This window comes from Nymphaea colorata, chromosome 12, assembly GCF_008831285.2.
Source record: "Nymphaea colorata isolate Beijing-Zhang1983 chromosome 12, ASM883128v2, whole genome shotgun sequence".
Taxonomy (NCBI): Eukaryota; Viridiplantae; Streptophyta; class Magnoliopsida; order Nymphaeales; family Nymphaeaceae; genus Nymphaea; species Nymphaea colorata.
The window spans coordinates 5,714,097-5,786,185 of NC_045149.1; the positions used below are offsets into that span (position 1 = coordinate 5,714,097).

Below are 72,089 nucleotides of genomic sequence, written 5' to 3' on the forward strand. Positions count from 1 at the left end.
GTTATCAATGGCTTTAATTTAATGTAGCTGGAGTAATCGACAACTTCATTTAATGCAGTTAAATGAGTATGAGAGAACCAATGTGCATTGCATTATACTTTGTCAATTGCATTGCAGCAATATCCGTGCGATGTAACACTAACAATGTTCTATGTTGTTTTTGCATAAAGTTTTTTTGTCGTAGTTACCAATGACACGTAAAAAGATGATCGATGATAAATAACCTCCACATGTAAGACTTAGATGACGATTGATGATAAATAGTATCAACATAATAATTACATACACAATACCAAGATATATGTTGGTAATCAAAACAATCGAATCAACCTTCATTAATGAATGTGTTTAAATATAACCTCAACATGTAAGACTTAAACAACTATTAATGATAAGTAACATCAACATAACAATTACATACACAATACTAAGATATACATTCGTAATGAAATCAATCGAATCAATCTTCATCAGAAATGTGTTTGAATATAACCTCAAGATGTAAGTCTTAGAGGACGATTGATGATAAATAACATCAACATAACAATTATATATACAATACCAAAATATATCTTTTTAATCAAATCAATTGAATCAATATTCATTAATGAATGTGTATAAATATAACATCAACATGTAAGACTTAGTCAACGATTGATAATAAATAATATCAACATAACAGTTACATACACAATACCATGATATACATCTATAATCAATTTAATTGAATCGACTTTCATTAACGAATGTGTTTAAATATAATCTCCACATGTAAGACAGACGATAATCGATAATAAATAACATCAACATAACAATTATATACACAATACTAAGATATATGTTTGTAATTAAATCAATCAAAATCATCTTCATTAATGAATGTGTTTATATATAACCTCCACATGTAAGACTTAGACGATGATCGATGATAAGTAACATCAAATAACAATTACATGCACAATAACATGATATAGATTCATAATCAAATCAATCAAATTAATGTGTGAGATAACAAATGTGTGTAAATAATATCCATCCTATTTGAATTTGAAAAGTTCACTTTGAAAAGGGTAGACACAAACAAAAAATCAATTGCCCCATTTCCTCTTCAAACGGGTAGGATTTCAAAAGGGCCGTTTCTCTTTACAAGGAGTTGGATACCAAAAAGGTGGTTTTCAGCTATCTTATTAGGGGAGAATATAGAGCGAGTCCAACAAAAACAATGTCTCCAGTAATAATGTCACTGACAAAATTGCATGGCGGAAATGATATTCAATAGCTAAGGAGAAGAAGACCCTTGTGTAATGCTCGATGTCTTTCAGGCGGGCCGGGTCCAGATCCGGACCCGAACCCAAGTGCGTGAGGAGCCCGACGCGAGGGCCCTTCTCCCTCGCGTCTCCCTCTTCTTCCTCGTCGCTCTTCTTTCTTCTGTTTCGACTGTGTGAGACCAGGAGGAGGACGAGGGTGCAGTGGCGATGCTTGGGCCGACGGAGGAAGGAACGGCGGCGGTGGCGTTTGGGTAAGCCCTCAACCTCTCCCTAACTCTTCCTTCTTCCTTCTTCTCCTCCTCCCTCTCTCACTGTCTCTGCCGTCTCCCCTCTCAACCGCACGACCTCTCTTTGACCGTCTCCCTCTTTCCTCTCATGCTCTCTCTCTCTGTCCCAGCTTCCCTCTCCCTCGTTGTTCCCTGCCTCCCCCAACAGAATCAATCCCTTAGCCGAACTCCTCCTCTTGAGTATAGTTTTATTTTTCTCACTAGTTGTGGCTGTTGGATTGGAATTGCAGTTTGGGGTTGCATCTTTCTCTTTATAGCAGCGAATAGAAGGTGTTGTGGTGGCGACATTGCATGATTTTAGCCGTTTGAGGACCTCTCTAACTCGTGAGGTGGCTGCCGAAAGGATTGCAGTAGTCTAGACTCTTGTTTTGGGGGTGAGCAAGACGTATTTGAGCCTATTTTATTGTATATTTTCCTTTAGAACACGTATAATTATTGTTTGATCATGCTAGAAGGTAGAATTGATGATTTGGGATGCATGTTAGCGACTTTGCTTTTTGGGAAAAGTTTAGGATTATGTTGGAGAAGCGATGGTTAAGCTTGGGGTGTTGATTTTCAAAGCAATAGGGAAGCATGGTAGAGATTGCGAGGTTGTGGGGAAACACAGCACATGCTTTTGTGAATGGATGTATTTTGAAGTCCGAGGGGAAAGCATACATAAGTTGGATATGATTGGGGTTGATGCCTCGACTAAAGAAAACAAATGAGAATTGGGTCGTGATGGATTCATCGAAACAATGAATTTGGACGTTTGGTGGCAACGTCAAGAGGTTAGGAGGAGGCCTATTGGAAGGCTTGTTGGTCGACGCTACCCGTCGACACCTTCTTGAGGCGATGACATGTGCCTCAATGATTTTGTTTTATGTTTGTTTGGATCGTAAGGTAACTAGTAGAAATCTTACATTGTGGTTATGTCTACAGGTACATCGGGCACGTCTCGTCGACCTTGAGCAACCAGATTCAAAGCTCGAGGCATTTTAAAGAGTTTTGAGGGTGCACGACAGGTATGGCGGCATTCCAGGCAAATCCCTGCCTGGGCAATTGTGTGAATGTGTGTTCCTAGGATTGTGATGTGATTGATGGATTGTTTTGTGAATGAATGTGTGTTTGCATGCAAATTGTTTCATATATGATATGATTTGTTTTGAAAGGCTATGAGAAACATGTTTTGAAAATATTACGCATTTGCATGTGCATGCTAGAATTGATAATTGTTTAGGACAGATGAGGTGGGGTATCGAGTCGAGTGTCTCCTCGACCCCAATAATGCATTAGAAAGCATCCTAGAATGATAATTGTTTAGGACAAATATGAGCCAATCACGAATCGAGACTACTCTCTGTGGTTTGGCTAAGTTTTGAAAGGTGTGACTGATGTGTGCGATTGTGAATGATTTGTCATGTGACAAGTTCTGTTTTGGAAAGAAGCTTGTTTTGAAAACTGTTACGTATTTACATGTGCATGCTAGAATTGATAATTGTTTAAGACAGATGAGGTGGGGTATCGAGTCGAGTGTCTCCTCGACCCCGATTGTGCATTAGAGAGCATCATAGAATGATAATTGCATAGGACAGCTACGAGCCATCACGGATCGAGACTACTCTCTGGGATTTGGTTAAGTTTTGAAAGATGTGAATGATGTCTTTGATAAGATGTGAGTGTTTATCAATGTGAATAATGTGAATTGTTGCATATGCATTGCCGTGGGCAATGATGTAAATAAATGAATTGGAGGGTAGTTGTACCCGTACTGTATGACGGCTAGCTAAGAATGTAATGTTATGTGTGGCCCTCGTGTGGAGGCAATTGGAGGTAGGGTGCACTCGTGAACTGTACCAACCTCATGAGCTAGCCAGTCATTTTGTGAATGTGCTTTTATAATGATAATAATGAAAGAATAAGAGATGAGAGACCAGTGAGATATGACTATGTGTTTGGGAGACGTCCCGCTTTTGCCACTGGTCTCGCATGTTCGAAGCGCAGGGGGTGCAAATCCCCAGAGTACTGTTGTGTGATGTGCTTGGAGCGTTGGGCTCCTGCCTTCCCAACCTGGGCGTCCTAGGGAAGGCTGAGTATCTCTCCTTAGAATTCACATATCCATAGATGAGTGCTCTACCGCTGCAGCAGATGAATGGATCCATACTGTTATGGGCCACCACGGGGGTTGTCTCTCGGCTATGGGCCGCCCATGGTGTGCACGTACATGTGTTTGCACCCACAGGAACTGTCAATTCACAAAAGCTAATGAAAATGAATGTATGTGAATGAAATGTGTGTGAACGAATGTATGTGATCGATGGGCATGTAAATGCTATGACTGAAATGAAATGTTTAAGCATGCCTTGCATGTAATTGAGATTGTGTTATTGTGGCCCTGGAGTAGCCCTTTCATGTCGTGGTCTATGTTAGGGGTTTTCTTGGCAAATGATGTGCTTATGCCCTGACACGGCATGACGATAGATTGTTTTTATGATTGTTCTCAGATTTGAGCCATACCTAAGAGGGTTTGGGATTTTCCTGGCTTGTTGTCATACTGCGAAGGCTAAGCTTTCAGTTGTTTCTTTTTCAGATTTTGGCGGACCCGGGGCAACAGGTTGATCAGATGGCTTCATTCACATCCTATTGGGGAGGTTTTGGGTCTTTGGTAGTGTCGGCGCGTCATGGTTTGGTCTTTTTGATGTCTTATTTTTGTTAGACATCAAAGTTGTGGTTTGGAACATTTTTTGTCATACACATATATGTGATTTTGTATGAATTGAAATTGTTATATAAATGAAAGTTTGCCCCATGGTTTCAAATGATATAGCTTCTTCTTTTTTGAATTGTTGTGTAGTCGCACCTCAATGATTTATGTTTAGAAAAAAAATTTTGTTTGGGGATCAAAAGGTTGGGGTGTGACACCTTGACCATTGCAAACTACTGCTGGCCCATGAGGAGGATGCGTTCCACAATAAATCTCACCGGCAACTCTAGCAAACCACCTGCTTTCCCAACAAGAACAACACATTCTAAAAAAAAAGGTCATTGGTGATGAAGAAACCAACAACTCCAACTAGCCCAAGGAAAGGTAATGTGATTAACTCGCCCATTCTATTAACATTTGCTTTATATATCTTACAAAATATCATTGTGAGCTCTAGTTCTATAATGGTAACAGAAACATCACACAATACTCAACAACTTTATGATAATGCACTCGCCATATACCTGGATGATTTCCTCCCTCGCAAGCAAATCAGCAGTGTCAGTATGGATTATTTTATTAAAGTTTTAGAGCGTAGATAGGTAAACAATAACTTTGAAAGGTTTCCTATAGTTTATATGTAAAATCTTTATTAAATCTTACATGCATACAATAATAAATGGGATATATTACATGTACTTGCTTTTGTTCCTTGTGTGGGATTCCGAGAGACAGGACCCAGCGTATCGGTACAAAGTCTGACAGTTCCTATTGTCTTTACCAGGGGTAATGAAACTAATGACTAAACTAAAATGTTCTATGTCCTAAGTCTATGTTGCCCAAAACCTAAGTAAGCAAATGTACCATAATTTTGAAAGCATGCATGTTTTTAAATCTAATTAGATCTCAGAAGTAGACTGATAAACAAAGAAAATTTAATTTGATCTCTGTTTATGTAATAAATCTAAGATGATGCATGCAAAACTAAGTCATGTACACCCATAATCCAATCTCTATCAAGACTTGGGTGTAGGACATGGACCCAATAGGAAATCTGGATCTGAATTCAAAAGTTGATGTTAGGATCTGAGGATTCTTACCCTAAATTTGAAATATAGATGTTAGAAAGATACAAGATATCATATCATGTTATGGAAAATTCACGATCCAAAATATAAGGTTTTGAGATTGAAATTCAATATCTGGGATGTGACTTTGATATCCAAAATCTGAGATATGAATTCTGCAATCTAAGGTTTCAGTTCTAAAATCAAAAATTGAAAATCCAAAACCTAATATCCAAGATTCAAAATCTAAGGTTTGAGGACCAAACTCTGATGTCCATGATCTGAACTTTATGAACTAGGACTCATTATATGAAATCTGATCCAAAATCCAAAATCTAAAGATTTAAGATATATAATCTGAGATCTATAATCCAAATCGTTAATCTGAAATGTATGATCCAAAATCCTTGATTTGAAAACTGTATTTGATATCTAAAATACAAGATCCATTGAAATCCATGATCTATCATTCTGATTCTTGAGATCTAAATCCAGACTCATTGTTTAAGATTTGAAGATCTAAATAACTAAGGCTGGGTCAGGCAAAAGGAATGGGTCCAGCCTAACCTAAACTAGGTTTGATCCTGCCTGGGGACATCTTGATTGGAACATATGAGTTTGGTTCTATTTAAACCACCTGACTGTTGATATGATCGTTATTCAACTTATGTGTATGTTAAGGAAGTTCACTAGAACGAGGCTACAAGATTGGGTTCACAGGTAGTGGGCTCTAAGATTGGTTTGGGTTGGGTCTTAGAGGATAAAAATAATCTTGGACCCTACGCCTACATGACCTAGGGTTTTTAAACTGTTTTAAAAAAGTTGATTTTGGAAACATTTTATAAATCTATGTTTTGAAACGGTTCTTGCATGAAAACCAAACTGGATTTAGGCTTTCACATGTCTGGGATAATGAGCACAGGGTATGCTACTGGGCTGACCCAGTTTCTTTCAGACAAGAGGTGCATGTGGGTGTAAAGTGATCCAATGCATTTTAAAATAAATATGCAATGGATGACTAATAAAAGCATATAAGGAATACAACATATGATGCAAAAGCCAACAAAAAAAATTATAGAATTGAAATGGAAAACGAGAAAAGAGAGATAAACATACCATAAAGGAGATACATGTACTAAATTCTCTCGAGAATTGAATTCTAAGTAAAAAAAGAGAATGACATGTTAAACATAGAAAAGGGATGTGGGTTGTTGAGGCAGACTCAATGACATTTTAAAGTCATGAGCACGACCCTCATGCATAAACTTTGGTTTTTTAAAATTCATTTGGAAATAATTTTATCTTGGGTTTGATAATTTTGGATCCAAATTTGAAATCTGAAGTAATAAACTTTTATTGGATTTATATCTGAATCAAAACCATTTGGATTTGAAAATATGTGAGTTCTGGACTTTGGGTTTAATGCAGGATTTTGGGCATAGATATGAAATCTAGTTTGTTTGGATCCAAATATAACTTGATTAAATTTATATCCAGATATAAAATCTAATTTTATTTAAGTTGAAAACAACTTTATTAAGATAAGAAAAATTATTGAAATGAGTCCATTTGACAGGAATTGAGGAAATGGATTTGAGGTTGGATATAACTTTGAAGACTAGATTTGGATTTTAAAATTGAGATTTTGGATTTGACATCCATTTGAAAACATTGTTAATGTGGCCTCAGTCCACCTCGAGTCTACTGAAAGAGTGAGCCTTGGACTAAAGATGCATCACGAGAGGAGAACTTGGCTGCACATCAACTTCAACCCTGGCAACGGCAGCCCAAGATTTCCCTCCACTTACTCTTTGTTTGGATGGAGGGAAAGAAAAGGAAAGGGAGTGTAGAAAGGAAAGGAAATGGAGGGAAAGAGAATGGGAAAGGAAGGAAAGGAAATGAAAGAAAAAGAAAAAGATGATTTTAAAGCTTGTTTGGATAGAAAGGAAAGAATTGTTGCAATCATGTTTGTTTAGACTACATAAATGAAATGAAATGATAAAATTTAGATTACTTGACATCAAAAATTTATCATTCAAATAAAAATATTTTTAATTTGATTTCATAACCTGATTCAATAAAAGAGGAACCATATTTACACTCGACATTTCATTCCATAGTAATAAATCTGATAAAAAATTATATTAATCAAACAAATGCCATTAAACATAATAATTGTCTAATGACAAAAAATCACATAGCAAAACAGGAAACCTTCAATTCTAGAGGTGTATAGGGAACACAAATAATAAAAACAGTTTATTTTTTAATCTTACATATGAGTTATTTCTTTTAGAAATAAAAAATAAAATTAATTTATTTTAAAAAAAAATAAATAGAAAAAAATCAGGGTCGGCCTTCTTTGCTAAGTGCAATAGCTCCACCCGTCAACCTTAGCCGGATCGTAAGGATCCGAGCAATAGCATCTGGACTGCTTTTTCGACCCTCATCGATCTAGCAAGGGTAGTGCCCTCCTCCTCGCTTGACAACAAGGGTTGAGGAAGACCCGACCCTCACCGTTCCAAGCGACCCTCATTGTTAGACGAAGCAGCGAAGGTTAGGGCTGTCCTCAACCATACCTGTTGGGCAAGGGCAATGACTCAACCCTCACCAGCGTTTTGAGCAGAGCGGGTCGGGTCAGGGTCCAGACCCAGACCCTAGCCCCACGCGCGAGGAGCCCGACACCGTCTCCCCTCCCTCGCTTTCTCTTCTCCCCCATTTTCCTTGTATCGTCTCTTACCCACGACCGGAACTCAAGGAAGAAGAAGGCGGCGACAGTGACGACGGCGGCGCTTGAGGTGAACCCTGTCGTCCCCTGCCTCTTCCTCTCTTCTCTCCTCTTCTTCTTCCTTTTTTCTTTTCCCTCCTCCCTCTCCCACTGTCTGTCATCTCCCCTCTCAACCGAATGACTCTCTCTGGCCATCTCCCTCTTTTCTGTCGTGCCCTCTTCTTCACACACGATCCCTCTCCTCACTCACTCTCACTCCCCCACCTGCTCTCTCTCTTCTCTCACCCCCACCGCCGTTTTCCCCTTTTTTTGGTCCGAACCCCTCCTCTCTCTGTCTCCCCTTTTTTGTCAGTGCCTCTCCTAGCCCACACGGTCCCTTCGTGAGCTCTCTCTCCCTATTTTCTATCCGATTTTCCCTTTTTCCCCAACTGAGCACTCGTTTTCACTAATCTTATCGCTGTTGATCGATTTTCAGCTTGGGGGAAGTGTTCATTTTCCTCATAGCAGCGACTAGGGGTGTTGGTGGTGGAGGCTGGGAACGTTTTTTTGTTGGTTGGGGATCGATTGGACGATTGAGGTGGCTGTCGGAGACGTTACAACAGTTCGGACTCTCGTTTTGGGGTGAGCAAGATCTAATCAAGCCCAAACTGTTGAATATTATCGATTAGAGCATGTATAATTACTGCTTGAGCATGCTAGAGTTTAGAATTGATGATTTGGGACACATGTTAGAGATTTTGTTTTGGGGGAAAGTAGGATTATGTTGGAGAAGCGTTGATTCATGGCTATAATGATCATTTGCACATGATGGGTTAATTTTTGAAGCAATAGGGAAGCATGGTAAAATTTGAGATGTTGTGGGGAAGATTTAGAACCATTGTTGCGAGCACGTGGCGCATGCTTTTGTGAATGAATGTATTTTGGCATTATTTAGGGGGAATACGTATATTGGAGGTATCTTTGGGGTAGACGCTTTAACTATAGAAAGCATTTAAGAAGTGTTAAGGATGGAGTGATTGAAGCATTGTGTTTTGACGTTGGTGGCATGCAACGGCAAGAGGTTGGGAAGTGGCCTATTGGAGAGCTTGTAGGTCGACACTACTCGTCGACACCCTCTTGAGGCGATGACACGCGCCTCAATGCTTTTGTTTTGTACTTGCTTGGAATGTGATGATAACTAGTAGAAATCTTATCTTTTGTTTATGTTTTTAGGTGCACCGGGCACGTCCCGTCGACCTTGAGCTACCTGATTCGAAGTTCAAGGCATTTTGAAGAGTGTTGTGAGCGCGCCACAGGTATGGCGACATTCCAGGCAAATCCCTACCTGGGCAAGGGTGTGAATGTGTGTTCCTAGGATCATGGGATCCTAGGATTTGTGATGTGAATTGATTGATTATTCCGTGAATGAATGTGTGTATGCATGTACATGAATTGATATATGATATGAATTGTTTTGAAAGACTTATAGTAATTGTTTTGGAAATGTTACGCATTTGCATGTGCATGCTAGAATTGATAACTGTTTAGGACAGATGAGGCGGGGTATCGAGTCGAGTGTCTCATCGACCCCAATTGTGCATTAGAAAGCATCCTAGAATGATAACTGCATAGGACAGCTACGAGCCCACCACAGATTGAGACTACTCTCTATGGTTTGGCTAAGTTTTCAAAGATGTGATTGTTATAATGATGAATGCGAATGTTATGTTTATTGAATACACATTGTCGCGGGCAATGATGCAAATGATTGCACAGAGGGTAGTTGTACTCATTTTGTTATGACGGCTAGCCAAAACTGTTGTTGTTATGTGTAATACTCGTGTGAAGGCAATTGGAAGTGTGGGTTCACTAGTGAAGTGAATCAACCCCATGAGCTAGCCAGTTAAGTGTGTTTGTGCAAGTATAAGTATAAGAATGAAAGAATAAGAGATGAGAGGCCAGTGGGATGTGACTGTGTGTTTGGGAGTTGTCCCGCTTTCGCCACTGGTTTCGCCTGTTCGGAGCGCAGGCGGTGCAAGGCCCCAGGTTTCTGTTGTGTGATGTGCTTGGAGCGTAGGCTCCCGCCTTCCCAACCTGGGTGTCCTAGGGAAGGCTGAGTATCTCTCATTGGAATTCACACATCCATGGATGAGTGCTCTACCGCTGCAGCGGATAGATGAATTCATACTGTTCTGGGCCACCACGGGGGTTGTCTCTCGGCTGTAAGCCGCCCGCGGTGTGCACGTGCCTGTGTTTGCACCCACAGGAACTGTAAATTCACTGATAGTATTGAAACTGAAATGTATGTGATGGAAATGTACAAGACTGATGTGCATGTGATTGTTGTGCTTATGCATGCAAGTGACATGTTTGAGGATGCCTTGCATGTGATTGAAATTATGCTATGGTAGCCATTGAGTGGCCTCTACATGCCGTGTCCTGACACGACATAATGATAGATTGTTCTGATGTTTGATTGTATAATTGAGCTCTACCTAATAGGGTTTGGACTTTTCCTGACTTGTTGCCATACTGCGAAGGCTAAGCCTTCAGTTGTTTCTTTTTTCAGGTTTTGGCTGACCCGGGGCAGCAGGCTGAGCAGATGGCTACACTCACGTCCTACTGGGGAGGTTTTGGGTTTGGTTTTTGTAGTGCCGACGCATCGGGTTTTGGTTTTACTGATGCCTTGTTTTTTATTAGGCATCGATGTTGGGATTTTGTGGCATTTTTGTCAAATGTACAGTTGAACGGAAAGGCTATATAATGGAAAGCTTGCCCCATTGTTTTGAATTGCTTGGCTCATTTCTTTTTGAACTGATGTGTAGTCACACCTCAATGCTGCATGTTAGAAAAAAAAAATGTTTGAGTGTCAAAAGGTCGGGGTGTGACAATAACAACAAGGATTGAGTGTCTTGACCATACGACAAGGGAGATAGAACCAGCACCGGTCGGAGTCATGACCAGCAGTAGGAAGGGAGAGAAAGAGCCAAACAAGGTCAAGGGTATATACGGTAGAAAGGGGTAGACTTTTCCTTTCCTTCCCAATCCTTCCAATTTTGAAGGGAATAGATTTACATTAGAGCATCCTTTCCTTTCCTTCCCTTTGCAACCAAACAAATTTTTTCCTTTCCTTTCATTTCCCTTCTTTTTAATTAATTTACCAAATAAAGGATTGATTGTTCTTTCATTTTCTTTCCCTCCCTTTCCCTCCATCCAAACAAGGCATTAGGGACACATGGATCGACATTCAACGCTCCCCCAGGTCTGGTTTAGGTGGTATATTGAAATGATAATCCAAAGAGTGATTTGAATTTCAACCACCATGCATTCAAATAGAAATATCAAAAAATGAATAATTATCTAAATTTTACACAACTACAATGCCCAGTTGAATAGGACCCAAGAAAAATCTCAAATTGCCCCTAAATCTCACTCATGCATACATGTGCCCATCCCAAGTCAAACCATACACACTAATTGAATTCGAATACTGAGAATATGTTTTCGCAGTCCACTGTTTGCCTCTTTTATTTAAATTGTTCGACTCACAAATTCACGGGAAAAGTCATTGGGGCCCCACACAAACCATTTGAAGTTGATATGTTCACATAAGATCAATGCATGTAATTAGTGCAATTCAGACATTTAAGATATCAAATATCATCCAACAATACAATATTGAAAATGATGCTATGTCATGTGATGCATAAAAAGATGAAAGGTGGCATGTCTTGATCCAACAAAAACTTGAGAATATGTTTACAAAAAATTGAAAAGCATGAATCTAACAAACTATAAATGTAAATATATGTATACATGAGATAGTAGCCCCGCAAGAATTGGATGCACCAGAGACTGACCTTCCAACAAAAGATGAAGAAGCAACAACAAACCAAGAACTGAAAATGCTTTACTCCCAAAAATCTAAAAGCATGCTACATACTTTTTTTGAAGTGAAACCACAGCTGCATGTCCAGTCAGAACTCGAAAGGCTCAAGTATGAGTAGGGAATTGCATCTCTCCATCAGGAATTCCAGTGATTACCAATCTATAGACATCTAGGTTGCCCACGACAAATCACAATTTCTTAGTATCTTCAGATCAGGAAATCTATGAGCAAGGTATTGTCTACCTTCCAAAACACCTCCTCTGATTTCATGAGCCTCACTAAATCATACCTCTCTGATGCTGGCACCTCCCAATCAAGATGGAGTACGTACAACTTCCTTGAGTGATAAACCACTTGCAGCAGCCACATCACCCCTGCTTGTCCCCCTTTGCTCCAGTTATCAGGTACAAGAATCTTGGCATCCTCAAAAAATTTAATCCTACTACTTTTGGGGTCTCTCTGGTGCAGAATTCCAGCCACAGTGCCAACTAAATTATCATGCGAAATAAAGGAAGGTGACACAGCAGAGCACCCGATTAAAATTACTACCCATTGTCTTGAATATGAAAAGATTTTCTTCTTCAACATCTCCATCCAATGTCATGATGCATCATAATCCCTAGACCAGAGGAACGAAAAAACTGAAGAGGAGAATGGAGGGGAAGAGAGGGAGCAAGAGGAAATGGAAGAGGGGCAATCTGGTGATCAGAGAGATGGCGATGGAATTGGTAAGAAAGATTTGGGTGGAGGAAATGGAGATAGAATAAGTAGAGGAAAAACAGACAAGGAGTGGGAGAGATCTCCAAGATGCTATCACAAGACCCACCTGAGCTGCTTGACTGTTTTAAGGCAGATAGGAAAATAAAGGAGAAGCTATGGCGACTAGGAGCCCTCAAAAAGCCTAGTCCGCCAACTGAGCCTCCTATGATAATTAAGAAGGTAGTGCCCAAGGCTGCTGGTCCAGCCCCAAACTCTCTTGTTCCCAAAATGTAGTTTATGTCTAAGTAGGAGAGAGATGAACAAATCAAAAAGGGTCTATGTTTTAATTATGATTAAAGGGTCTATGTTTTAATTGTGATGAAAAATGGACTCATAGTCACAAATGCAAGCATTTGCTCATCTACAAAGTGCTTGAAGAAATGAAGAAGAAGATATCACACCTTCTAGTGAGAAGGAAGACTCGAGTAGGGTGAGTCGTGTGAAGAACCTACCGAGGTGACATATCACACCAAGGACAGGGCAATGGTGCCAAATTCTATGAGGATTGCTAGCCAAATCAGACCAGTGAAGATGATAGTGCTAGTTGATACCAATTCCATACACAACTTTGTGAGTCAATGAGTTGCAAGCAAGATAGAGTATACTGTCAAAGCCTCTCATTTGACATTATGATGGGCAATGGTACTAAAGTCTCATGTACTTCTATGTGCAGAGAGGTGAACATTGAAGTGCAATGGGTGACTTTGAAGTGCAATGGGTGACTTTCGTGGTGGACTTATCCATATTGTCTGTGTGTAGCATGGACTTTGTGTTGGGCATAAAATGACTCCATTGGGTGAAGTCTCCTGGGATTTCTCTAAGATGTCCATGCTTAGTGGCACCAACAAACAATTTCAAGATGATTTAGGCAAGGAGCTCCTTAGTTTAGCAAAGATGGTCCCAATGCCGCATCTGTGAGCCATTGATATTTTTTACAAAAGGTCACCTTGCAAGGTTCCGACACTAGTAATGAGAAAGGATAAGGGCAAATATGTGATGTTGTCCACTATCCAGTTGAAAAAAGGTTTGAAGCATGGATATGAAACATACTTGGTGACGATTAGGGAAATGTCTGAAGACTTCCTTGGTTTAGTCCCAGAGGTGCTTGTGCTTGTCTTGAAAGAATTCACAGAAATGATGCCTACAGAACTCCCTAGATGACTGCCACCGCAACATGAAGTGGACTATGCCATCGAATTGGTCCTAGGTACAAAACCACATACCATGGCACCTTACCGGATGGGTCCTATAAAGTTGAAGGAACTTCAACGTCAGCTAGATAAAATGCTGGTGGGAGGGATTGTCAGGCCCCTTATGGAGCACCTGTGTCGTTCCAATTGAAACATGATGGCTCAAAGCATCTATGCATGGACTACCATGTATTGAACAAGGTCACAGTCAAGAACAAATACCTGTTGTCACTCATTACTGACTTATTCAATCAGTTGTGCAATGCATGAACCTTTTTGAAATTGGACCTTCGATCGGATTACTGACAAGTCAAGATAGCAGAAGGAGATGAACCAAAGACCACTTGCATCACTCACCATGGTGCTTATGAATTACTAGTTATGCCATTCAGGTTTACCAATACTCCAGTGACCTTCTCAACATTGATGAACAAGATCTTTTACCTGTACCTACATGGTATTTAGCGGCAGCATGAAGAAGCATGTTAGCCATTTGTAGACAGTGTTCCAAGTATTGAAGGACAATGATCTTTATATGAAAAAGGAAGAAGTGTCCCTTTGGCGAATAGGAGATCAGCTTTCTCGGCCATGTTGTTGGGCAAGGCTAGTTGCAAATGGATCTAGGGAAGGTGAGAGCCATCTAGGAATGGAAGCCGCCAATTACAGTACCTGAATTGCAGTCATTCCTTGGGTTGACTAATTACTATAGACAGTTCATCGAAGGGTATTCTTTGATTATTGCTCCCCTCACTGATTTGCTCAAGAAAAACACAACCTAGGTTTGGACGTAGTATGCCTAGGATGCTTTTGAAGAATTGAAGAAAGCTCTTATGAGAGAGTCTGTGCTTAAGTTGCCCGACTATATGAAGCCTTTTGAGGTTCACACTGATACTTTTGACTTTGTTACTGGTGGAGTATTGATGCAAGAGGGTCATCTGATAGCCTATGAGAACCGAAAGTTGAAGGAAGCAGAAAGACGTTATATTGTGAACCTCCCAAGAGTAAATGGTCTTAGCTCTATCTTTGTGGTTGTGGATCAATTTTCTAAGTATACTATTTTCATCCAACCTCAAAAGAGTGCCCTACAAAAAAGGCGGTGGAGATGTTTGTAAAGAACATAGTGAAGTATTTGGGCATGCCAAAAAACATTATAAGTGACCGTGACACCCACTTCACAGACAAGTTTTGATATGAAGTGTTACAATTATTGGGCTCAGACTTGTTGTTTTCAACAAGCTTCTACCCACAGGCAAACAACCAAACCGAACACATGAACGTCATGTTGGAGTAATACTTAAAGACACTTTGTAAGTGCAAATCAGAAAAATTAGGTGAAGTTGTTAGATGTAACCCAATTTTGCTACAACTTACAGAAGAGCAAGCCTTTGGGGCATAGTCTATTCGAGATAGCCACTGAACAACAGCCGTTGATGCCACACACTCTTGCTGCCCAAGAAAGGGGAAGACCAACATTCACTTATCAATTTATTAGAGACTGACATGAGCCGACGGAGTTAGCTAAAAAATTCTTACATAAAGCGGCCAAGAAGATGAAGAAGTGAGCTGATAAGAAGCGACAGACCACATAGTTCAGAATCGAAGACCAAACTCTCTTGAAGCTCTACCCAAATCGTACAAGAATCTTTCGTGGAGGACACTGTGCCCTAATTTGAAAGTATGAATGACCCTTCACAATAGTAAAAAAGAATGAGAGGTTAGTGTATAAGCTAAATCTACCACAAGACTTCAAAGTGCATCTAGTGTTCCATATCTGCAACCTGAATCCTTTCCATGCTGATGGAAAAGATTCGAAGAGGAGAAGGCGGCAACAGAAGCCGATCCTATAGAAAGCGTCATCATCAACCAAGTGAGTAGCAAATAGACAGTTAGAACAAATTCTTATTCACAAAATCAACTTTCTTGAAGAGCCGAAGAAATACTTAGTGAAAAGGAGGGGGGGGGGGGGCGCAAAGCAGCCGACATGGGAGTATGCTTTCTGAATGAAGCAACGACACCTAGAGGAAGTCATGACCTACTATGTAATAGTTAATGTCGAGGACGACACATGATTTGAATGGGGCAACCTGTTCCCATGTGTTTGAATTCTCTGTTTGGAATGACCAACATTTGAATAATTGTAAGAAGCCTCAACCATTTTATGTGAATAAAGTTGAAATTTCTTTCCAAACCTTTTTGTTTACATTGCTCTTGTGATGAATACGATTTACACCCATTGCAAGAACATCTCTCTATTTCCTTAAAATCTTTGATTTTTTCATGCACTCGTTATTTTTAAGTTATCGCACAACCTTTTGCCCCTTTAGGGCCTGTTTGGTAGGAGGGAAAGGGGGGATTGAGCAATTCCTCCTTTGTTTGGTTGGCTAATTAGAAAAGAGGGAAATGGATGAAATGAGACAAAAGGTGTTTGGTTGCAAGGGGAGGGAAAGGAAATGAAAGGAAAGGGAGAAATTGTTTAATGTAAATCCATTCCCTCTCAAATCGGACGGATTGGGAAGGAAAGGAAAGAAAGGTAAGTGAAAGAGTTTTTTATTCCCACACTACCCCTTCTTTTTTTTCTCTCCTTCATAAATCCATGTGCTATTTAGTCTTTTTTTTTTCCATTCCATTCCTTTTCATTCCCTTTCTATCCAAACAAACTTTTTAATCAACTCTTTTCATTGATTTCCATTCTATTCCTTTCTCTTTCCTTCCCTTCCCTTTCTCTTCCCTTCCCTTCCCTTTCCATTCCCTCCCTTTCCATCCCTTCATTTCCCTCCAACCAAACAAAGCGTTAGGTTTACGGCGAAGAAGCCATGGCCAGGTCGCACGGGTTAAGAAAGTGATCCCGTGACAGCAACACCACCAGTGACACTGCAAACTTTGACCGTTCAAAGTCTACATCCAAATTTTTGTGGGTCCGCCATCGGTGACACCCGGCAAGCTGTGATTTCAAAGTCAAGCTCCCCAAATTTTCTAAAACTAATGGGAGAAAAATAAGGGTGGGACCCCGGGGCTCTCTTCTATCCGTCTGTTTCAATAGGATCTCTCTCTCACTCTCTGTGCACACTCGCAGCCGTCACGCCCCTCATCAATCCTTCCTCCGCTTCCCATTCAAGGTTCGAGGTTCTCTCTCTCTTTTTCAAATTATTCGGTTATGCGGGGTAGTTTCAGTAGCACATGGCGGTGAGCTATGGAGGGATCGCTGCTCACCACCTAGAGAGCGATCTGGTTGCGCGGAGACAATTTTTGAATGTGGGGGGTGGAAGCTTCAATATTGATTAGCTTGGATTAAATCTCATATTTCATTCCCCGGTTGTATTTTGAAGGGGTAACCGGTATCTCATGGGAGTAGTTATTTTGTGATCTATAGGATCTATTTGTGGATCGTATGCCATGTCTGGTTTTAGGTGAAGGTAAGCGTCTTGCATCAAGGGTCATGTATAGGCTTGTACCGACTGATCCAACCTCTGGTTGGTTTGGTTTTTTTGCAATGTTGAATAATCTCTCTCTCTCCCCTTCCCCACACCCCCACACCCCCACTCCTGTTGGGTACTTCGCCATAACACGTCAACATCTTATGGTTAGTTCATTTCCGGAGAGGTGCCAATTTGAGTGCGATACATGATTATGGTTCTAAAATCAGTTGTTTGTCATGTTTTCTCTATTTCAGTGCCTTTTTCTTTATTGGTAGTGTTTGAGTCTTCATCCTTATTCTTTCTTTGTTAGTACTCTGGAGTCTTCGGTTGCGATTTCTGATGATATATTGGAGATTCATTTTCTGTTTTCGTGGCGAATATGATGGTATTCTTGGGTTGGATGTTGTTGTTGCTTCTTCTTCTTCTCTTTCTTTTTTGATTTGATATTTTGTTATTGATTGATATTTTGTGAGTATGTTTTGCAGATTAATAGTGATTTCTGTTGGAATTGCTTGTTATAGTCTATGATAAAGTATATATTCCTAATTTTTCTTTACAGCGTAAATGGTGGTGTGTGTTTTGTTTCCTGCTGAAGAAAATGTTTCCTTTAATATCGTAGATTATTAAATTTTTTAGCTGCAAATAACTGGAAATTCCGATCGACAAGTAATGGCTTGGCATAGAATACTTATGGAAGCTTGTTTTCAATATAATGGGGCATCCCAATGTTATCCGTATCGTACGATACGCACGCGTATCGTACGATACTTATCGTATAGGTTGAAGAAACCTATACGATACATGTTCAATACACGATACGCGTGCGTATCGTACCCGTATCGGCCGTATCGTACGATACGGGACCTGTATCGTACGATACGGGGCCTGTATCGTATGATACGAGCGATACACCCCCGTATCGTACGATACGGGAGAAAACATAAAATTCTTTATTTTTTAAAAGTTTAAACACTCCTTCCTCTCTCTCTTCTTGTATTTAAAGACTCCAATAGACATAAGAGGGAGAAATTTTGCGTATTTTCATAAAAATTAACCGATGATTCATCGATTTGGGAGATATCATCGTTGAATCATGAAATATGATAACTGTATGTTTGAACTTATAAAATTCTGATGTAATCTAAGTCCTAAAACTCCAAGACTTAAGACTCTAAGTCCTCAAATTTTATAAAATTTTCAAGTTTAAAATTGTGATAGATGCTTATTATGTTAATTTGAATATTTGATTTCTTATTTTTGAATGTGTTGTTGATAGTATACACATGAATGTTCCTTATGTATGATGATCTTTTTTATATTTGAATACATTTTTTATTTTTCTTGATTTCTGATTTTTTGTTCATTGTTTTCAGATTTTTGAGAATTTTTGTCTATTTTTTCTGATTTTTAAATATTTTTTAAAATTAAAAAATTAATTTTACGATACGTTACGCTACGTTTACGATACGTTACGATACGACGTATAGGTCGGCCCGACCGATACGCGATACGCTACGCCTTTTATAACATTGGGGCATCCTGTTGCCTCTTCTAGTCGTTATTTCCTTATTTCGATTTTGATTAATTTAAAATGGTTGGGAGTTTTCTGGACATCCAAAATGGCAAAAATCAAGTGGGAACTGCAACAGTTGCGAAGAAATGCCAGAGAAGAGAACAAGAGCATGTAAAACATCCTTTGCATAGGTGGATTCTTTTGAAGTGTTAGAAGTTCAATACACCAGTCAGGTCAACAGTTAAATGCATAATTGCATATTTTTAATTTAAAAATGCAAAATATGCTGAAAAATTCAGGAAAATCAAGAAAAATACCACTCCTAAGAAAAACATGTCATACACAAATATAATAAAGTAACAGATTAACAGTCATCAGTTTCACATCCATGATCCGTCAGTTTAACTTAAAGTTCTGACATCAACTTGTTTAGATGATTAAAATGAATGCAAAACTATCATTCATCATCATCATTAACTTCTTCTTCTTCATCATCATCATGATCATATATATCATCACCAATGTATCCTCATTCCTTAACATATATAGTCTCTTCATCATCATCTTTTTGTGTTCCTTCAATATTGATCCACTTAACATCTTTTCTTGAAATATGGCAATATGTTCTTCTCCAACCCATGCATTCAGTACTTCAAAATGCTCCAAGCATATGACCTCTTTATGCTTTCTTATTCATGTCTTTTCCAATTATCTAAACAAATGAAGAATAATTAACACACTGTCACATGAGTGTGGGGTGTTGGTGTGGGTGCGGATGCGGGTGCTAGTGCAATACATCCCAAACAACTTGGACGCAGGGGTGCAGCAAGGGTATATATATATATATATATAATACAATGTTATAAAAGGCGCAGCGTATCGTGTATCGGTCGGGCCGACCTATACGCCATATCGTAACGTATCGCAAACGTAGCGTAGCGTATCGTAAAATTATTTTTTTATCTTTAAAAAATATTTAAAAATCAGAAAAAATAGAGAAAAATAATTAAAAATCTGAAAAAATGAACAAAAAATATGACGCTGGTGCTCGTGCTGCTTCGACACGCACCCCAACCGCATCCTTGCTTATGCAAGTTCAAAACGTTTTCCACTTTTTTTCTTCTCCCTATCCTTTTTTTTCTTTATGTATAGTAATAAAAGTAAAAAAAAGGGACAGATTAAGCTAAGAAACAAGCTAAAATTATATATATTATGAATACATACATTTATATATATAAAATAAATATATTATATACACCCTCGCACCCAAATTTTTTGGGATACGTCGCACCGGCAGTTGCATCTGCACCCACACTCATGTGACATAGGTTTTAAACGGCTAGTTTATTTATCATGTTTTTTTTTCGAAAAAAACGCTTTTTCTGTGACTGTGACTATGATATATATATATATATATATATATATATATATATATATATATATATATATATATATATAGTTGTTTTTAATTTAATTTTTCTTTTTTTACTTTTATTATTGTACAGAAAGAAAGACAGAGGGAGAGAGAAGAAGAAGAAGAAGAAGAGTGGAAAAAATTTTGAACATGAATAACAGAGGGTGCGGTTGGGGTGCATGTCAGACAAGACACAGGTGCAGCCCCTTTTTTGAAGAATTCCGTGTCATAGTTAAAACATTATAAACCAAGTGCATATTAGTAGATTAATTTGTAAGGTTTACTAATTTATTACTTTTATTTCCATTGCCTATTGTAATGAATATAAGCAAGGTGGTTTAACCTCTTATGTTTGAATCTATTGTTTGTCTTGCTGTGTATTTGTTGAAAGGCACCCCAATTTAGTGTTTTAAAACTCGTCGAATCAACCTGTTGACTCGGACAGCACAAGAATTTGTTTGCAGTCAACTCGGCTTGACTCGTCTGTAACTTAGCCTGACTTGGCTTGACACTGGCTGGCTCAACCAAAACTTGGTTTGACTCGGTTAACACTCAATTTGACTTGGTCAAAGCTCATTTGACTCAGCAATCTAGTGATAAGCTTCATATCGTACAATCAACAAGTTGTTGACTACTTTCTACTTAATTACTCAATTTTTGGCACAGTTTCTAACTTATATTGGGACACACAATTTTGAAATTACAGCTTATTTGTTAAATTTACATATTGCAAATGAAAAGCTAAAGCTTATTAAACTTAACTTCATCTATGGTTATCTACTTATTTCAATTTTTAGATCATTTGGCTTTTTATCTTTTGGAATTCTAGTTTTAGATCATATACATTTAGTTTGTTAGCTATTGGATGGTTGTAGATGTTGAATTTTAATGTTTGTTTCCTGTCAAATTGTTCATTGATATATTGATACTTGCTACTCAATTATGTTGAAACGTGCAACTACAAAGTAGCAGCAGCTATTTACTTGTCTGGTTTCTTGTTATCACATGGGTAAATATGACTCAATTATTATTTGCTTGTTATTAAGTTAATTGAGTTATACATGTGTTCAAGTCATTTTATAATTTTTTTATGTTTAAATGACAAATTATGTATTATTTTTTTCAAACAATAATTAACAAGACTTGGCCTGAGTCACCAAGTTGACCTACTGAGTCACGAGTCAAAGACGGACGAGTTGAGTCCCAAATCATTGGGTTTTAAAACATTGCTCCAATTCTTTTTTACATTCACTTGCATTGCACGACTAATTGAGGATTTGAATTGTAATTTTTTTATGGTTTCACTAGTGACTGACAAACCTATTCCACCATATATCTAAAATAAAATGACACGAGGAAACAAGAAATAAACAAAACAAATACAAAATTTGATGATTAAACAATAAGCTGAACTTCAAATGTCTGGATGAATTGTCGTTTTCATGTAAATAGCTACATTGCTTCTCATGTCTCGCTGAACATGACCATAAATTTTCATTTTTCTATTAATGACATCTTTGTGTCAGGCTCAAGGGCTAGTTCATCGATACAGTGTAATAATTTTGCATTCATTTCTGTGTCCATTTTGAATGTTGGTGAATATCTTGATGCAAGGTTTATATATGTAAGATTTTTACATATTTTCTTCCAAAAACATGGATCAAAATCTAAAATGCTAAGTAATATGTTAAATGAAACATTGAAAAATGAAACTATATCGAAAGCATTTCAATGTTAGCTTCATGAAAAATGATCTTTTATCTTCTTTGTTTTCCTTTTTTCATGTTTTTTTATTTTTCATGTTTTTTTATGGTTCTGTATTTGTGACAATGAATTGGTAAAACATCATTGGAACTGCATGTTGAAGTCCTTGTGAATAACTCCTAAGTGGTTTATGTTTCGAAGGTGATTGGAACTGCATTTGAAATTTTGTGAAGAATTCCATTTTTTCTGATTGATATTATTTGATGTTTTCTTTCTGGACACACCAATACAAAGGCTGATAACTCTTGGTGATAGATATGTGTACGTTACAGCAAAAATAGGAAAAATATGAACTATGATATATTATAGTAGGACACAATCAACTGCAATATATTATATTGTGGTGTAGGGTGCAATATATTGTATGATGCAGCAACAGAATAGATTTGGATGCTGTTCAAGGCAGAGTAGCTATAATAGAAATGTAATTGCCAACTGTTTTTGCTTCATTCAGTATTAGGCATATCTAATTCATTGAATAGGAAAAACTGATGGAGTTGACTTATCTAGCAGCATTTCTGATGAAACACGGCTGTTTTTAGCTTAGTCACAAATATTGCCGGTTTTTTTATAGACCAGGAACGTAAAGAAAAATGAAGGAATTGCTATATTTTTGAAAAAAATCCAAAAAACTAAAGTGTTACTTTTTTCCCATTTTCAGAAAAAGTGCTTTTGATATATTTTTAAATTTTCAAGTGTCTCTTTTAATATTTCAAGTACTGTTTTCTTAATTAAATATTTTTGTAAGAAGATTAGCATCATAAAACTCAATTTTATTATTAACTTTTTTGTTCCATTTGTTTTCTGAAATTTTCAAGATTTTTCCAAGAAAAACAAACTTTTCTGTTCATAGCGGAGAAAACCTCGCCGATAAAGACCCAAGAATTATATTTTGTGATCGTGGTCTTTACATGATATGTTCTAAAACTCTTGAATTGAATGCAGATGCTAGCATGAATTCACTTTTTATCCTCAGTAAGCCGTTCCTGACTTTAATTCTTCAATGTGCAGGTTACTGCTTTGATTTCTAGAAGAAGAGTTTGAGTACCATGATGAACATGACCTCCGGCATGTGTTGCAAAAATCACCTCATTCATGTCTGTCATGGGGACATGCAGAAAATGCCCTTTGGCTCTGTTCCACCTCTTCTTGGTGTGGTTGATTTTTCAGCAATTTCTGGAAGTATTCGGTGGGCTTCATTAGAATGTTTTCCTTCAGTATCCCTTATTGCTTTATCATGAACTACCTGATGCTTTTGGCATACGCTAATAAGTAAATGAAGAATGAGTGGCTTCCCTTTCATAACTGTCACTTATCTGTATAATGCACATGCTTTTGCTATATGAAGTGCTTTTTCCTTGCTTATACAAGGCAAATCTGGGGGCCTATGAGAAGCTGCTTTGTCTATATAAGAAAGATTATTTCTTATCTTCTGTAAGAAAGGAAGAATAAACTATAATATATGTTGTTGCGACTTAACAAGTGTATATGATCAAATTTAAAATATTTCTTTTTTATTTTCTCCATTTACTTTCATGTGGCTCATGGTTTTTCTCCCTGGTGGATCTGAATGCCTTTTTGTGCTCCACCTGCCAGTTTTCTTAGAATGTGAATTAGGCTTTTATGGATATTAATACTGGGAACAATGAAGTTCCTCTCTCGAAGGATCCATATGCTGATATACTCCTTCCTTTGGAGGCTGCATAGTAGAAATCACTGAACTGAATTGGATATGGAAGATGCCATAGAACTGGGTTATTTCCTGCAGTAATTTTTAATGAACCATCATGGAATTGCCAATTATAGGAAGGCTTCCTTGATTGAGTTATCTATGCTTCATGATGGACGATCAGGAAGGTAAGGAGGGAAATGCTGTTAACAATGCATTAGAATGGTTGTTTGATGAAAATGAATGTGTTCTACAGAGTAGCAGGTACTAGGAGTACTGACTTCTATAGATGGTTTGGAGATGGATGACAATTATATTAAGGTAAAAAAATGTAATCTGTTGAAGATATGCTACAGTTGGATGGCCGATGGAAATATTAACAAGATTTCTATTTTTCACGGTTCCTTCTGAGGAAGGTGGTAAGATGTCAGTGTGTTTGGATTTGGATGTCATTTGATCCAGATCCAAGCATGTTTAATACTTCAAAGTTCTTTATTGGCATGTGCTGAAATACATACTCCATAATTCTTGTTAATATATTTGAAGAGCATTCATATCCATGTAAAAAATATCATTTATTCATATTAACGAATTAGCATTGTTAGGGTTGAGTTGCCGTGGTCCCCTCCCTTTTGCATTTCTTTCTCTCCTTTCCTCACAGGTCAAAAGTGTATGTCCATAGACAGTTGGGCTATTAATCACATCATAGTCAAGTGCTGTTTCCTTAATCCCTGTCTTGATAATATGCTTGACATGTTGGCAGTTGCCCATGTGTTTTCAAAATTTGATCTTAAAAGCGGGTATGACTAGATTCAGATTCGAGAGGGGGATGAATGGAAAACGACATTGATGACTGGTTATAGAGCAGTCGAGTGGCTGGTCATGCCTTTTGGGCTATTGAATGCCCTAAGTATGTTTACAAATGTTATGATCCAGGTATTACGTCCATGTCTGGGCAAGTTCATTGTTGTTTACTATGATGATGTTCTCATTTATAGCCAGTCAGTGTCAGATCGCATCTCTCACCTTAGGCAAGTCCTTGAGATTTTGCGAAAGAAAAATTTATGTGCAAATGCCAAGAAATGTGATTTTCTTATTGATAAATTTTGTTTTCTTGGGACTTATCATCTTTTGTGAGGGGATTAAACTTTAAAGCATATCCTTCAAAGGTTCATGCTATGGTCGATTGGTCAACCCTTCGAACACTAAAAAAAATGCAGAGTTTTCATGAATTGACTTCCTTCTATAGGTGTTTCATACAAAATTTCAGCACCATAATAGCACTCATTACTGAATGCTTTAAGTGTGCTAATTTTCATTGGAGCCCTGCAACTGAGAGGGCATTTCACCTTGTTAAGGAAAAGATTACCACTGCCGCAATTTTAGCATACCTAATTCTAAATTTTTTGGAGTAGAGTATGATGCCTCCAATGTGGGTATTGGTGTCGTGCTTAGTCAGAAGAGAAGGCCCATTGCCTTTTTTCATTGAAAAGTTAACTCAAGCAAAGCGTTAGTATTCTACATATGATCTTGAATTTTATATAGTTGTTCGAGATTTAAAGCACTGACGTCATTATTTGATTTCAAAGGAGTTTGTTTTAGAAGCAGACCTTGATACTTTGAATAGGAAAGGCAGTCTTCTCATGACAATATCTATTCAAGTCAATGAGTATGATAACTGTTGGCACTCTCATCAGGCCACTTGTTGCATTTGAAGTTGCATTGATGGCCTTGACAAGGTGCAGCTAGTCAAACACCCTGGCTTCCTGTCACACAACCACCTGCATGGCCACAAAGCTATGGGTTGCACCGGCCTCCAGTCTCCTTTCCTCTATTCTCTGTTGACCTTGAGCTATGGTGGCCCAAAGCGGGGACTAGCTAGACACCCTTTTGCAGTACACCTACTTGTACAAAGCTTGACTTAATAAAAAGGGTCTTGTGTCGCTTGCTGTTCTACTTTTGGCTGTGCTACCACGTCGAGTAGGGAATTGCATGTGTTCTTGTTTTTAAATATATTTACCATGACTTGGTGAGGGGACTTAGGGATCTTGTTTGATTTGCAGTGATGATATTTATGGAAGCCTAGGGTTGAAGAATATATGTGTGTATATATATATATATATATATATATATATATATATATATATATATATACATGCAAACCAAAGTGGAGCTGTTCTATGAAGGTTTGCAGTTGATGGAGACATTGAATTGGAATATGTCTTTGACTAACAATGAGATGACATCATGAGGCATGATATACCTGGTACTTGTGGTTGGTAACCTTGGATTATCTTTGAGGTTCCAAATAGACATTCATCTATAATTAAACTTTGCAGGAAAAATTGTGTCCATGTCCTAGTCTCACTTTGTGGAAACCTATGTCACACGGACGCGGGGTGCGGGTGTTAGTGTGGTACGGATGTGGTGCTGGTGCGGCACATCTAAAAAAATTGAGTGCAGGGGTGCGGCGGGGGTGTATGTATAGATATATATATTCATAGTATATATATATAATTTATGGTTGTTCTTAGGTTAATTTGTCCTTTGTTTACTTTTATTACTGCAAATGAGGAAACAGGGGGAGAGAAGAAAAAAACAAAGGAAAAATTTATTTTAGAGGGGAATAACAAAGTGTGCAGGTGGGGTGCGAGTCGGAGCCGCACCCACACCCGCAACCGCGTGGCATCGACACGGGTGCTGCACTTTTTTTAAAGTGTCCTTGTGACATAGGTAGGAACAAATGGATCTTTTAACATTGCTCAAACTTAAATAAACCATGATGCTTTTTTTGTTTGCTGAAATTTGTTATTTCTTTGAAAGCATGCATCATTCTTCTTAAACTATCAATTCTTTTCCCCTCTGAAACAAGATAAAACTTCGTTATACATTCTACAGTCTACACATTCTTACAAGCATGATTTTCACTCCACTTGTTGCTTCATTGAAGTTTCTCTCTTTTTTATTTCCCTTACTCATTTATATAGAATAATACTTCTTTCAGAACTAGAGGGACCTGGATTTGATTATGAGAGTATTTTACAGTTTTGCTGTACAAGTCTGATTTATTTGAGCCATTACCTGGACTCGGCTACTCAATAACAATTGACTGCTCACAACTATTCAAGCTATTACTGACTTTTTATCACTGTCCAGATCTAATCAAAGATGGAGATCTACAAAGACAGCTGTTGCAGCTGATTTGCACCTCCCTATGCGGAGCCTTGAAGTTAAAAACAGGTAAAGTTATTGCTTATAGGTGACTTATGCTATTAGCATTTAAGATCGTTTCCTCATTTGACGCAGTTCTCTGATAGATGGTGGTAATTAATTGCCAGAGTTAAAGAAATTTTTATGTTGTTACTGCTGGACTGGCTTGGTCTATGAAAAATTCTCATTTAAGGATAGCAGGACTTGCCCTTTGCCTACTGAGTCATTGATTACTGTTTCCTGGGAGTTAAATGAATTGAATTGTCATCCCTAGGACAAGACCATATATATACATACCTATACTGTATGGTGTAAGATTTTGATATCTAATACCAAACCACCGAATGAAGTTAGATGCAAGAGGAGGAAGAGAGAAGTGGGCTGCACGTCCAAGCAAGAGAGAGATGAAAGAGAGCAACAACGAATGACGTCTGCCTCTTGTTATCAATTATCATTATATACTAATCACGATTTAGGGTACATCATAAAATACACAAAATAACATTAAAATTTACAAGTATGCCACCGCCCATGATGTGTTGGGCATGTGGATCAAATGGGTCGGGTCTGGGTGACCCGATCCATAAACTTAACAGCCCCCCTCAAGTTGTGCATGGGGTTTGATCATGCACAACTTGTTCTTCAATTCCCAAAAATGGTGCCCTGTGAGTCTCTTGGTAAAAAGATCAGCCACTTGTTCAGACGTGGCTATATAAGTGGGAACAATCTCGTCTTCCGCAACCTTTTGACGACTGAAGTGTTGATCAATCTCTATATGCTTAGTGCGATTATGTAGAACAGGATTGAAGGCAATCTTGATCGCGTTTTGGTTGTCACAAAATAGAGATGACTGAGCAATGGGAAGGGAGAGTTCCCCAAGCAGATGACGTAACCATGAAGCTTCAGTTGTGCCTGCAGCCATTGCCCTATATTCTGCCGCAGTGCTAGATCTAGCAACTGCACGCTGTTTTCTGCTATTCCAACAAATAAGATTGGAATCAAGGAAGAGACAATAACCGGAAACTGATCGTCTATCATTTGGATCACCTGCCCAATCTGCATCAGTATAAGTGGAAATGTTGTGACCATGCAAAACAGTTGACTGTTTTGTGTAGGTGAGTCCATTTCCAAGAGTAGTCTTAAGATAACGCAAATACATTTGGTAGCATCCATATGCCCTTTTGTGGATGCATGGACAAACTGAGAGACTTGATTCACAGCATATACTATGTTTGGGCATGTAAAAGTGAGATATTGCAACATGCCAACTATACTTCGATAGAAACTAGGATTTGGGTAGGCACCAGTCCCATCAAATGCATTTAATTTTGTGTTGAGAACACTAGGCATATTAATGGACTTGCAACTTGTCATACCCGCCCTATCCAAAATATCAAGAGTGTATTTATGCTGTGTAAGAGTTAATGTGTCACCTTTTCTGTCAAGCTCAACACCCAAGAAATACTATAGTTTGTCGAGATCTTTCATTTTGAATTCTTGTTGCAATACCTTCTTAACATGAGATATATGACATAAACAGTTTCTAGTAAAAACTATGTCATCTACATATATAAGTAGCCAAGTGGTAACTTCACCTGAATGATAGATGAATAAGGAATGATCAAGTGACTGGGACAATATGACAACTTGAGCACATGCTTGACTCATTGACAGGACTTAGACTGGACTTTTGTAATAGTCCATTTGCAACAAGACTTTGAATGAAAGACCGACTACAATTTGCTAAACGACCATGCCAAAGAGATGACATATCATACTCTGTGATATTGACTTCACTATGACTGGGAAAAGATAAATCTGAAACACAAGACTTAGACACTTTTGGAGCTTCTTCAATGACATACATGTCTCCTTTGTGAACACCCTCAGCGAATGTCTTCTTGGTTTGAGCATCCTTAACATGAGCAGAAGAATGAATAAACTTAACAGAGGAATGAGTATCATCAATAAGCTTTGACACAAAAATGATATTTTTCTTGACATTTGGAACAACAAGAACATTCTTTAAGGGTATTGAGGAATGAGCCATGGATAAGTGTGCATTTCCAATATGTGATATTTTGTGATGGGAACCATCTCCTGTGACAACTGAGCTTTGGCTAAATAAGGGAGAGCACTAGAAAGCTTACCTGCATCACCAGTTACATGAGCTGCAGCACCAGAATCCACATAGTATTGTCATTCCTCATTTTGCTTGAGATTGACTTTGGACAATGGTGTCATTAAAATCTGCTGCACATTAGGGAAAGTGTTCGATGCCACAGTCGTGTTCGAAACAGATGACCTTGCTGCCTTATTGTCAGGACCTGCTTTCCCTTGTTCTGAGCGTTATGCCAACATTTTGACTTCATATGACCTCTTTTATTGCAATAAAAACAAGTAGGTGATATAACTCATCCTTGCCTGTGAGTTTCAAACTCTTGAACGATTTCCTGCAAAGCATGGATCCCAGTGACCAACACATTGTGACTGCCAGAATGAACTAATTCATGTTGCTGTACACGACTCGCTTCATGATGAATCAATTTTGCTTTCAGGTCTTCAAAAGAGGGAAGGGCAGACAATACATCTAAAGCAGTGTAGAAAACATCAAATTCTGACCCCAATCCACTCAAAGCGTGCTGTACCTTGTCCTTGTCACTGACTGGATATGCTATGATGGCAAGTTGATCGCTGACATTTTTGATCTCATGTATATATTCCAAGACTAAACTTGTGCTTCGCTTGATATCCTGAAATCGCCTCTTGAGTTGTAGAAATCTTGCTTCTGATACTTGAGAATACGTGGTAGCAAGTACATTCCACAACTCAAGTGTTGAAAGATCATCATCAACACCCGCCAAAACTTCCTCTGATAGTGTGGAGGTGATATAAGCAACGAGAGATTGATCATGAGCCACCCACATCTCATATTCAGGATTGATTTTGGCAACGGTCTCTTGAACTTGCCCTGTAGCATTCTTCACCTCTCGCATAATCCATTCAGGTGGCGAAGGTGTGGTGCCATTGAGATGTCCATAGAGACAGTGGTGACTTTTGATGAACGAGACTATTTGATGTTTCTATGTCAAATAATTGGTATGATTTAGCTTTTGTAAGATGAGTTGGGAGAGGAAATTGGACGGCAAGATGCTGGAATTACGGTGGGGATCCATAGATGCAATAATCAGAAAATAAGGGGAAAATAGAAATTTTGAGATTAGGGTTAGGTGGCCGACGGTAGGGCAGATTAGGATTAGGGCAGACAGTAGGATTAAGGCATATTAGGGCAGACGGTAGGATTAGGGCAGACGGTAAAATCTTGGGGATTAGGATTAGGGCAGAAATCTTGGGGATTAGGGTTAGGGCAGAAATTTTGGGGAGGATTAGGGCAGAAATTTTGGGGAGGATTAGGGCAAAAAAGAAACAAAGTTTAGGGCAGAAATTAGAGATTCTTATCAGACATTCTCAGTAGCAAAACCTTGCTCTGATACCATGTAAGATTTTGATATCTAATATCAAACGACTGGATGAAGTTAGATGCAAGAGGAGGAAGAGAGAAGGGGGCTGCACGTCCAAGCAAGAGAGAGATGAAAGAGAGCAGCAACAAATGACATCTGCCTCTTGTTATCATTATATACTAATCACGATTTAGGGTACATCATAAAATACACAAAATAACGTTAAGATTTACAAGTATGCCACCGCCCATGATGTGTTGGGTGTGTGGATCAAATGGGACGGGTTTGGGTGACCCGATCCATATTGTACAAACTTAACATATGGAAGCTGGAGAGCCACAAACTATATTTGGAAAATCTGTGATATCATCTGACTATATGATATTATTTAATTTTATGGCTGAACCTACTGGGTTTTGACTTAAATACGGAGGGTCGATGGTTGGCATTATGTTTGAAGCCTCGAAGGTAATTGCAAGTCATGGTCATGAGTGGGTACCCAACTTAAAGTTTTACTTTTGGAACTTTGTCCAAGGCTTCATGTTATGTCTTATTCAATGCCAGTTGATGTAATAGTTGGCCAATGTATAGTTGTTTGTGTCATACACAGTTCACACACAGTCATGCACACACATACTCCAGCTGTATGTTTTGCATATTTACAACTTTTGTGATCGACTTAGATTCGAATCTGTTTGCTTCAAAGTTGAACTTATATCTCCTATGCTTAAACTTAAATCTCCTATACTTAACATGCCTACAGCATGAGATCAATTAGATTGAATGTGTCATGTCGCTCATGATCTGGCATAGTTGCTTATGAGTATATATTGATGCACTTGCAGGACTTCTGTGGATGACATTGTGAAGCTTAGACTGATCACAGCCATTAAGACACCATATTTGCCTGATGGGAGATTTGACTTAGAAGCTTATGACTCTTTAATGAACATGCAGATAGCAAATGGCACCGAGGGTGTTATAGTTGGGGGAACAACAGGTGAAGGACATCTCATGAGTTGGGATGAACACATTATGTTGATTGCCCATACTGTTAATTGGTTTGGTGGGTCAATCAAAGTGATTGGGAATACTGGTAGCAACTCAACAAAAGAAGCAATCCACGCAACAGAACAGGGCTTTGCTGTTGGAATGCATGCTGCTCTTCACATCAACCCTTACTATGGGAAGACATCTATGCAGGGCCTGGTTTCTCATTTTGAAAGTGTTCTTTCCATGGGGCCAACCATCATCTACAATGTGCCTTCAAGGACCGGTCAAGATATTCCTCCTGATGTGATCAATGTGCTTGCAAAGCAAGATAACATGGCAGGAGTTAAAGAGTGTGTGGGCAACAATCGCATTAAGCAGTACACAGACAAGGGCATGTGCATTTGGAGTGGTAATGATGACGAGTGCCACGACGCAAGGTGGGAATTCGGTGCTACTGGAGTTATTTCAGTTACCAGCAATCTGGTGCCTGCTCTGATCCATGCGCTCATGTTCCAGGGAAAGAATGAAGATCTCAAAAAGAAGCTTTTACCATTGATGAAGTGGCTATTCAGTGAGCCCAACCCAATTGCCCTTAATACCGCTCTTGCACAGTTGGGTGTGATTAGGCCTGTTTTTAGGCTACCTTACGTACCCCTTCCTCTGTCTAAAAGGTTAGAATTTGTCAATATAGTCCAGGATCTTGGAAGAGAGAATTTCATAGGGGAGAGAGATGTTCAGCTTCTTGATGATGAAGATTTTATTTTGGTTGGTAGATACTGATCATTGTGGATTGGATGAGGCTAATGTTATATGGTCTTTGCTGAGTCTTGTGTATGTGAGCATAACCAGATACAGAAGAATTTTTCAGTTTTCCTTTCTATGCTATGCTGTTATTATGTAGTCTCTGTCTTGTCATTTGTGAAAAGTTAGTAAATCTTACCGTTTGGTTACAAATTGGATTTGTAACGCGGTACGTGGTTCGATTCCCACTACATGTTGCCTGTACGGCCAGGTTCATCTATTTTTCTCATCACCTTTATCATTCTGGCCAATGTTTTGACCTATCTCGCTAAGGCATGCAGGATATTTCATGTGGTGCGTAGGAGCTATTTACTTGGTTATGTCCTCTTTTGTTTTATTTCCAGTCATGCTTATTGCGCAGGAAAACCACATGTGGATAGTGGAGGTTATTGAATGCGTAGGATTTGTAGAAGTTTTAACGAGTATTTAGTTTTTTTAACTATATTTTTCTGGCTGTTAAGAAATGATGGACTGGGAGTTTAAATTGTAGATGGCACTGGAGATGAGGGTGGCGATAACTCATTTTTCGATACCTGCTGAGAAAAATCTGCGCGAGTCTCTGGTTTCCTATACACTCTTGTCTTTGTTCTGGCTTCAGAATCCCAATAGCAGCCTGCTTTGCTCTCTTGACACAAAATAGATCCTGAGAGCACCATCCCGTAGGGGTAGGGGTGGGCATGGGCCCGGAGCCTTGCCTGGGCTCATTGGGCTTGGGCCCGAGCCCGGCCTGATTCAGCCCAGGCTTGGTTTTAATTAATATAAAGTTAAAAATATTATATATATAATGAATATAATAGAAAAATTTTAAAAATATATATCGAGCCTGAGCCCGAGCCCCGTTGAACCTGGCCCGGGTCCGGCCCGGGCCCGATTTCTTCTTCAGGGGCCTGGGCTGGGACCCGAAAGCACGACCGGCCCCTGGCCTGACACTCACCCTTAGAGGCTGCCAGCAGTGGATAACCCTTTGGTTTGAGCCCTTGGTGTGCCAAGCTTCACCTCACCTGATCAGGCTGGTTTTACGGAACTCTGCCTAGTTGGAAACTGGACTGCTAGCAGTTAAGATTCACTGCATTAGACCCAATTCATTAGTAGAATTAGAATCTGTTCAGTAATTCAATTCAAATATGACCATATAAAATTTTTCATCACATCCAGCAGGTTACTTAATCTAATATGTACATAAGTTGATTTTTTTGAAAGATTTAATGTCAGTTGTGAGTCTGACAAATTTAATTAGGTAATTTCAAGTAAATTGGGATCATAGCTACATCAATCTAAATTAGTTTATTATTAACCCTAAATTTTTCACTTGACCAAATTATCATTTAACTCCCTCACCTTAACAATGTTTTCTACTGTTTTGAACTGATTTCAGACATCGTGGCCTTTAATCTGGAGCTGATTTAATCTATCTCATTTACATACACCTAGGGTCTAAGAACTCTAGATTGCCCATATTGATACATGACCCTTTTGACCCTGAGCTTCGGAAAGCCTTCAAAACCCTGAGAACTATCCGAAACAAGTCCAATTATGATACTTCCAAGCTCTGCAAACCTCTGCAAGCAGTTTAAGTTAGCTCACTAGCTACTTAGCTCACTCCAACCAGCTCGAAGTCAAATCGTCGAACCAAGTAATTGCCATTTTTTTTATCCAAGTTGACACCCTCAGCTTAGCCGAAGCTTAGGATTGACTAGCCTCAATAAATTTAGCTCAACCATATCTCATCCCAAGTTACAAGCTCAAAATGCCAATTCCTCTCTTGCTTAAGCAAAATCTGAACTCAATCCAGATCAACCCAGCTATGCTAGCCCAAATCGAGCTATGAAAAGATGCATCATCAATAGATCTAACTTTCTTCAAGTTCATATCCAGTTCATTCCCTCCAGAATCAGTTAAACTAAGTTCCAATTGGCTTACAAAATAGATATCCAGTCTGAACTAAATGAACTCCACTAAAATGGAGCGGACTCAGTTCAAGCTAGAGATACATCAAGCATGCTTCCACTTTCTTTTAGAGGGACCTAAGTTCATATGCTTCAGAGCCAGTTCATTTGCAGTATGAACTACTTTGTTTAATACATCAATTTCACTTATTTTCGAACTAATTAAACTCAAATTTTTGAGAATTAAACTGATTTTTCTATAAATTCGTATTCATATTTAATTTGAACCTATGATTCCAATGTTAAACCATGTAGGTCTCATATTTGATCGATCTTTCCAATTTTGACTCTCACACAAAAGCTTTCAGTAGGGTAAAACAGTCATTTCACTTTGAATCCCATTCTTATGTATAAACCTAGATCATGTGCCATATACACCTATGTTTGTCATTTTCATATCTTCAAAGCTTCATTTTAGATCTCTTTATCACATTTCCAGATCCATGATTTGCTTTTATGTGAATCAAAATTCCTGATCTGGATCTCTAATCCAGATTCTCTATCACATCGAAGATCGATTTTTTGGAAGTTTCTTCAAATCTAGATCCTTTCCCAGATCCCCGATTTTGACCCGAGACTTTGATCTAGGTACATTAAATCTGGACACCCTCTTTTGGCACCAACTTTTGAATTTTACGTTTGAAATATATTTGTCATTTACCTAAGTTCTAGTGCCACATATTTGCATCAATTTCTCTTTGATTCCCTCAAAAGAGCTTGATACCTTTTCCCAAAATCTCTCAAAGGCATGCCACAATCAATCTTTTACGGTTGAATCTTGTTTTGTTGGAGAAACACACATGAAATCTAAAAAATGTGACGTACGATTTTCAACCAAAAAATTAGTCCTACACCACCCATATCTAGGGAATTATCTCTCCTGGACACCATAAAAAGGGGTCGACCACCTGCCTCTCAAGCCATGAAAATTCCAAGGCTACTTGGCAAAAGAATTGGAATAAAATTCCAAGTAAGTGTTTATAAAGTTGAGACTTGGTGAAAAATAAAAATTTTCTTTTGGTTTTAAGAGTCTGGGTCGGGATTTGCCTCAAGTCACAGTGGTGATAAGCCAAGTTATTCAAGCTCAAACATATGTGAGCCTAGTCTGAGCCCAGGTTGAGCGCATGTCTCTAGAAGGGCTTCCATTTGTTGCTTAAGTAGGGACCATATCGGACCCTCAGGCTATAAGTAGACAGAAAAATTGAGTTGATTGTGGCACCAAGATGTTGCAGTCCCGTGATTCTCCTGTGACATCTAAGGAGGCTACAAAAGTTCTTAAGGTCCAAATGATAGAGAAAGTTATCGAGCTAGAGAATGGAGAATCTCTCATACAGATAGAGGAAGCTACATAATTTGCTATTCTTGAGATCATATAGCTAACTCAGTTGCAAAAGGAAGACCAATTGTCATCTTCACTGAATGATCCCACCAAAGAAAACAATATGGGAATGGTAGGACATCCTCAAATTCTACACATCGGTGCTAACCTAAGTACAAAAGAAGAGGGCATGCTAGTGCAGTTTCTGAAAGCTTACAAAGAAATCTTATATGGACATATGAAGATATGCCTGGATTGGACCCCAAGCTAGTGGAACACCGCCTTATTTTCAAACAAACAATCTGCCAAACAAACAAAAGCTAAGCAAGTTAGACATTGGACTTAAGGATAAGTTCAGAAGGGGTCAAATTTTACTAAAAGCAGGTTTCATCAAACTAATTGTTTATCCATAATAACTTGTCAATATAGTGATGGTTCCCAAGAAGAATGACCAAGTTATGATGTGTAGGATGGTTATCCCCTACCCAACATAAATCTTCTAATAGAACAATGTTACATGCAATGCTATGTTCTCTTTTATGGATGAATACTCATATTACAACCAGATTAAGTTAGTTGATAAAGACCAACCCAAGACTTCTTTTATCACACCATGTGGTGCCTTTTGCAATACAATCATGCCATTTGGGCTAAAGAATGCTAGTGCCACTTACTAGAGAGCGATGACCACAATATTTTTACGATCCAATGTATAACTTTGTTGATGCATATATAGACAACATTTTAATCAAGTCCAAGATTCATGAAAGCCATGTTGAACTGCTCTCCAAAGTTTTCCAATTGACTTTTACTTTACAAGCACAGATTGAACCCACAAAAATATGTGTCTAGAGTGGAATATGAAAAACTTCTTTGTTACATTATCAGGAAGAAAACAATGGAGGCAAGCTTCGCTAATGCAAAAGCAACTATTGAGATGCCTCCTCCCACAAATCTCAAAGACTTATGCCATTGGCAAGCCAAAATCCAGGCCATTAGGAGGTTCGTTTCAAACTTGTATCAAGATATGGGCCATTCAACCACCTACTAAGGAAAGAGGTCAAATTTGAAATAGGACAAGAATGCCAACAATCTTTTGATCAAATCAAGAAATACTTAATTTCACCAGTCCTCAGCCAATTGATGCTGAGTAAACCTTTGTTATTGTAGTTTGAGCTAAGGAATAAACTCACATAGACAAAGGAGTCAGACTTGAGCTAGGTAGGCTTGGCTTAGTTAAGCTCAATAAAGCTTAAGATAGAGAATATGTAATAGATGTTTCCTTAAAGAACACAAAAACAAAGGTGCTTCAATGGGCATCCTTCTGTATGGCAAGAGTTAGGCTCAAGGTTCAAGTCCCGTTGTCTTTGCCTAACATAAAACGTATGTTTTAATAAATGGCCCGTTTAAGCCTTCATATGTTTGAATTGAGACAAGCTCATGCTGGCCAACTCAACTCAAGCTCAAGCTGAGATCCAACTATGGGTTTTTAAGGTGGAGCCAAGTTCAAGCTGGTCAAGCTCCGCTTGTGAACACCCCTTATATTACTACATCAATAAGACTTTCATCCAATATGAGAAATGATATTAAAAAAAATCGTGGTTCCACCCCTGATCTCGTGGCATGCAAAGTAAAAGTGGTTTCTCAACCCAGTGCTCTTAAGCATATTCTATAACAGCCCTTTCTCAATGGGAGGATTGTGAAGTGGCAAGTCTTACTCATGTGATCAACTTGTTGATTTCTAACTAACAGAGGAACTCTGAACCAAAGAGATTTTTTTGATGAGCAGACATTATACATAGAGATGATGCCTATGTGGGATATAATTTTTGATTGCTCCAAGGATATAGTGGGAACTAAAATAGGTATGCTTAACATAACACCTAAAAAAAGGATGATCCTTTATTCCCTCAAGCTTGAATTTTCAAGCACCCACAATATGACCAATTATGAGGCCTTGATCTATGGGCTGAAAACTTTGCTAAGGTTTAAAGTTAGAAGAATTCATGCTTTTGATGACTCTTCATTGGTTGTCACATTGCCACGGGCAATGATGCAAATGATTGCACAGAGGGTAGTTGTACCCATATTGTTATGACGGCTAGCCAAAACTGTTGTTGTTATGTGTAACCCTCGTGTGGAGACAATTGGAGGTGTGGGTTCACTCGTGAAGTGAAGCAACCCCATGAGCTAGCCAGTTAATTGTGTTTGTGCAAGTATAAGTATAAGAATGAAAGAATAAGAGATGAGAGGCCAGTGGGATGTGACTATGTGTTTGAGAGTTGTCCCGCTTTCACCACTGGTCTCGCTTGTTCAGAACGCAGGCGGTGCAAGGCCCCAGGGTACTGTTGTGTGATGTGCTTGGAGCATAGGCTCCCGCATTCCCAACCTAGGTGTCCTAGCGAAGGCTGAGTATATCTCCTTAGAATTCACACATCCATGGATGAGTGCTCTACCGCTGCAGCGGATAGATGGATCCATACTGTTCTGGGCCACTACGGGGGTTGTCTCTCGGCTCTAGGCCGCCCGCGGTGTGCACGTGCATGTGTTTGCACCCACATGAACTGTAAATTCACTGATAGTAATGAAACTGAAATGTATGTGATTGAAATGTACATGATTGATGTGCATGTGACTATTGTGCTTATGAATGCAAGTGACATGTTTGAGGATGCCTTGCATGTGATTGAAATTATGTTATTGTAGTCATTGAGTGGCCTCTGCATGTCGTGTCCTGACACGACATAATGATAGATTGTTCTGATGTTTGCTTGTATATTTGAGCCCTACCTAAGAGGGTTTGGACTTTTCCTGGCTTGTTGCCATACTGCGAAGGCTAAGCCTTCGATTGTTTCTTTTTCAGGTTTTGGCGGACCCGGGGCAGCAGGCTGAGCAGATGGCTACACTCACGTCCTACTGGGGAGGTTTTGGGTTTGGTTTTTGTAGTGCCGGTGCGTCTGGTTTTGGTGTTACTGATGCCTTGTTTTTTATTAGGCATCGATGTTGTGATTTTGGGGCATTTGTGTCAAATGTATAGTTGAACTGAAATGCTATATAATGGAAAGCTTGCCCCATTGTTTTGAATTACTTGGCTCATTTCTTTTTGAACTGTTGTGTAGTCACACCTCGATGTTGGATGTTAGAAAAAAAAATGTTTGAGTGTCAAAAGGTCGGGGTGTGACTGTTTTGGTATCAGCACCATGGCAAACCCCACTATGGATGTGAGTTAAAGCCTTTCTGTGAAGCCGTGTTGCCCAGGTACGCATTTATTTGATTAGGTCGTTATTGTGGTTATGATTTTTCACGTATAAGTACGTAATATGATGTATGTTTTGAACTTCGTGCTAATGCACGTTGTGATTTGATTTGTGAGATTAGTCATAGACTGGATTTGAGATTAAGGTTCTTGTTTGTACAGATGGAATATCATCGTAAGGGTAAGAAGCGAGCTGGGCCGTTCACAAAGACACAAAGAGAGCCTAGTCCGGCCCATTCTGATGCGCATACCCCACGCGATGACAGTACGTCAGGGCACCAGTATGCCCAACTGGGTGGGGGTGCTCAAACCCCACCGAGGCAGACTCCACCTGTGGATCAGCAGACTATTTTGCTGACCACGTTGCAAACACTGACCTCCCTTGTATAGTCCATGGTCAGTAACCAGAGGAGTAATGCATCTCCTTCAGGAGGCACCACTGCGCCACGTAAGGAGAAGGCATCAGCGGTGTCGTTTCAACAGTTCATGGCGATGCAACCACCTATCTTTTCAGGAGGGTACAGTCACGATAAGGCAAAGCAGTGGATTGAGGAAGTTGAACGCATCTTTGTGCTTCTGAAGATGCTTGAGAAAGACAAAGTGAACTATGGCACTTACCTCCTGAAAGGTGATGCCATGGACTGGTGGTAATCAACTCTTGAGATCCGGTATGCAGGCCAACCGTCAATTTCTTGGAAGCAGTTTAGAGATTCCTTCCTCAACACCTACTACCCAGTGCATGCTAGAGACAAGAACATGCAAGAGTTTCTTGATATGCAGCAAAATCAAATGAGCTTGGACGAATATATTACAAGATATCGACACTTGGAGGCGTATTGCCCACACTTCTATACTACAGATGGAGCCAGAGCAGGCAAGTTTGTGCGCGGTCTGCGGGAGGGACTGCGAAGCAAAGTTTTGACGAGTAGACCTCGTGACTTGGACGAGGTGGTCACTATGGCAAGATGTATAGAAGAAGACTGGGCGAGGACACAGAAGGATCACCAGAAGAAAGCAGCCTAGCATTCACAAGGTGAACGAACACAGGTGAAGCGCCAACACTTTGCGGGCAGGACAAGGCCTTATTAGAGGCGGGATGACCGAACTTTCAGACGGAACCAGCCAACCCATAGTGAGGCCACCCAGGGGTCAGTGGCCACTCCGACTTCTCAGAGGTGCCCTACTTGTTCACGTGTGCACCCCAGGAGGCCGTGCTATCGAGAGATCAGAGCTTGCTTACACTGTGGAAGGATGAGACAGTTTATCAAAGATTGTCCCTTAAAAAAAAAAGAGAGTTGAAGAAGCCTGAGGCCGGTCCTTCTAGCACACGACAGACGACTGGATGTGTCTATGCTACTACCGTGGAGGAGCTTCAGGCACACGACCTTGTTGAAGGTACTTTACTTGTTGGTTCTCATATTGCTAGAGTGTTGTTTGATGCTGGGGCGACCCATTCATTTATATCTAGTTGATTTGCTACTTCACTAAAAGTGTCTGCTAGGAAGATGCCATATGTTTTGCAAGTTGTTAGCCCTATGCATGCTCAAGAGTCGTGTAGTGAGTATCTACCTGATGTGGACGTGGAGATCCATCAGCATCACTTACTTGCACAGTTGGTGATCATGAGTCTCAACGAATTTGATGTAATTTTGGGCATGGAATGGTTATATGTGCATTATGCTAATATAGATTGCAGGAAGAAGCAGATACAGCTGTTCACTGATGAAATGCAACCTATGGATTTCTATGCTCGCAAAGCTAGTCGAACTGACAAGATAATGGTGTCTGCATTGAAAGCTAAACAGCTGATAGAAAATGGAAGTGTTGCTTTCTAAGTCAATGTGTTGACTAGTGAGACGGAACTGGTGAGGTTACAGGATGTGGCAGTTATGAGTGAGTACCCTGATGTGTTTCTTGAGGAACTGTCAAGTTTGTCTCCAACACAAGAAGTGAAGTTCAAGATAGAGTTGTCACCAGGGACAACTCCTATTTCTAAGGCACCCTATCGTATGGCACCAGCAGAGTTAGAAGAATTGAAGAAGCAACTACAGGAGCTCTTAGACAAGGGTTTCATCCGACCAAGTGTGTCACCTTGGGAAGCACCAGTGTTGTTTGTTAAGAAGAAAGATGGGACAATGCGCTTGTGTATAGATTATCGCATGTTGAATCAAGTCACCATCAAGAATAAGAATCCGCTTCCAAGAATCGAAGACTTATTTGATCAGCTTAAAGATGCAAAGGTTTTCTCCAAGATCGATCTGAGGACAGGTTATCATCAACTCTTGATGCGGGAGGAAAATGTTGCTAAGACTGCTTTTCGAACCAGATATGGGCACTATAAATTCAGGGTCATGCCTTTTGGGTTGACCAATGCTCCCGCAGCGTTCATGGACCTCATGAATCGGGTTTTCCAAGAGTTCTTGGATCCATTTGTTATTGTTTTTGTTGATGATATTTTGGTGTACTCAGAGAGTGTGACAGAGCATCGAGATCACTTGAGAAGTGTATTGGGTCTTTTGCGCAAGCATAAGTTATATGCCAAGTATTCAAAATGTGAATTTTGGCTAAAGAAGGTAAACTTTCTGGGGTCATGTAATCTCTAAAGATGGAGTATCCGTCGATCCGGCTAAGGTGTCAGCTGTGCAGGACTGGAGGACGCCATGCAGTGTAACCAAGGTTAGAAGCTTTTTGGGATTGGCAGGATATTACCTTTGTGACGAGAACAAAGCAACGATGAGTGCCGTGATACAACACCCTTTGATGGAAGAGCTTGTATTGAAGCAAAAGGAAGATCCTGATTTTGTTAAGAACGTGGAAGAGTGTAAGAAGGTAGATGCCTTTTGGCATCAAGATGAAGATGGTTCATTGCGGTTTCGACATAGATTGTGGGTCCCTAGAGATGAAGGGGTGAAGCGGCGGTTGCTTGATGAAGCTCATAAATCTAAGTTTTCTATACACCCTGGCAGTACAAAAATGTTTCAAGATATGAGAAGAAACTTTTGGTGGCCTGGAATGAAGCGTGAAATTGCAGAATATGTAGCAAAGTGTTTAGTTTGCCAACGGGTCAAAGTAGAGCATCAATGGCCAGGAGGCTTGTTGCAGTGAATCGATATCCCAGTATGGAAATGGGAAAACATTACAATGGATTTTGTGGTTGGATTGCCTCACACCCGAAGACAGTACGATGCCATATGGGTGATTGTTGATCGACTGACGAAGTCCGCTCATTTTCTGTCTATTAGAATTAATTAGTCTTTGAAAAGTCTCGCAGAGTTATATATTGGCGAGATAGTGAGATTGCATGGTGTGCCAAGGTCTATCATTTCGGATCGAGATCCACGTTTTACCTCTACATTTTGGGGGCAATTGCAGCTTTGGGTACCAAGCTTAAGCTGAGCACAGCGTTCTACCCCCAAACTGATGGGCAATCGGAGAGGACCATTCAGACATTAGAGGACACGTTGCATGCATGTGTCTTAGAGTGGAAAGGAGAATGAGACAAACATGTGAAAATGACAGAATTTGCATATAATAATAGTTACCACTTTAGTATTGGGATGACACCTTTTAAAGCTTTGTATGGAAGGCCGTGTAGATCGCTAGTTTGTTGGACCGAATTGGGTGATGGTAAGATCGAAAACCCTTTAGTATTGCAACACTACACCGACCAAGTGCAATTGATAAGGACAAAGTTGTTGACTGCTCAGAGTAGACAGAAAAGCTATGCCGACATTCGTCATAGAGAATTGACTTTTGAGGTTAGTGATCATGTGTTCTTGAAGATTTCTCCTACTAAAGGTGTTTTTCGTTTTGGTGTGAAGGGAAAGTTGAGCCCGAGGTTCGTAGGACCTTTTGAGGTATTAGAGAAGATTGGAGAGGTGGCATACAGATTGGCACTACCACCTGACTGGAGTCATGTTCATGACATTTTCCATGTTTCCATGCTTCGAAAGTATGTACCAGATCCTACGCATGTGATTGATTTTCAAGGTATTCAAGTGCAAGATGATTTGACGATGGAAGAGAAGCCTATTAGAATTGTGGATCAAAGAGAGCAAGTGCTTCGTACGAAAATAATTTCTTTAGTAAAGGTGGAATGACAGTACCATGGGTTGAAGGAGAGCACATGGGAACCTGAGGAGGACATACGGAAGAGATACCCCCATCTGTTCTTGCATTGAAGTATGATCTAAATTTCGAGGACGAATTTTTTTTTAGGATGGTAGGATGTAACGCTCGTTATGTTTTGAGCAAGTCGGGTCGGATCGGGACTCAGACCCGGACCCGAACCCTTGGCGTGAAAGAGCTGACGCGAGGGCTCTTCTCCCTCGCCTTTCCCTCTTTCCTCTCATCTATCTCCTAGGTGCTCTCGGGCCAGTGCAGAGAAGAAGAAGAAGACGGAGGTGGTGCCGGCAGCAGCGAGGATGGCGGCGGCGACGGTGTTGCATAGGTAAGCCATCGGTCTCCCTCTCTCCCTATCCTTTCTTTCTCCCTTCCTCTCCTCCGCCACTCTCACCCACTTTCGCCTCTCTGTCTGTCTTCCCCTTGTTGTTCCCCTTTTTCCGTCTCTCTCTCTCTTGTCTCTCTTGCGCTCTCTCTTCTCTGCCCGTTTTTTTTTTCTCTGCCAGTGCCCTCTCTCCCTTCTCTCACGTGCTCTCACCTCACTGCCTTCTTTTCCCCTTTTGACCGAACCCTTTCTCCCTCTCGTTTTCAGCCTACCTAACATCTACCGTAGGTTTTTTTTTTTTATGGCAGACCCCTCCCTTGAGGCCCCTTCTCGCTGATTTTGATTATATTATGGGTTTGGTTGATTTGCAGCTAGGGGAACGTATTCTTCCCCTCATAACAGCGACTAGGTGGTGTTGGTGGTGGAGTCTTGGCACGATTTTTGCCGTTTGGGGATCGATTGAGCGCTTGGGGTGGCTGTCGGAGACGTTACAACAGTTCGGATTCTTGTTTTGGGGTGAGCAAGATCTAATCAAGCCCAAATTATTGAATATCATCGATTAGAGCATGTATAATTACTGTTTGAGCATGTTAGAGTTTAGAATTGATGATTTGGGACGCATGTTAGAGATTTTGTTTTTGGAGAAAGTTTAGGATTATGTTGGAAAAACAATAATTCATGTATTTAATGACCATTTAAGCATGATGGGTTAATTTTCGAAGCAATAGGGAAGCATGGTAGAGTTTGTGATGTTGTGAGGAAAATTTAGGACCGTTTTAGTGAGTATGTAGCGCGCGTTTTTGTGAACGGGTGCATCTTGGAGTTAAATAGGGATAACGTACATAAGTTGGATGTGCCTTTGGGGATTGATGCCTGGATTAAAGAAAGTTTTGAGAAAGGTGTTAGTGGAGGATGGATTGATGGCTTTGGGTTTTGATGTTAGGTGGCAACGTCGAGATGTAAGGAGGAGGCTTTTTGGAGAGCTTGTAGGTCGACACTACGTGTCGACACTCTCTTGAGGCGATGACACGTGCCTCAACGATTTTGTTTAGTATTTGTTTGAATTGTTGGGTATCTAGTAGGAATCTTATATTTTGTTTATGTCTGCAGGTACACCGGGCATGTCCCGTCGACCTTGAGCTACCAGATTCGAAGCTCGAGGCATTTTGAAGAGTCTTGTGAACGCGCCACAGGTATGGCGACATTCCAGGCAAATACCTGCATGGGCAAGTGTGTGAATGTGTGTTCCTAAGATCATGAGATCCTAGGATTTGTGATGTGAATTGATTGATTGTTCCGTGAATGAATGTGTGTATGCATGTACATGAATTGATTTATGATATGAATTGTTTTGAAAGGCTTATTGTAATTGTTTTGAAAATGTTACGCATTTGCATGTGCATGCTAGAATTTGATAACTGTTTAGGACAGATGAGGCGGGGTATCGAGTCGAGTGTCTCCTCCACCCCAATTGTGCATTAGAAAACATCCTAGAATGATAATTGCATAGGACAACTACGAGCCCACCACAGATCGAGACTACTCTCTATGGTTTGGCTAAGTTTTCAAAGATGTGATTGTTATGTTGATGAATGTGAATGTTGTGTTTATTGAATACACATTGCCGTGGGCAATGATGCAAATGATTGCACAGAGGGTAGTTGTACCCATATTGTTATGACGGCTAGCCAAAACTGTTGTTGTTATGTGTAACCCTCGTGTGGAGGCAATTGGAGGTGTGGGTTCACTCGTGAAGTGAACCAACCCCATGAGCTAGCCAGTTAATTGTGTTTGTGCAAGTATAAATATAAGAATGAAAGAATAAGAGATGAGAGGCCGGTGGGATATGACTATGTGTTTAGGAGTTGTCCCGCTTTCGCCACTGGTCTCGCCTGTTCGGAACGCAGGCGGTGCAAGGCTCCAGGGTACTGTTGTGTGATGTGCTTGGAGCATAGGCTCCCGCCTTCCCAACCTGGGTGTCCTAGCGAAGGCTGAGTATATCTCCTTGGAATTCACACATCCATGGATGAGTGCTCTACCGCTGCAACGGATAGATGGATCCATACTGTTCTGGGCCACCACGGGGGTTGTCTCTCGGCTCTAGGCCACCCGCGGTGTGCACGTGCATGTGTTTGCACCCACAGGAACTGTAAATTCACTGATAGTAATGAAACTGAAATGTATGTGATTGAAATGTACATGATTGATGTGCATGTGACTGTTGTAGTTATGAATGCAAGTGACATGTTTGAGGATGCCTTGCATGTGATTGAAATTATGTTATTGTAGTCATTGAGTGACCTCTGCATGTCGTGTCCTGACACGACATAATGATAGATTGTTCTGATGTTTGCTTGTATATTTGAGCCCTACCTAAGAGAGTTTGGACTTTTCCTGGCTTGTTGCCATACTGCGAAGGCTAAGCCTTTGGTTGTTTCTTTTTCAGGTTTTGGCGGACCCGGGGCAGCAGGCTGAGCAGATGGCTACACTCACGTCCTACTGGGGAGGTTTTGGGTTTGGTTTTTGTAGTGCCGGTGCGTCTGGTTTTGGTGTTACTGATGCCTTGTTTTTTATTAGGCATCGATGTTGTGATTTTGGGGCATTTGTGTCAAATGTACAGTTGAACTGAAATGCTATATAATGGAAAACTTGCCCCATTGTTTTGAATTGCTTGGCTCATTTCTTTTTGAACTGTTGTGTAGTCACACCTCGATGTTGGATGTTTGAAAAAAAAAATGTTTGAGTGTCAAAAGGTCAGGGTGTGACAAATTTGGTCATCCAATCTTCCATTCTGTGGAAGAGCTGTATGCATGGAAAATGGGCCTTGAACTGAGATGGATCATGTATAGTCAATGAAATCCTTCCCAAACATTCTTAGCATTTGATCAAAACTAATCGGGTTGAGCTACCCAACTCTATTAATGCCCTGCATTTGGAAACGTTTTATGTATAATTCTTCTTTGATTATTGAAGGAAAGATTATTTTTGGTGGCTAGTCTTCTCTTTTGTTTCATTCACTCTTCTCTTGCACATATAGTACTCATCTTTAGTGCCCTAAATTGGGGCCTCTTTTCAATTGGAGCAATGATCCTAGGATGAGAGGTGACAAGAATTTCAAGAGAAACTTCATATCAATTTCAAAGCATACTTTTTGAAAAGACAAGTCAATCTTTCAAAGTTTCTTTTTGAGAAACATGTTATGTTGCTGAATGGATCTCTTAAATGAGCTAATGATCTTGAGTTTTTATAACTTGAACCCTTAAATGATCCAATTTTGCAAAATTTTAAAAACTCTTGCAACCCATTGAACTCTTAGAAAATTGGAGCTTTTGGAACTTAGAGCTTTTCGAACTCTTTAACTTTTGAACACTTGAACTCTTGGAATGGAAGGAATATTGAGCTTTTGAATTTTCGCTTTGACAAACTAATCTTTTGAACTCTCATGCTAGCAAACCATTATTTTGAACTTCTGCTTTAGTGAATCGATCTTTCAGACTCCTACTATGGCAGACTGATGTTTTGAACTTCCACTTCAGTGGATTGATCTTTTGAGCCTCCACTTCAATGGACCGATCTTTTGAACTTCCAATTTGGCAGACCGATTTTTTAAACCTCCGCTCTAGTAGACTGATCTTTTGAACTTTCACTTTGGCAGACTGATTTCTTAAACGTCCGCTATAGTTTACCAATCTTTCGAACTTTTACTTTAGTAGACTGATCTTTTGAATTCTCGCTTTAGCATACTGATCTTTCAAACTTCAGCTTCTATAGACCAATATTTTCAGCTTTTGCCTTTGTGGGTCAAACTTTTAAGCTTCCATCTTGGCAGATCAAACTTTTGAACAACCGCCTCATGGATCAAACTCTTTTCAACTTTTATTTTTGCAAACCAAACCTTTGAACTTCCTCTTTGATAGGTCAAACTTTTGAACTCCCACATAATTGGATCAAACTCTTTTGAACTTCCATTCTTGCATATTGAAATTTTGAACTCATGCTTCAACAAATGAACTTTCAAAATTTTGAACTGAATCCATCATCTAATTGCAGAAGCAGTGCAAAAGTTTCAAATTTTGAATCTTGGCATGAGAAATTGCCTTCATAACTTTATTATCTTTTCAAGAATAGAGCGATTCCTATTTATTATTGATGGAAGTTGAAGGTGAAAGCTTCAAGAGGATATTGTTATGAGCTATTAGGAAAGTTGAATAAAGTCAAGGGAACCTAAGTGTAGGAAATGTCATTGATTTTGATAATCAAGTAGATGCAGATATAGTAGAAAAATGTTTGAGAATGATGATATGATCATGTTCAAGAAAATTAGATAGCACACTACAAACTGACCATTGAGAGATGGGCTCAAGATAGGTGTAATTTTTCTAATAGGTCACTACTCAAAAGTACCAAATGGGCATAAGCTTGATTTGCATATATTCTCATTGATTTTGATAATCAAGTAGATGTAGAGATGTAATAGGAAATTGTTTGGGAATAATGATCTAAGCAACTTTAAGAAAATAAGGTTTACTACTGCAAAAAGGGTGTTGTAAGATGTGTTTAGGGCATGTATATTTCTTCTACTAGGTTAGCACTTAAAATATTAGATAGATGTAAAACTTCAATTACATTCATTCTATGAAGCTATCTGACCTTTGAACTTTATCTAGTCATGCTAAAGAAGTATTTGAAACTCAAACAAGTAAGTTCAAAAGGTCTGCCATATTTAGTACCATAAGGCCAACTAGACTGTGAGATACTAACACAATGCTTACTACATTAGTTTAGTAGAAAGCCAATACAGTGATATTGTACATGACAAAACTACACCAAACCACCAAAGGTGTAAAGCTTCGTAATAGCCTTTGAGGTGGTAAGGTATTTCTAAGGTAGGTTTGACAAAGGAAAATGATGAGCCAAAAAGCAAAAATTAAAAGAAAAATTCAAAAAAAAAAAAAATTCAAAGCAGCCTAAGAAAGAAAAGGAAAAGTAGGCAAAAGAAAAAAAATACCTACAAGAGAGTGCTGGCCTAGAGAATTGAAGACTACCCGGACCAAAGTTCTCTCACATTGATAGAATTTTCTGCATCTATGAGATACTCCATCAATGATTGCTTTTCTACAAGATTCTTGTGAGATGACGAACAATTCCTTTAAGTGCATGTCTTAAAAATGGAAGGAAATTCCCTTAGAAAGCTTGATAACCTCAATGAGAGGAAGTTCTACTTCTTGGAAAATAATAACTAACCAAGACATGTCACTATTAGATACAAACTTCACAGTATGTGTGGAGCTTTGACTTTCATGATAAACTTTTTTAAATAGGTTCCAACAAACTCATCCCCATACTAGGGCATATTTTATTTTAAACAACTTTTTGATAAAATTTTGTAAAAAACTCTTTAAATTCACAACTAGTATTCCAAAGTGGGGCATCTTTTTATTTTCTGACTGTCGGAAGCCTTGAGCTTGTGTTTCACTAACGTTTGGATCTTCAAGAACTTTGTTTAAGAAAAAATGACAAAAAGTGTTTCCTCACATTAAGGCCATTATTTTATTTTCAAAAATTTGGTGTGCTCTCATATCCACTAAGCTTGGCTTTCATTGGCTTAGTAGTATGAGGATATCTGTAAATACTCCAAATTTCGACTTGATCGACTTAGCATTTTACCCCTTACCTTGACAATGTTTTCTACTGTTTTAAATTGAATTTAGACATAGTGTCCTTTTACTTGGAACTGATCAGATCTATCCCACTTAGGTGGAAGACATCAATGGTCTATGACAAGTAGATTGTTGCCACCTTGCCACATGACATTTTTTCCCCTACTCTTTAGAAAGCCTTCAGAACCATGAGAACTATCTAAAACAAGTCAAATTAGGATAATTCCTAGCACTGCAAGTCTTATGAGCAGTTGAGCTCAGCTCACCAGCTGTTTAGCTCACTCCAAATAGCTTAAAGTCATATCACTAAACCAAGTCATTGCCATTTTTATCCAAGTTGACACCCTCAGCTCAGGCCATAGTGTTACAAATACCAAAATGCTAGTTCTAGCTTAGTGCATTTGATCACTATGCCACACTCTCTCCTGCTTAGGCTAAGTCCAAACACAATCTACATTCAACCAGGTTGTGCTAGCCCAGACCGAGCTATGAATGAATGCATCAGCATTAGTCTATCTATCTTTTAGTTCAGATCTAACTCATTCCTTTGACAATCAATTGAACTCGATTCCAGTTGGATTACAGAGTAGATCTCCAATCTGAACTAAAATTGAACTCCATTGAAATGAAGAAAACTATGCTCCAACTACAGATACATCAAGCATGTTTTAATCGACTTTCCTTTAGTGGGATCTCAGCACATATGCTTCAGAACCAGTTCATTTGTAGTTCGAACTATTTTGAGAACTGATTTGAACTCAAGTTCTTAAAAATTAAACTTCGTTTTTTTGTCAATTCATATTCATATTGGACTTGATCCTATGATTACAAGGTTAAATCATGCAAATCTCATATTTGATTGATCTTTCCAATTTTTCCCTACACACAAAGGCTTTTAGCAGGGGTAAAACAATCAGCTTCTGGCAGGGGTAAAACAACCATTTCACTTTAATCACATTCTTCTATACAAACTTAGGTTGTGCATCATATACACCTAAGTTTAACATTTTCATATCTCGAGAGTATCATTTAGGATATCTTTATCGCATTTTCAGTTTCATGATATGCCTTCATCGGATTCCAAATCCCTGATTTGCATCTCTAATCCAAATTCTCTATCACGTGTCTAGAACTTTTTCAGATCTAGATCCTCTCATGGATCCCTGATCTTGACCCAAATCTGTGATCTAGATACATTGAACCTGGACAGATCCTTTTGGCACCAGCTTTTGAATTTTGTGGATGAAATATATTTCTCACGTACCTAAGTTCTAGTGCCACATATTTGCATTGATTTCTCTTTGAGTCCACATAAGAGCTAGACACCTTTTTTGAGAATGTCTCATTGGTAGTTGGCATGCCACAACCGATCTTTCATAGTCTTTTTTTTTTTTGGAGAAACACACATGAAATTTAAAAACAATGATTAAAATGTACCTTATTTTCCTCAGTTTTATAGTTTTAACCTAAATTTTGGAGTGGGGCAAATATAAAGTGGGGTGGACCACGTTCTCTTATGCCACAAAAATTCCGCCGCTTGACATTAGAATTGGAAGAAAACTCCAAATAAGTGCCTATAAAGCTTGGTTTTGGTGAAAACTTTAAATTTTCTTTTGGTTTTAAGAGTGTGGGTCGAGTTATTGGCTCAAGGCACGGCAGTAATAAGCCAAATTCAGGCTTAGACCTCTCTAAGCCTACTCTTAGTCCAGGTTAGGCGCAGGTCTCCAGGAGTTAGCATGTCAGGCATATCTTTTTTTCCTCTCTTTACTTTTTGCTTCTTGTTTTCTTAAGTATTTATGCTTTCTTTCATGCTTAGCATAGTTTTTCTTTCCTTTTGCCTAGGATAGTTCGCCTTTTGGTTATTCTTCTTGTTTTATGTTTTCTTAGGTAGAATTTCAGTTCCATGTCTTTAGGGTAGGGAATGGAATCAGGCATGACTCCCTCTCTTTTCACGTCGGTACTTTATTTTTTAAATACAATTAATCTTTTCTTTTTGTATGCATATAGTTTCCTTTCTTTCATCAATTATTTATATATAGATATGTATACACACTACATCTTGAATAAACACTATGGTCTACATCAATGCTGCACACAAGATAGCTTAATTAGAAAATAAGTTAGTTGGGATTAGTACTGAGTCTTTGGACCCAAGAAATCCCTAATTTGACTTATTTTCAATTAAATACACATTAGAAACCGTATTTTTCAAAATGATTTCCAAAACCAATATTTTTTCAAAACCTTGATTTTTTAAAAACCCTAGGTTCATCCATGATCAATATGAAAACATATTACAAATCCTAGAACTAAACCTAGGCCGACCTCCACCTAGAACCCTGATTTCAATGTCCAAGATGACCAGATTTTGAAACCTTGAATCAACAAAACCATAGCTGTAGCCAATCCAAGCCATAGAACATCCTAAACTATGAGAATTTTGAATTTCATATCAATCAATAACTCTAGATCTCAATATTGGATCTCTTCAATTTGAATCTTGATAATAGTAGATGATAATAGTAGTGGATTTCTTGAGTCTGGATCATGATCATATCTCAATCATATACGTTCTGGACTATGATTGGATCTCCATGACATTGGATTTGAAAACTTAGACTATAAGTAGATTGAGATAATATTTAGGAAACCCAAATCAAATTCCTTTGGATCTTGTAAGTTTTGGATCATCAGAGCTGTAGTTGGTACTTGGAGTATGATACTTAAAACTCTGCTCAAACTCAATTTGGAATGTGAACTCATGATACTGGACCTTGCACTGAGCGTTTGATCAATGGATTTGAACCCAAGGGCCATGTCCCAAATATGTGAACTCCATTGCAACTTTAACCTGAAACCCCAACTTTAGAAGCCAAGTCTTGATCATGTATGTTCCACATATGCATGGATCTATAATGAGCAAGGGTCAACAATGTCTCCCTCTTGATGAGCTCATTTGTTCACAGACCCGGATACTTTGATGATCCACATAGATTTTAAATTGATATGTTCAAAAATCCAAAGCATATTTGCTTTCATTGCACTTAAGATCATGATGACATTCAATCACTTGGATGATATAGAGTCCAGTTTAGTCTTTGATTTTATTACCCCAGGTACAGGTGCTAAGAATGGTTAGAGTCTCATCTCTCTGGGTGACACAATGATTTAACCGTAGGCGAATATCAAATTTTCCTCTATTCACAATCTATATGTGAAACCCAAAAAGTTTTACATGTAAAACATTTATGCCTAGTTCAGATTTTCAAAAAAATAATTTGTAACATTCCACGTATAGAAGAGGGACTTTAAAATAATTATAAATTGAAAATTTTTGAATATCTTGAAGGGCTTATATATTGCATCCTCGTCCCATAGCTTTTATTGGATATAAATCAAGCTTGCTACAGGCCAAATTGAGATTTACAGTACTGCTTTCAAGCCAGCTTCCGGATGTTCAAGTGAGCTTTGTTGCGCTGTCAGTGTTAGTACCAGGGCGAACATATCACCCAACCTAGGTTCAATATTCAATACAAGAAAGAATGTGTATACTCCATGCAGGAGGACTTGAAAATTTTGAAACGAGGCTGATCCAGGGAGGCATGATACAAGTTGGCTTGGCTGCAAATTTGGCCTTATTATATACATGCCATATTCTTGTGGTTGCAATAACCACCACATACAGAATTCACTTCCTCACCGAAACAGTAACCACAACTGCAAGACATTTCTTCCTTGAGTGTCCAGTAAGTCTGATCAAGTTACAATGAGTCAGCAATTTTAAGCCAAGGAGTCTTGTGGTGAATTACCCAAGCGGACTTCAAAAATCCTGGGAGACTCAGAGGGTATTGTCTTGAAGAGCTTTGTTGCCGTAGATTCCTTAGCCACTTCATCTGCACGAAGTACATCATCAATCAAAGAAACAACGTTATATGCCAAACCCTCCAGGACCCTCGAATAGCTCTCAAGAACTGCTTGCCCAACATCCTGCAAGTAGGATTACAGCAAAATCACAAACGGATTCAGAAACATGTCAATGTGCATCTCTAAAGTCCTCATTATGATGAAGTGTACGACTACAGAAGCATGGGTTTGCGCACTTGAACATATTCTTTCGCTTGCCTGAATGAGGTAAATTCTGAAACTTAATTGACCATAACTATTTGGAGGCTCGAGAAGTATTAACATTCACAACATAACATCTGAGTTAAAATAATGTATGTAGTTTGGTGCAAGGGAATGGCACATATGCAACAGATGTGCTGTTTGGCACGATGAGCAAATACATTGCTTGCATAAAGTAGTCATGAACCTAGAAGCATCATGCTACTATGGAGCAACATAAGTAAAAGCTAAATATATGTAGTGTCTAATACCTTATTGTATTGGATTTTAGCTGTATCTAAACTTGTCTGAGACAAACCAGGACATCTCTGTTTCAAGCACAAAAGCAAGCTCTTAGCTCTATCCGTGAGCATATCCATTTTACCTCCATCAGCTGTAACCAAATCCCATGAAGATTTTGAGTGAGCTAAAACACCCTTACGTGTCCACACATATATTGAAGCCTCAACTTTGTCAGCTATGTCGAGTGCATTGTACTCTGTTGATAGGTCAAGGCAATCAAGGACATCCTCAGGATAGAAATGTTCTGGGCTTGTAATGTGCTTGTAAAGTGTTTCCCCTAATGTGGCCTTGCCAGTCTGCAATGTGAGATGTAAACAGTAAGTCAGAAAAAAAAAAAAAAAGAATCTGTATCTATATGCTTTCTGGTTATTCAGTTCAACGAATACATGTACATTTTTTGAGAGCCTACTTTTGTATAGAACAAGTTGCAAGCTAACCTTTGGTAGAGTTTCCATGTATGACTCAGGGACTTCCATCTCTGCAAGAATGCTACTGTTGTTGGCCACAGCAGCTTTCAGAATTTGGCTTGCAGAGTCACGTTTTTGGAGCAAATGTTTCCTTGATTTATCTGAGAGGCCACGAGGAGGAACCCTAGGAGTCGGCAGCCACCACTTCTCATCTTGTCTAGGAGTCATTTGGCCAAAGTTATCAGCGTCTGATGGGAGGCTTCCCTGATCTACATACCAGAACTCTGTATTCCCAAAACTGTCCAAGATGCCCTGCTTAAATAGATGAGAACCAGATCCTTTGGTCAACCAGGCATAAGTTGCAAATATGTGCATCCAAATATATAAAAAGGTCAAGGCATTTAGTCAACCTCAAAAGCGAGAAGGAAGGATTTGCAAAATAATCTATAGGACTAAGTGATAGATGACAGATTTTAACCCTTTGAAATATGTAGATGTGATAAGAGTAAGAGCAAAGATAAAAATATTGCTACTATTTATTTATTCCCATATGTCACTTACAAGAAGCATGTTGTCCAGCTTCTGAAGTGCAGGAAGATTCATTCGAACATCTGACCTGAGATGGCTAGTCATCACCTTTAAAAGAAGTATATTGCACAATAAGATTCAGTTGCACATACATTGACCACAAAAAAAGAACTTTTCTTTGAAGCTTCTTACCTCTTGTTTCCTGCCATCTGGAAGTTCTTGCCAAGAAGGAACAAAGTCGACAATGTAATCACAGACAGAAAGAAGACATTCCATCTCTCTTTTCCACATCAACCTTTTCCCAAATTTTAAAGGTTCCAACCGGTAGAGCTGCCCAAATGCAGTAGCTGGCGGGAAAAGATTACATGGTGAGGAGCATTAAACAAAATTGCCCACGAAGGATGGGTCATCCTTGAGGAGGTCAGATCAAGATATATCCTTATGTATAAGCAAGCACTTATCACATATCTTTAAATGTAATATCCACACCTGCATATCATTGGTGGCATGGCAACACAAAAGCTCAACTTGAGAGCTGAGTGACAGCTGATATTTTCCATCTCATTGTTCAAATAATTGAGTAGGTGAGCCCGAGAGCATAAAAAACATTTATTCATTCATTGAAGCAGATTTGGAACTATGGTTAAAGATTTAGGTTTCACATTTACATGTATATAGAAACTGAACGATACTACTTTAATGTGGTTTTCTCTTTGCTGGGCTGGTAAAAGAATGTCCCATGTTCAAGTGAAGCCAATGAAAAGAGTCAGACTACTGCTCACAGCTCCATTTGAAAAAATGCTAGAACCTTGACTTGTTCTCAGGTTTACCACTACTTTTAAAGACTAGACTGAAGCTAAAGTGACAAGATAAAACAAGTTGAAGCCCAAAATGCATTATATAGAAATAACATCCATGTTGCTACTTGAAATAGCAGTAAAGATTGCATGGGGCAAACCATAGAGATTGGTGATGGCATTTGAAATGGCCACGGCTGTGCAGACTCCTTTCCCACTACCAGACATGTCCTCACCCAATAGCAGCTTTGCAAACTTCTCCTTCATCATTTCAAGTTTCTGTAGTTCTGAAAGCATCAGTTTAACATCTTCAGGTTGTGTAGGAAGCAAAATCTGTGAAGTCATAGAAATGGCAAACACAACTAAAGCCTCATTTGTCAGAAGCTTTTGTTCCATGCTTGCGTGGGACCATTTGCAATTTGACTTTGTTCTAGTACCAACTTGAAATTTGTCACATAAAACAGGACAACTTAATTAAGTTGTGTTTGTGAAGTTATTTCAACAGGAAATATCGAAGCAGTTGTAATACAGAACAGAAAAACAAACAATAAACTTGTACAACCTAGTCTTTGATTGAGAAATTCAAAAAGATGTGCATTATGTAGGTATTAGGCTGACAATCCACTAAACAGTCTATAGACATATTTAGAGGAATAATAGCTTTAAATATGGCACAAATAGCATGTCAAAGTCCGGGCTTACAGAAAATATTCATGCCAGGATATAGATGCAAAAACAAAAACAGGATTGCCCAGAAAAAGAAAAATCTTAAAATAACTTTCTTAACAAATCAATAAACGGTTCACAGTTCCATGACTGTTATTGGAGAGGTTGAACGTTGAGCTCCGCTCAGTGGATTCTTCAGAGAAGTTTAGTATAGGACTAGAGAAAGGAGCAACGATTTGGATTAGAAAAAAAAAATCCATTTAACATTATGAACCAACTTTGGTGGAATTCCTACCTTGACTTTCTACCCTTACTGGACCCATGAGTCATGAAAGCAAAAGCAAATAAATGGAACTCCCACGTTAACACTTTTTACCTAGGCTGTCTGCCTCCGGATCATCATATCTGTCATCCAAGTTCCCCGACCTCAGTCTCATTGACATTTTTCTGGACAGGCTAGCTCTCCCTTTGCTTGCAGAACTTTGAATTGGATGACCTAACAGTGGCGATCCATCTGCACTAGCACTATCTTCATTTGTTGCGGTCGAAGTTGAAGTCAGTGAGTTTGTTCTGCTATACCCGCATGTTCCTGCACTCACGGCAGAAGCGTCTCTGTTGGTATTGAATTGATCAACCTTTTCCTCGTAATAAATGTGATAATCTTGTCGATAGTTATCTTCCACGGGTGCCATATTGGATCCCTGGGCTTGATCAATTCACTGTGGTTTACCAAAAGACTTCAGTCCAATTATTTCCAACCAGTTAAATATAGTGTGTTAGTGATTGGATACACGGAATCTAAAACTTGAAGAAACAGAGAATAGAAGTCCTACCATCAAATTCATCGATCAAGTGAAAAGATTAAACTTACCGGAATTTCAACGAATAAGGAGCTGATCAATCACAAAGCAACATATATTTATTTAGTTGAAAAGAAATGGGGTCAAACACGGCCAACGTGGAGACGAGGTGAACCAGAATCTGTGTTTAGCAACAAGTATTGTAAAGTATGTGTTGCATCAAATAATCGGAGTTTTTAAAAAATGCTTTCTTGTATGTGAACCACAAAGATTTGTCCGAATGGTAATCAAATAAAACATCTTCCAGCTATAGATATTCTTATCCAGCAGGACTCTTATGTTACATGTAATTTGTTTTCAACAGAAAAATCTATAGTATTATATTGTTAGATCTCTTTCCCACAATGCTTTTGGTTCAGCCAGAAAAAATAGGCAAGGAGAACCTGTCATCGTAACATTCATAATTCGCTTACTATAAGTGAATCAAGAACCAATGAGGAGAGCACGGAAAGATGGAAATAAATTAGCTTAATGAATCACAGAGACAAAGTTTGACTTGTTCGTCTAAAATTGAAGGAATTACCAGGGAGCAAATCAAGAATGCCAGATGTGGTGCAACCTTTTCGCAACCAAATATAAACTAAAAAATGGAACAAGGCTTTCACTGTCATTCTTCGGAGGGAACAGGAACCCAGAGAGAGAGAGAGAGAGAGAGAGAAATTCTGAAAATTGCTTAATAAGGTATGAGGCTATTGAATAGCATTAATTTACAGAAGAACGAGGTACCAAATATCATCAACTCGAACATTCAAAAGAAAAAATTGGGAAGAAATGGAGAAAAATAGAAAAGGCCCTGCAAGAAAGAAGAGATAACATAAAAAAACATATAAGGAAGATTTACAGCTATATATATTTTTAGTCCTTACATATTATACATAGTTTGAGTTTGAAACCTGATTCAAAATCATTGCCACCTTTCGTTATCTCGAAACATCCCTTTCTTCTTCTTCTTCCCACCAAAAGCAGAGATCCTTAGGAAGTAGGCGCCAATGTATTTAAAATGCACTTCTCCCCTTCCGTTCCTCCACCACCTTTATCTTTTTCTGATTTCAACGAACCGAAAGGCGTAAAAATGTAGAAAACCTAACGCTCACAGAATGGTCAAATTCTAGAAACAGAATCAGAGGCAGCCACTTCTTTGCATGCTGAAACTCGACGAGGCTCGATTTCTGGAACAAGAGAGCCCGCGAACAGTCGAAAAGGACAAAGTGAGCCGTTGAGCCGAGGAGAAGCTAAATGCACCCTTTCCTCATTGTGTAATCCGCCATTGAAGCTGCAGAGAGAGAGAGAGAGAGAGCCAAGAGAGAGGGACTGAGGGAGAGGGAGGCGGGTGGTGGAATGAGGACATTTGTGCTAAAGTGGGACCAACATCTTTAAATCCGGGCTTGCATCATTTTCGTTTGAAGTACAGTATTTAGAAACAATTCTCAAGAACGACTATGTTTAAGGATCCGAAACGAAACGAAACGAAACGAATGTGTCCACAGCTAATAAGGATTTAAAGCTGAAGGAAAGGATTTGAAGTTAAAGCGAGAAAAAAAAGTAATAGATTGTACTTTTATATCACATTTTTTATTGGAAACTGGAAAGTAGTGATTCGCCCTCGTACAAAAACAGGAAAAAAGTTAGTACTCTGTTTATGGAAACATTCCTAATTAGCTATTGTTCAACAAAAATTGAGGTTGTCTAAAAGAATTGTTTGAAAACGAGAGTGTTATTAAATTATGATAAAAACCACTCCGCTGAAATTTCGTTTTCCCCTTCGGCTTCTTCTTGACTTTGAGAACGTGCAAATTCGGCAACAAGACAAGAGCACTGTGACGTAGAGGGGTAGGCTGTCCTTTGCAAAATTCCGTGAGTACCCCTCGACGTGACGGGCACTGATAATCTAAATAGGGGCATATTGGTCACTTCTTCTTTGGCAGTCGGCCCTGGTCGATCTGGTGGAAGCGCATAACTAGTAACTACCTTCTTGTTAACGCTACGGAATCACCTTTCCACCTCACTTAAACAGCAGGAAGCAAAAATTTTATTTTGCTTCCGTTTTGGCATTGGGAATAATTTATTAATATGCCTTCATTCACAAAATACTATTTTATGCAATAAAAATATCATATTGGTGTGTTTGATTTGATGTAGAAATATAAAACACTTAAACCGAGATTCATGATACATTTACTAGGTGTTCCTAATGCCAAACAAGCCAATAAATAGCGTTTGTAACGTTTGCGTGTTTTGGAATACAGTGTTCCATTACACATATCTCAGATTTGAATCACATGTCTATCTTCTTTGATGTTTGCATGTTTGGATTGGAATTCAGATGAAGAAAATTTTGTGTTATATCTGAAATCCTAACTTGAGTCTGATCTGAACCCAACTTTAAATTACCATCCCATGCACAATATTTATTGAAAACCATATTGAATGTGAATCCGATCAATATTTACTTGAATTTGAATCCAAATATGACAGAATGTCATTTCTTATCTGAATTCTTAATGGAATATTAATTTTTCTCATGTAATTCGGTCTAATATCGAATCTATCACATCTACTGACATCCTTAAATTCATTCAGCCAAAAGCACCATTCTACAACCTCTGATTCGAGGGGCACACTCAGATTTTCACCAGTGATTTACTGAGCAACGAAATGAAGTTCATCCATTCAAATGTCTATATGTAGTGGAATTTAGACTTTTTTTTATGTTATATATATATAATCTAAATAGCGGGCAGCATTTGTAGATGAATATTTTTTTTATGTTGTTTTGCTAAACTCTTTTGGGATCTATCTCTTCATGTGTCTGGTGCAATGAATGAAGGTTGAGACAATTGAGCTTAATGGCACGACAATGACGAGGAAGAGCGAAGTGGAGCCTGATAGTAGTCAAAGGGAGATATTGAGTTTAAAGACAAAGGGTGCAGACTGCTGCCCGGAAAAAGGTCGAAACCCCGCTTCAATCCCCTTCCTTCCCTAGTTGACAGATGTAGAAGAAAATGTATTGAAATGAAAGAAAAAATTCCTATTGAAAAATAAATATACAATGGGCCAGAAAATGTTTCTTCGTTATTGTTAGCGGTGGGCATATCTAACTTATTAATGATTTTGGCCTATCCATGGTTAGAAAATAGATCACACGACTATGTCCATATCGCTGGAACGAGGAAAAGAGGAGTTCACGAGTCTCTTTCTGCCTTCATTAGACAGTGACAAGTCGAGCATCCACTCGGTTGGGAAACAATGGTTGTTGCATTTGTTTGCGAAAATTTTAATTTGATTTAGTTCTTGTTATAAGTAGCACGGTGCTCAATATTTTAACCGATTCAAAGTAACAACCCAAGAATGGACTCTTCTACAAACAGCCCTAAGTTAATTTCCAAAGTTTTTTTTAGTGGCAATTCGAATTCGATGAGTGGTCGAAATCTTCCGCCCTCCCTTTACTTTCAAGGTTTAGGGTCGTTTGGTGATATGGGTGGAAAGCAGAACACCCATCATACACACACTACTATTTGTTTGAAGTACGAAAGAGTAGTGTTTACGAGAATCAAACAAACAATGACGGGACGGGATATTCAGGTGCTGCCGGCCCAATCAGTATGGAAGCTTTGTTGGCTGATATATTATTGATCTATATACGGTGCCTTACTGTTTAGGCGTTTATATGTTAATGAAAATGAAGCTAAGTTTAACTCATTTCCTCGAAGAAGTACAAATTTAGTTTACGTGCATGTTTTTTTAATACAAATTTACGCGTCTTCCAACTATTGACAACATGTGATGTTGACTTTATAACTAAGCGCAAAGCACGAGTCACGTGAATAAGTTGCAAAGAAGTTTTATGTTTCAAGTACATGAAAACTAAAGAGTTGGTCCGCGCTTTTAGGAATGGGGGGGTATTTAGTAGGAATGTCTGGGCTCAAGCTCGACTCCTTTTAGGTCATGTAATGTAACTTTATATATATATATATATATATAATAATGAAAACCATAAAAAGGAGTCAATATTCATAAATAATTACCGTCAGCCCTTGAAAGTTAACAAACAGGGAAGACAAAGCAGAGCGAGTTTTTGTAATTCAAACTCGACTCGTTTGTAAGTAGAGTTTACAGTTCACGTTTGATGGTCTAACCCCGTGCCTTCACATATTTCTTAAGGACATGGCGCCCACGTTTCTTAAAAGCATGACCTCCAGTACTAAAAAATTTGGGTAGCTTGCACTTCAAATTATATGAAAACCTTCTTTTCAATTTTCCAGAATACTTTTGGATTTGATCGTAAATGTCATCTAAGAAGTTCTTTAAGTTTTGGTGACAAATTTTAAATATTTAAGTATAGATTTTAGTCTTTCAATTATATTGCATGTCTAGGATCTCAAAAGACTAAAATGCCCTCACCCTTCAAAATGTTGAGTGTTGAACGCGTGGGTTCCAACACCCACCCGCGAGGCATGGCATTTTATGGCTAATAATTTGGTAGTTTTCTATAGACCTGGGTAGCTAGAAAAAATGGCACCGTGGCGCTTTAAATTGTCGGTAGTTAAGAAGTTGAAAAGAGAGGTTTTCCAGCGAGAGTGTGGGTAGGCGTTTTAAGAAACCGGAATCCAAATTCGAATCCAATCAAATGTCATTTTTTAAATTCGGTCCGATTTCTTAATCGGATATTAATTTTTTTTGCATATTCATTTTTTTTGAATCGGTTCAATAAAATATCCAATTTAAATCGGAGATATTCACATCCCAGACTGACATTGAGCTGAGGGTTGATTAAAAAATTTTTATTATTAATATTTTAATATACTTTTCTTACATTTTAGATATGACAGAAAAATATTTTAATTTTTTTATTAAAATTGGAGCCTGAGCTGAACCCGATCCATGATGGTCGGGTTCTGGCCGGCGAAGCTCGATGCCCAGCCCTAGAACTATAAGAACTATGGCTTCTCACTACTTTCTGGAAACTTTTTATCACTGCTTGGTCAATATTAATGGACCGCTAATGAGTATAACGATCGAAGAATAACTACTTTGATCAACATGTGAACGATTTTGTTCAATGTAAAAAAGTCTACTGCTTTTGTTCAGTAGAAGATTTATTGAGATTATAAACCGCAAATTTCTCCTTTTCTTTAGATATATAGTGCAACAATTATCAAGGCAATTATCTTAAATAAAGCTGGACAAAATTGTGATTAAGGGGAAGGCATGCTTGACCATGGTATTGGAGGCATTGTTTTCCGTAATGTTAAATACATAATGGTGATTGAGAAAAATCGATTATAAAGGTAGATAAGATTAGACTATGATAAGGGGCTATTTGGCAACAGTAAACATTTGTTATTGTTTTATGAACCTGCTCGAAAGATTAGACAAGTTCATGAAATACTGTGAAAAAATGTTCCATGATTTCGTTTCAATTTTTAAGGCAGATTCATATAGCAGTAAGCAACTCTTCTCCCCCTTAAGGAGCCGTTTGAGAACCATAACAATGTGTTATTGTTTCATGTAACAGATTTATGAAACACTTTTAAATTATCCAATAAATATAACCAATTTTTAGGTTAGATACATGAAATAGTAACATAATGTTACTGTCATCAAACTACCACTAAAAAAAGTATTTGGTAACAAGAACACTGCATTCTTTAAAACAGTGTTTTATGAATGTGTCCGAGTATCCCACGTTCGTCATCCTTTACTCAAATGTCTTTAAACTCTTTTCTTAACCAAGGGGAAGAAATTTTCACTGGTATACACTGATTATAAGGAACTTCTTTTAACTTCCTTACAAATTCACATATATTTTCAACCAAGTCATCTTCCAATTACATAGTTTTGGTCGTCGTTTTGGTTTTTGTTCTTCAATTCCACAACTAAATCTCTGACTCTCTCTCTCTCTCTCTCTCTCTCTCTCTCTCACACACACACACACACAAGCACGCGTATGCACAACTCTAGTGTTTCTGCATACCATCATATATAAGTTCGTATCTCTTAAAAAGGAAAACCCACAGAGGATATGCAGGAGAAATACGTGGGTCCCTGAACTTGTAACTTCATTGAAGATTCACTTTATGGAAAGTTCGAATCCCATGCGTAATAAATTTTGGAATCTAGCATATCCAGAATTTCTAAACACTGATGGCAGTGGTGTCTTGTGGTACCCAAGAAGAAAGAGAAGATTCTCACAACTATGAGACGAAGTAATGCTTCGTTGAAGAAGAGTGGGCATGGGGCAAGTTCGTAGATAGCTAGCAGAGAAAAAGAGAGAGAGAGAGCGACAGGAGAGTGGGAGAAACAGAGAAGGCTTGTTCCATTGTGGCACTCTGAACAAACAAACATTAATTGATCTGGCTATTCATCATGGGCACAACTGTACAACATTATTTATTGTTCAGATTTTGATTGCTTGATCTAGAAATTGGTCTCGCTATTCATCATGAGAGGTTGAAAAATAAAACAAAGTACAAGAGATTTAAATGTCTCTCTCTCTCTCTCGTTAAAGCGGGAGATGTTGGACGTTAACTTCTGGGCCAAAGTGCATGGGAACAGCCAAGAAAAGACATGATGCAAGGTATTACCCAACAAGAGAAGGAAAAAAAAAACTAGGGCATTGTGTTTAGAAGTCAAATTTCATATTTTTATTTTAACTGAACTCTTTATATAGCCTGGTCAGGTTAGGTTAGGGATATGTCAAGAAACAAAGAACTTATTACTTAAGTTGAAGAGTTCATCACTACCATGGGTGCTCACGTAACTCAGTAACTTAGGACCCCAGAAGGGAAAGGGGTGGGGGGAGATTTCAGGCCTTTTTTCTAAACTCGAGTTGTTAACCTCTTGCTAACTTATGCATGTGTATATGAGCCGTCGCCTCCCCTTTGTGACACCAGTGACCCCCACCAGAGCCTTGCCGGCAGACCAGGACTGCCGGTGTCATTCCAGGTCCGCCAGCACCATGAAGGGGAGGCAGCGGCCTCCCCTCATGGTAAAAAAGTGTGTCAAAGGCAATTTTTTTTACCCAACGCCCAACATTGATGGCCACCCTTTCCATTGGTCTTGCCTACTTGGAGTGTAGGTGGTGCAGGGCCCCAGATACTGTTATGTATTGTGCTTGAAACGTTGGATTTTCACCTTGCCAACCGTATAGATGTGTATTGTTTCGGACTAAGGGTTGTCTCCCGACTGAAGGTCGCCTATAGTATGTACGCAGTTGTGTTTTGCACCCATAGAAGCTGCCAATGAACTGAATCGAATGTGAATAAATCGAATATAACTAACATATATATATTGATTGTGATTATTGAGTAATCCCTACCTATTGTGCAATATGAAGGGGATTACCATGATTGTTTATGAGAATGCACATATGCATTATATTTCTTCTGCATGATTGGTTATCATATTTGAGTCCTTACCTTAGAGGTTAGAGAACTATCAAGATTGTTGTCATACTATGAAGGCTTAACTTTCTGTTGTATCTTTTTTTTTATGTTTTGGAAGATCTGAGGTAGTAGGTTGATCAAATGACTCTACTCACATCTTACTGAGGAGATTTTTGCATATAGTCGTCCTGACACGTCATCTCTTTTGTTTCGTTAATGTCTTATTTTTATTTAGATATCAATGTTTGATTTCGGGGGTATTTTGTAATGAAGGTTTTCGATAATAATGTAAAGTCATTTTTATATGAACTATTTTAGGTGCACAAATGAATTATTCGCCACATTGTTATTTTGATTTGCATAGCTCGATTTTGATTTTTATGTCGCCACACCTTGATGTATTATGTTGAAAGAAAAAGAAATTGGGAGTAAAAAGTCCAGGTGTGAACATAGTGGGAACACGCTTGTGTGATAGGGTTTTCCGCAACATAGTGGGAACACTCTTGATGTAGAGGGTTTCTCTTTGCGTTGAGGGTTTGAATCAGAGTTAAACATTGCGATGGTGAGTGTGTGTGTGTGTTTGTGAGAGAGAGAGAGAGAGAGAGAGAGAGAGGCTGACTATGGTGGTCACTATGAAATGTTGAAGTGTAGAGTCTAATCTATACTTGATAGCATTTCTTAATTTTGTAAGGGCATTTATGACACTTTTGCTTTGTGGATTTTGCCCTAATATCATGTTTATGAGGCACGGTTTTGTCTGTACTATGTATTTGAATATGATAATGAAAACTACTTTATGTGATGGTCGTGGATGTAGAAGAACATTGTTTCTGAACCACGTAAATCTTTGTGTTTTTTATTTTTCTCTTCTTCTGATTTATATTCTCTTGCTACATTAAGAGAGTGCGAGAGAGCCTTGTTCTTAACACAGAAGGCCGATGGTTTTCAACATCAAAAAATTTAAAACAAAAACAATATAGAAATAGGAAAAGCATATCAGCTCCCGCTAGGGCTGCACACGAGCCGAGCTCGAGCTTGGCTCAAACTTGAGTCAAGCACGAGCTTGGCTCAAACTTGAGTCGAGCTCCTGACAACAAACTCCAGTTCAACTCGACTACACAAAATTGAGCTTGAATTCGACTTGTTTAACCTATTTAACTTGTTTAGGCATTAACTCGTGTAAGCATTAACTCATTTAACGCATGTAAGCATCAACTCGTATAACTCGTTTAACTCATATAAGCATTTAACTTGTGTAAGCATTAACTAACTCGTGTAACTTGTGGAAATTTATTTTTATCCTAAAAGTTAAACCCGATGATTCAATGAACCAGTTTTAGTAATATTATATAGAGTACTACCGGTTTGCAAGTCCAGTCGAATTGAGTATAAATGAGTCGAATTCCTAAAACTCGAACTCGACTCATTTATCATTTCAAGCATCTTTGTAAGCTCGATCTCTGCTCGTTTATAAATGAGTCAAGCACGAGCCAAGTTTTTTCGAGTGAGTTTGAGTCGAGCCCAAGTTGACTCGGTTCATTGTGCAGCCCTATCTCCTCCATTGGGTTTTCTTTGCATTGGGTTTTCTCTTACGATATGTTGGCATCACTTGGAACTGATATACACCATGCTCAACACCTCAATGAAACTGCATCACAGTGAAAAGAGTGTGTTTGAGAGAACGGTAGAGAGGTGAAAGAAAATAAAGGAGAAAGTGAAAAAAAAACGTTGATATGCACCATGCTCAACACCTCATTGGAACCGCATCACCGTGAAAGAGGGTTTGAGAGAACCTTGGAGATAAGAAAAGAAACTGAAAAGGAAAAACATCAAACTACTTTAATAGTCGTTCATTCGTTTTTTCAAGTGTGTCCCACACTTCTTCTAAATTTTCAAAATGGTGCGACAACTTTCTTCAAAAATTACTTCCACGTTCCACTACTTTTTAGAATTTTTAGGAATATTGTCATCCCTTATAAAATTTTACACCAATAGCCTTTGGCTTGTAATAAAATTTAAAAACAATGTTTTAATTCCAACCCTTCGACTTTTAATCTGTCAATTAGGGCTGTACATGAGTTGAGTCGAACTTGAGTTGTGTGTTTGAACTTGAGTCGAGCTCAATAGAACAAGCTCGAGCTCGACTCAACAATACAACGTCGAGCTGAAACTCAACTTGTTTAACTCGTTTATGTATATAAACATGTCTCTCTTTTTTTTTTTTAACTCGTTTAATTGCTACTCATTTAATTATTTTCACATTACAATTCAACATTTATTGTGTAGTATAGCCGAGTCAAGTTTAAACGAGTCGAATTCTTATAACTCGAACTCAACTCGTTTAACATTTTGAGCATACAGTTGAGCTCGAGCTTTACTTGTTTATAAACGAGTTGAGTTTAGACGAGTTAGAGTTGAGCTCAAACTGGCTTGACATTGTGCAGCCCTACCATCATTGCCCATCAACATAGAGATGGACTTCCAAGAAACCCAGTTCTGCTTGAGCAAGCACAGAGAGTGTTTGAATCAGGTATTGTGATTCCCATTCCTTCAAATCAAGCATTAAGTTTCTAAAATTGTTGTTCCAGAAACAAGATCCAGGGGCAGTAAACACTATCTTAAGGTGGAAGGAAAGCAATAAGAGAAAGAAAACTCTGCAAATCTGCAAATGAAGCACGAACAGAGAAATTGCCCACCCACCTTGCTCCTGTGTTTCCCACCCCAATGAAGCTTGGATCCTCTATTGTCCCAAAATCATAGCCCTAGTAGAGAGAAAGAGAGCCCCAATGATTCTTTGGATTCTCTCTCTCTCTTTCTCTCTCTCTCTCTCTCTCTCTCTCTCTATATATATATATATATATATATATATATATATATATATTCGTGAGAGAGAGGCTTTTACGTGTGAGAGTCACCAAAAACTTACATAAAAAAAGAGAGGTGAAAACATCAGAACAACAGGGAAGTATCCTCTTTCAATTCCAATTAGGTTTCCGCACTTTAGAGAGTACATAAAGGCATTTTAGTACACTTGCTTGTCCTCGTTAACTTTTTCCATCAAGAATTGCCATAGCATCCGTGGTTTGTGAATTATTTTGATAACTAAGCATCTATTTGTTATTTCACAAAGGTTCAGCGGTGTCCTAACTTGCTCAAACCTCGAGAGATAGTTTGTAACCTTGTCCAAAATTGAAAAGACAAAGTGAGACTATCTTTTGTGGATTGCTAGTGCCCAATCAGATTACAGTTACAAGAGATCTTTTTTTGTGGCAAGTCTAAGGAAAAATGGAGTTGCACGGCAAGAAATCCACAAGCATGAAAGCCTTGGTGGAATTTTGTCTGCCTTTTGTCTGCGCTCTTTCAGTGAAATGCATTCTGTATCCGGTCCTCAGAAAGAGTTCCTCCACTTGTCCAGGGATGCATGCTCTACCCTTTAACCTACATATCCACGTTATCATTATGCAGACCCTGAAGCGAATCTAGAATTACAAAGATTAAATATTGTTTCTTCTCACATTTTTAGGACAGCAGAACTAAAATATCAAGTAGCTAAGGATAAGGAAAGCTAGAAAAGTAGCTTTTATTCACCACAGTCATGTTCAAATTGTTAGAAGCAATAAACGATGATAGAACTGTTGAAGTTTCCAGTGCCTTGACCACAGCTTTAGGGCCAAGGAACCATAAAATGGCATTAACTGCAACAAAATCGAACTAAGATACATTTCTTCTCATAAAGTTTCATCGTTTGAAAGAGGGAGTTTGCATATTATTATTTTTCAGTAAACCCTTTCATACTTCAAATCCCAACTTTAGCATGACGAATCCAAGACTAGAAATAGAGACTAAATGGTATTGAAGGCACCAAAGTTACGTCAGGCTTCTCCATCATGATGGCTTTGGAGAAGCTTGAGAAGCGGAAGTCTGCTTTTGTGCAGAGCAGGCGCTTTTGAAATCTTCAACCAGTGACTGGCATTTTGTGCGGTCTCCCTTGTTTTCTTCCAAGCATTTCTTTAGAGCTGCAACATCGCACGGGGACATATTTTTCATGGCACTACCAGTCATTTCACCCATATCTGCATCAGCAAAATGGAAATAAAAAATTTAGAATTTCTACCTCAACGAGAACAAGATTTTGACAGAACTGGAGAAAAAATGTTTACGCAGCTAGCGTTGTCACTGACCCTCTGTTGAAACGTCTGATCAGTTTTAACCATTAAGCACTTGATTATTTGCCAGTGATTAGCCAACTAGAGGGACATATGCTGCTTGCAATGGGTAAAGACAGAAAATGAAAAAAATCTGCCAATCTTCAGACAGACTGCACATAGATCATACACTGAAATTAGTGTGCTTAACGCTACTTGAGTAAGGTGGATTTCATCAAAAGTTAGTTCAACAACCATAAAAGAACTTCGAAGCATATATGAGCTTAGTATCAGGTAAAACTTCATGAAATTATCAGACTCAAATACAGGCCAACAGCACTGTGTGTAAATGCTCGACAGGGAAGAATGATGCTTCCAACTGAAAGGTTCACTTCATGCAGAAAACCCTTGTATGAAAGAATGGGTGCGTGGGGAAAATAGTGCAGGCTAGTGAAACGAACAAAGCTGTTGATACAAGCATAGTTATACTGATGATATCCTGGACATATTGCACTGGTGAAGGTACAAACATATGTAGATGAAGGTACAAGTCAAAATTTGAACAAAAATACGTGGAGATGTCAGTCTTCCAAAGAAGCCAGTAATAGACAGATAAGCTTGATCGCTTATTCCATTTTTCTTCAATTTCCCACTGTATTTATATATGTGTGTCTGTGCGTGTGCACGCGTGCGGGCTGCCCAAACAGAAATGGTGGGAGTCGTAGAAGCAGCGGGCTGCCCAAACAGAAATGGTGGAGAAAAACGAACATATTTTTGGCAGAAGCAACAGGTTCATGAATCAACTGGTCCAGAATTTGTATTCTATCACGCATCTTCCAAAGAATTAGACCGAAACTATGAGTTTCTTGAGGGGCAACAAGTCAAAGACGTTTCGGGACAAGAAGAAATTGAACAAAACAATGGTTCAAACAATAAGAGATAAATTCAAACCAGCGATCTTCATCTCCTCCAAACCACAAAAGAAACAAACCCCAATGCCTAAATAGCCCCACAGCAACGAGTTCCCACTGAGATGAGCGCTTAAAACCATCAAATTCACGAAACCACAAAAGAAAACGAATTACCACAATCCACCAAGGCAAACAAAGAAAGGAACAAGTTCATCTGCCTAACTGAGAGAACCCCCTGAACTGAATTTCCTACATCAAGTGAAAGTGAAGCTCGGAAAGGAAAATGATCAACCACCAAACAGCTAAACGATGGAAAATCGAAGAAAAGAACAAAAAAAGAAGAAGAAGAAGCAGAAAACAGAAGCCCCAAGACACGCTACATACTGCTTAATCGTATGGTTATCCGCTGAGAGCGTAACACCGCGGCCTGCCAGACACCTGAGGCCTGAACCCCACCCTTTTGATGCACAAAGCTCTCAGGGAAACACGGCCTCCTCTGGATGCTCGAACCGGTTCGTCTTCTCTCTGATCTAATTTCGTGTTGGAATTGGAGGCGAAACCTTCTTCAAATAATAATATCAAAACGGATCCGTATTAGCCAGTTTGTTCAGTTGGTTTTGTTTTCTCGTTATTTTTAACATTCCAAGTTGAATTAAAACAATAAAATTCACAAGATACAAGAAATCTCGGCCTTTTGGCTAAGATCAAGTATACTTGTTCGTGTTAATTTACTTGGGTGGCGGATACCATACGTATCCATCGGTTTAGCCCATTGTTTGCAATTCATAGTTGTAATGTGCCCAAGCTGCTTCGAGACTTGGATGGAGCATCACATATCTACAATTCAGAGTAGTGCTTACAAAAATTAAACTGATGACTTGTATATCACCACTCTCCACTCTGCCAGTGTGACCAATTTGAAAAAATTATCAATATAATGAGAAGGGGGGTGGTGAAAAGAAGAATCTTGAAGAAGCTGAAGCCCTCCCCCTTTGCCGTTACCCTCGGTCCAAGGCTATTGTAGCATCTAAGACTCATCGCAGCCATATCTTTATATTTTTGAGTTGCTTGTCTTAAGTTGCTAATTTTAGTGGTCAACTTTCTCGTGGGCTGTTGTCCTTATATGAGACTGCTACGAGCTCACAATCAACTTTTCAATGGTACTAACGATGTTGAAGTTGAATTATGTGTAGTAAAAAACCGGTCTGTGCAAGTTTGAGTTTTTTTAGAAAATTAGGAAAAAAGTAAATGCATTTTTTAAGAATTGGTGAGCTGCTTATTTTCAAATGCCGATACTCTTAAGGAATTTAACTATAAGATAGTGGAGGATTAGTAAATTGGTTAATAAGGGGATTAGTGATCTTAAACAAGATTAATATGTGATAAATTATCAGTTAAGTGTAGACTAACCTTAACTAATCTATATTTAATGTAAACTAAAGCATAATTGAAAGTCACTAAAACTTTGAGTTAAAATGTAAAAAGCTACAAATTATATACAATAATTGAAAAAAGTTAAAGAATCCCACCCCCTAGGAAGAGGGAGAGAAAGGGAGGATAGAAAGGGAAGAGAAGGGAGAGAGAAAGAAACAGAGAGAACCTTAGAAGCAGTCATCTAATAGTTTTTAGGCGGCTAAATGGTTAAAAATCAGAGTTTATTTTAGGTATGATACCCTAGGGTTTCCCCATTTGTTTTTAGAATTGATTTTGATTCGTTTAATGTGTAATTTCATGTTATATTTTAAGAATCATGCCTTTTTATATTGTTCTACATATTGGCATCTTTTGTTTTATGAAAAACATCGTAGATTGATATATTTTACAAAACCACAATGAAACAGTTTGTGAAATGACCTTTTTGGGGCTTGTTTTTCGAGAAATTGACCTCACAGACTTGTTGTGTGAGTTGAATGATGATATATAGCTTGGACAAATTTTCTAGTCCAAACAATTTTGCCAATGGCTGGTGGCTAGTGGCTGCAAGCGGTCGCTGATCGGCCATGACCTAGCTAGACCATAGCCGGCGTGTGGCCAGGCACCGCCATTGGTCGTAAGCTCAACATATTTTGACTGCCTGAGGTGCACCCACAGACCTTGTCTCATTTGGAGTTTGTTTTGTGCATCAGAATAATTATCTTGCCATTTTGCCCTCATTTGTGTGACTGTAGGACTAGTGGTTGTCGTTTGACTGCTGAAGTGTATGACAATGAAATATTTTAATGATTCTCCCCAAAGAATGTAGGAATTGAAATTTTATCTGTTGTCTAACCTGTTTTGAATATTGTTACGTGCTATTTACACATGCATACTATGAATTAGTATGTGAGTATACTTTAGACATCTGATAGGTGGAGATTGGAGTCACGGCTGGCGCCATTGTGATATACAGATTAGTTGGACCTCTATAAGAGGCTTGATAGGTGGTACATCTGCAAATAAACAGACTTAGCTTGTGGCTGCCTGATTATGATTTCAAGTATATGAGTCTAACTGTGATATATGTATGTGTGTGTGTGTCGAATATGTGTTGTCTTGATGCAATCTTCTGTTTTTTAGTTTATAATTAATGATCAGATATTGAGGGCTTGAGCATGAGCTCGAATAGCCTAGGGCCGGATTTACTATGAATGGACTATACTGAATGTATTATGTATATCTATCCCACTATAAAAGGGGTTAGGTGGGCAGCATATGGGCCAAGGTTCCAAGAACAGACTTACCAAGAACAAACTATATTCTGGGGTACTCCTCACCGGGCTACTAGCCAAGAACCCATTCTCAGATAGAGTACGAGACCGCTTCTGCACCAGTTATAGTTAATCTCAACCTTGTTGTGAGGGTTACCCCATGTTTTACTATTTTCCAGTGACTCATTTGTTCTGTGTGATGACCGTAAGCTGTGCAAAAGTATTGTGGAGCCCTACATTCTATTCAGAAGTTACGTCATTGTTCAATGATCAGAGTTATATATTTGAATGTGCACCCTATGCCGTGTTGACCATTTATTGCTTAGATAGAGTACATGGCACGTTCAAGTATTTATTGTTCTACCTAAGTTTTTTATACATGAATGGATAATGTATGTTTAGTGCCTCAGGGATAGGCCATACTCACAAATATCTCTGATGCTTATTGTTATTTGGTTTCAAGTACTCAACTTGAGAAGGGCAGCTCCTTGTGATTATAAAGCTGTCGGAATAGAGGATGATCCTTGGGCAGTGCGACTGACACTAATCCTTGGCCATTTTGGTCGTGGGCATGTTTT

The 72,089-nt window shown here is 38.8% G+C and overlaps 2 protein-coding genes and 1 long non-coding RNA gene across 7 annotated transcripts; 1 reads left to right on the plus strand and 2 right to left on the minus strand.

The window, feature by feature from the left end:
- Positions 1–16,822: 16,822 nt before the first annotated feature.
- LOC116266058 (4-hydroxy-tetrahydrodipicolinate synthase, chloroplastic-like) lies at positions 16,823–32,193 on the plus strand. Of its 4 annotated transcripts, none has more exons than XM_031647131.2 (5): positions 16,823–16,966; positions 20,285–20,390; positions 22,969–23,146; positions 26,783–26,866; positions 31,143–32,193. In XM_031647131.2, exons 3-5 carry the CDS (start codon positions 23,007–23,009, stop codon positions 32,068–32,070), a joined length of 1,152 nt encoding a protein of 383 aa, XP_031502991.1. In that variant the 5' UTR covers positions 16,823–16,966; positions 20,285–20,390; positions 22,969–23,006; the 3' UTR covers positions 32,071–32,193. The 4 variants fall into 4 exon arrangements, with proteins under 4 accessions (XP_031502991.1, XP_031502989.1, XP_031502992.1 ...); XM_031647132.2 differs by lacking the exon at positions 16,823–16,966 and adding an exon at positions 17,019–17,263; XM_031647129.2 differs by lacking the exon at positions 20,285–20,390 and having other exon boundaries at positions 16,831–16,966.
- A 20,030-nt stretch (positions 32,194–52,223) lies between these two features.
- On the minus strand, positions 52,224–57,708 carry LOC116266456 (rop guanine nucleotide exchange factor 3-like). Of its 2 annotated transcripts, none has more exons than XM_031647692.2 (8): positions 57,250–57,708; positions 55,900–56,242; positions 55,019–55,144; positions 54,253–54,407; positions 54,094–54,168; positions 53,563–53,844; positions 53,095–53,421; positions 52,224–52,705 (listed from the first exon to the last, which is right to left on the minus strand). In XM_031647692.2, exons 2-8 carry the CDS (start codon positions 56,213–56,215, stop codon positions 52,499–52,501), a joined length of 1,488 nt encoding a protein of 495 aa, XP_031503552.1. In that variant the 5' UTR covers positions 56,216–56,242; positions 57,250–57,708; the 3' UTR covers positions 52,224–52,498. The 2 variants fall into 2 exon arrangements, with proteins under 2 accessions (XP_031503552.1, XP_031503551.1); XM_031647691.2 differs by having other exon boundaries at positions 53,563–53,847.
- Positions 57,709–67,324: 9,616 nt separating this feature from the next.
- On the minus strand, positions 67,325–69,389 carry LOC126410616 (uncharacterized). Its single transcript, XR_007575023.1, has 2 exons — positions 69,209–69,389; positions 67,325–67,841 (listed from the first exon to the last, which is right to left on the minus strand). It is a non-coding gene; the product is annotated as an uncharacterized LOC126410616 (long non-coding RNA).
- Positions 69,390–72,089: the final 2,700 nt, after the last annotated feature.

What these genes read in the sequence shown, in the direction of transcription:
- LOC116266058 (XM_031647131.2), top strand. Translation starts at nt 23,007, where the DNA reads ATGATGAACATGACCTCCGGCATGTGTTGCAAAAATCACCTCATTCAT. An exon ending in GCAATTTCTGGAAGTATTCG is followed by an intron (nt 23,147 to 26,782) that starts GTGGGCTTCATT and finishes ATCACTGTCCAG; the next exon opens with ATCTAATCAAAGATGGAGAT. An exon ending in AGCCTTGAAGTTAAAAACAG is followed by an intron (nt 26,867 to 31,142) that starts GTAAAGTTATTG and finishes ATGCACTTGCAG; the next exon opens with GACTTCTGTGGATGACATTG.
- LOC116266456 (XM_031647691.2), bottom strand. Translation starts at nt 56,215, where the DNA reads ATGGCACCCGTGGAAGATAACTATCGACAAGATTATCACATTTATTAC. An exon ending in TCCGGAGGCAGACAGCCTAG is followed by an intron (nt 55,145 to 55,899) that starts GTAAAAAGTGTT and finishes TGATGCTTTCAG; the next exon opens with AACTACAGAAACTTGAAATG. An exon ending in ACATGGAAACTCTACCAAAG is followed by an intron (nt 53,422 to 53,562) that starts GTTAGCTTGCAA and finishes CTCACATTGCAG; the next exon opens with ACTGGCAAGGCCACATTAGG.